Source organism: Prosopis cineraria, unplaced genomic scaffold (genome assembly GCF_029017545.1).
Source record: "Prosopis cineraria cultivar Desert tree isolate PC_DT_omini unplaced genomic scaffold, ASM2901754v1 PC3, whole genome shotgun sequence".
In the NCBI taxonomy this organism is placed as follows: domain Eukaryota; kingdom Viridiplantae; phylum Streptophyta; class Magnoliopsida; order Fabales; family Fabaceae; genus Prosopis; species Prosopis cineraria.
The window spans coordinates 13,104,961-13,177,049 of NW_026555334.1; the positions used below are offsets into that span (position 1 = coordinate 13,104,961).

The following is a 72,089-nucleotide window of genomic DNA, read 5'->3' on the forward strand; positions in this document are numbered from 1 at the left end:
GTCACAACAAATTATGACCATGTGTTTTGTCCATGGTCTCCTCCCTCCCAAACTCTGACCACTTCATGTGATCGTGTCCCTCATGTTTTGCAATTCACACTCTCAAATAATATCTCCTTAATTCTACGAAAAAAAAAAACTCCATCCTAATTATTAATAATGTCATAACTACACACACGGACTATTAGATTGAAGATAAAAAATGGCTGAAAATTGCATATTTTTGTTCCAAAATTACAAATTTAGTGATGTGAACCAGTTTCAGTGCAATCATACAAAATGAATACTGAAAGCTCATCACCTTTGGATCATGTCTAATTTTTATAGTCTAGATTTACAGTTTTTCAACGGGGTTTTTCTAAATAAAAAATATTTTTTTAAGTAACAATTAAGACATGTCTTTATTTTAGATTTTGTATTCTTTAAAATAATTTTTTTAAAAAATAAAAGTAAAAAATTATAAATCTAAATTATTTAAATTATATCTAAACAATCCATAGACATTGAGCTTTCAGTGCTCATCTACATGATAATGAGCACTGAAATTGATTCTTGATGAGTTTGGCTTTTCATAACTAATTAATAATGTAAGGTTTAGATACAAATTGTACTTTTGTTGTCAAAACTACACAAAGAAATCCAAAACATCTAAAATAAAAAATAAGAGAAATGATAAATAAAAAAGAATGAATTCCAACTAAAATGATGGATGACTTTTTTTTTCAAAAAAAATAATAGACCCAGAAATGCTTATTTAATTTCAACTTATCCAATTCGCAGGCATTTTGGTAGCTCTCGGCCCTAGTGTTTGCTCACCTTAATTTCCTCATTCCCACTTCCTATCCTTTAATTCCTTCCCTTTGACATCCCAAGACCCTAAAATTCCTTTTTTCATTTATGGCATATTAATTGTTCCTTTATTTGTCACATTTAACAATAAAAAAAATTGGCTTTGATGTTTTGTGATCTTTATTAGATTCTTGGTCGAGCTTGAAAAGGTGACCATATGAGCATCAGTTATTTAGGTGGCTATGCCTGCATAATACTGTTTCAGCTTGAGAATAATGTTGTTAAGGATATGTGTTACATTTCATGAAAATTGCAGTTTAATTAGTGCGATTATGGTTTTCAACTTGAGCAACATTCAACCTAGCCAGAGTCCTCATATTTTATTGACCCTATAAATTTGGGAAGCGTGATGTGATTTATATTTAATTCGTGGGATTTGTGATATATACTGGATGCTACAGTTGGATTGTTTGGTGATGGCGCTAAAAATCCTCCACACAGCGTTGTTTAAGAATCCCCCATATCTTAGGTGCTGCCTTTTACTATTTTGATATAGTTTCATGCTTCTGAAGTATATCATACATATGATAATGGATTTGTGTGTGCGCTGTGGAAAGTAACTGGCTTTAGATTATGAAAGAGGCGATTGTGCTTGGTTCTTTGTTCGTTCGTGAATGGAGGCTGAGTAACAAATCCATGAAACACACACTATATCTTCCTAACTTTTCGCTGATAGATTTATGGTCTGTTTCAGTGATGGATTTTCCCCCCTCACTTGGTGCTAGTTAATGCTTTCCTATCACTGATATCTTGGACGACATACGTTACAATCGGCTACAATATCGATCACTAAATGTGCCACATGCGTTACAATTGGCTACAATATCTGTCACTAAATGTGCCATTAATGATGGATTTGACAGTCGGCAATGGACTTGTCCATGATTAAATCTGACTCTTTTTTTTCCTGTGGTATAGTACTGCTTCCCTATTGACTGAAATCTGCAAAATTAATGATATAAAATATCGTTAAAAATGACAGTTGTAAGAAACTACTTATTTTAAAAGAGAGATGAGTGATGGTTATGAATATTTAAAATCCCTATCATTTATTATATTACTCCCTTCTTTTTAAATTATAAGACAATTTTAAATGAAATTTCACATATCAATAAGTCTCATTAAATACACTTAACAATCTTATCTTTCTAAAATAAAAATATAAACTTGTAAAAATACTCATAATTTAATATATTGAAAAGAAAAGAGACGAAAATTAATTATAGAAAGAAAAAGGGTAATATTGGAGTATATTTAATAAAACATTAATCTATCTAAAGTATCTTATATTTTGAGATAGAGAAATTTTTTTAAAAGTATTATATAATTTGGGACAGAAGGAGTAAAATATATAACACATAACGCTTCAGGTTCTAACTTAACTTAAAGTTAAAAATAAATATCAACAAAAATAATAAATATTTTAAACACTCGTTATTTATATGGATGAATTTATATAATGAGTTGTTAAATACCCATCATATAAAGTTTAAGTTTTTGACATTTAAAAAAATTACAAAAAATTACACTTTATATGAATACTGTTTTAAACACCGGTAATATAAAGTAATCAACATATATGATGGATTTTTTAAACATTTGTCATTTATAGGGAAATCATTTATTCTTTTTTTTCCCCAAATGTTTCGTCTCCCTTTCATTTCACTCTCTTACATGCCTAGACTTTCCTCTCTTCTCTACTCTAGCACACAAAATTATAAGAAAACCCACAAAGTAACTTCATTGCCATAGTCCACTGTCGTCCACAACCTCCACTGTGATTTTGCTGTTGTCCTCGCTATTGTTCATCGTTTTGTGAGTGTGCCGTTGCGTTTCAATGCATTTTCTTCTAAGGTGTATCTTTCTCTGTGTGTGTGTGTGTGTTTTCTACCTTCTCTTTTAATGTCCTTTCTTTTGGGCTGTACGGATGATTTATTCATTATTTTGGAGAGTTCTATTGATTGAGTTTATATATTTAACTTTTTGTATATATTGTTGCTTGATTTTGATAATGTGAGTTGTTGAAAATTGATAATATATTATGTGTTTTAGGATTGGGGATGCTAATAGGGGTTATAGGTAGCTTTAAAATTATTATGAGGTTGAAAATGAGTGATCAAAATAGACATTCATGAATTTTTTTATGAATTTTAAACTATTTAAATAATTTTTAATTTAAATTATTTGTCTTATTGGATATAGGTAGTTTTATTGTTAGAAAGTACATATCGAAATATATTAGTGTACCAAATTTTACTATAATTATTTTTTCATTATTGTCCTTTTCATATTCATGAATTACTGATCACATTTCTTTGTATGAAATTTTTTTTCTAGATTAAATTTATAGATAATGAATGAATGTTTGTGAATTGATTGAATAAATAATATTTGAATGATGTAAAATAATTTACAAGGTTTGCTCTTAAGCATGTAAAAGACCTTTGAAGAATAATGTACTTTTGTGTAAGATGTAATTTTTTAAAGTAGATTAATGCATGAGTTAGAAGATCATTTAGTGTGTCATGAAATTAATAAAAAATATAAGTGTTGGCATATAAGTATGGAAAGACTAAAGATAATAAGTGTATTAGTAGTTGGGAGTATAAAGGAAGCTTTAAATTAAATGATTATGACATGTAAATTAAAATTATAGTGGATAATTTATATATTTCATACAATATTATGAGAATTCTCACATTGAAAAATTTAAAAATGCACAAATAAATGAAGTAATTAAAAAGTGATGTCAGTACATGTTTTAAGTGTGATATTCGCACAAAGAAGAAAATCAATAAAGTTAGTGAAAGTAAGATTAGTATTTATAGTTTTATTATTTTACTTTATAAATTAAAATTAGTCTTTATCACTAGTTGTGAATTATTTTACTTTAGAAATTAAAATTAATTTTTATTACTAGTTGATAAATTAATTTACTTTAAAAAACCCTATACATTGATTACTTAATAGATTAGAATAAGATAAATGTTTTTGTTTCAGTTTGTAATTTATACAATCTATTTCAATTGTTATTCATATATGAAATGTTAGAATTATTGTTTGGTTATTATTTTGTGGAGTTGTTAAGAGGCTGCTGTAAATAACAACCCTATTTAAAAAAAAAACATAGAATAAATGAGAGTTAAATAACGTGTAAATAACTTACTCGTTATTTATGTTGAGAATGAATGACAGATATTTTAAATACATATAATTTATTCTGTCCTACTTTACAAAAAGAACTAAAATATATATATTTTAAATGAAGGGTTATTTAACCATCACTTATACATAAAAATAAATGATGGATAATAAATACTAATTTATTGAGAGACTTTAAATAACTGAGAAATAAATGATGGTTTATTATTGTCATTTATAGGAAAAATAACCTTTATTTATGCCTAATTTTATAATGGTGAATGTGATGATCGCAGAGAATTAATGTTCAGGCGATCGAGAAGAATTAGTAAGAGAATTTTATTACATGCACTTAGCAGCCGAGGCTTATTCGGACATAGTTATGGGCCTAAGATTGAATTGGGCAGTCTCACAACTTCTACGCCGATGTAAACACTCTGATATGCACACACGCTTTTGGGCTAATTTGTGAAACAATGTGAGTGGCCGATTCATTTTCATTACGTTTTGCTTTGGATTCCCTCGATTGACAATCCTTTTGTCATGGATGCCAAATTGGGCTTCCAAACAAGGCGAATTTCTTTCCAACTCCAGCGGCTATCTTGTTTTTTTGGTAATGAAGTAACGGCTATTTATTTCATGCAATAATGAAATCTAGTGGCTGATCACTTTCCAACGGTCGGGGGGTAAAAAAATAGCTTGCAATCATCATATATACTAGCATCCTGCATCCCTGTGTACGTGTAGAGTTTAGAGTAATAATTGAAATGAATTAATATATGGCAACTCAACTTGTGGGATTGAGCAAAGTTTTCAGTAGTTACGTGAAATCACATATAGTTTTCCCGTCTTATTTTATAAAATATTTTTATATATAATTTGATATCTCAAAATACAAGCCATAAAAAAAATCATAATTTCATTAAAACTAACTCAAAGTAAAAAAAAAAAAAGGATATAAATACTTATAAGTGACCAAATCATTAAAATTCAAAGATGTTGACTGTTATATTGTAGTAATTGTTTAACCAGAAATGCACCCAAAAAAAATTTATGAGCATTTATGTCATTTTCCTCACTTTAAGCTATTAAGTGCTCTTGATCAATGACTTCTTGGATATTTTTACTCATTTACTCTTTCATTAATGATAATTATTTTAATATTACGACTCATCAATTCATTCCTTAATTAAATTTCGTTCTTCCTCTTTTAATGAATGGTATTTTTGTAAGTTTATAGAAAAATTAAGATTATAAACTATATTTAATCAACTCCATTGGTATGTATAATTTAGCTAAAAAAAGATTTTAGAAATTAGGATGCAATAAGTATTATTATTATGTTAATCCATCAATTTAATGATATATACTCTCTCCATTCCTATAAGGTGTTTTTTAGAAGTTTATTTTGTCCTTAAATATAAGTGGTGGCAATGAAATTTTGAATAATTAGATAATTTTACCCTCGTCTTAAAAAATTGAATAGATCATTAATTATATATTTTCTCTACCGCCATCATGATAGTAATTACGATATTATTAGGGATCAAACTAAAAAATTATTGTATTTTTATGTAAGTTCAACTAAATAATAAATCTTTATTAATATGTGATATTCAATTAAAAATATTTTATATATGTAAATAAAGAGAGTATTATAGAAGAAATGAAGTGAAGAATTTAAGGGCTTAGGTCTAATCAATATTTACAAACAGATGGCACGCTTTTCACAGTGCTTATGATTAGGAATGAGACTGAATGCGGTGGTAAGATCAGAACATGAATTTTTGAAGATTGATTACATTAAAGAGCGTGTAATTAAGTACGTGCGAGCTTCGTTCAAAAAAAAAAAGAAAAAGAAAAAAAGTACGTGCGAGCAGTGAGGTGATGTTCTTGTTGCTCATCCAGAAAATTATTGGACATGGTAAGCCCCACATTAACAATCTACTATATATCACCAGGACGACTGCTTTCGGTGCTGATATGTCTTGATCAAGCTTTGGGTAATGAAACAAGGTCTCAATAACGTAGGTGGTGTTCAAATATTTCGCTGTTTATTTAGTAAATATTATTCTTGTAGTGTGAGTTTAATTAAAATTTTAGAAAACCGTATTAGATATAGATTTTTACAAGCACAACTGTGAGTCTTCTTCACACGTGCATGGTGCAGCTAACAAGCATTGATCGCCCATGCAAGTTTGCGATTGAAAATGAGAACAAGACAACGTTGGTTTCACTCCACCAGAGTCGGATTTTTTATTTTTTTTAGGTCAATTTCAGTTATATTAATTAATTTATATTTTATAGGGATCGGGATCTCACTAATTATAATATCTAGTGATTCAAGAGTTATGACCAGTTCTTCATTATCTAGTGATCTGACTTTATGATTCCGCTAGCTTTCACATGTTCACTTCGAAACATGAACAAAATACTTAGCTACGGCATGCACCCAAGCAGACTTTTGTGTTAACAATATTAATTTATAAGATATTTTTTATAAAATTATACATATCAATAAAATTTATTAAATACAATTTATAATATTATTTTTTCAAAACAAAATAAAATGAAAAGGGTGTGTAATGTAATATTAAAAATATTATTAATGAAATCTTATTTTTATTAAAATGTTTTTGAGTGTCGAATTTTTTTTATAAATATCTTATAAATTGAGATGAAGGATATATATATATATATATATATATATGAAAAGGTTAAATTAAAATAAAAATTACGCAAATACAGTGAAGGTGAGAGCTGGGAGGGGACAGATGCGAGGCATGCAAACTGTGGGGGTTAATAAATGTAGATTGGAGTGGCCACCAAGTTTCACAAATTAATGCTTTTATAAACTAACATTTGCGCCCATTTATCCTAATATTTATTGCACTGTAATTAATTGTTGCGTCCTTTTTAACTTTCTTTTAAAAAATGGAGCCACAGATCTGGTTGGTGTTTTAAATTCGTTTTCGCTGATTTCATCTTCAGATATGCATTACGTTCATGTGTGTTACTGTGGTATGTTGTGCACAACTTGGCCGATCACTATTGGATCTCCTCATTGTTTCTTTATCTCATCTCATTTTGACTCCAATTCGAGATCCAAGATTTGGGTTATTAAGAGGTTTAAGTCTTTTGCGTTAAAATAATGTATCTTTGCCCTGGAAATGTTCTTCCTTGGAGTTACAGGCACTCTAAGGAATGTGATCGATAGTGTCACAGATATAATCTTTTTAAAACAAGTGCAATGTTTATACCCTCTCTTGACTTTCGCCGTAGAGTTAATTACTAGTATGAAGGATAATATTACGCTTGTTTTTAAAAAGATTATGTGCTGCATTATTCCATTTATAGTTTTTTTTTAAATATCCATAGCTCTTTAATTTGACGTAACATTACACTTCAACCCCACAGGCTTAGCATTGTGGTTCCCATAATTGTTTTATTTTTGTAAAAAAAATGAGGATTTGAATTCTATGACTGTCTTAAATTCATTTATACAGTGAGTGTCCATATTATAATCATGAGATATTTTCAACGCTTGAAAATTCACGTTTAATAAGAAATAAATGAAACAGTAGTTAAATGATGATTTTTTTTTTTGGATTCAAAGATATAGCAGTCCCAAATCAAGGTTCACCAAAATTACAACCCAGAGGACCTCCTCTTATCATCATCCACTATCTTCTAACAATAAGGGGGTAGTTGATTAAAAAACAAAAAGATTCTAATAAATCAAGCTCATTAATGACTAATATATGAGCACAAACATTAGCCTCCTTAAACATGAATGAAAGAGTAATGGAGCTACTCTTAAACGGGATGATGATTTTATGAGAATGCATTTCAATCATTTTCTTGCAACATTATAGGGCAAGATAAAGCTGTGGTTTAATGATGTTCTCTTTGTATTTTACTCTCTCCAATCTAATATATAAGTAGTTTTTAGAAAAAAAATCTAGGTACCAACAAAAATCTTGTTTTCATAAAAATATATAAAAAAAATATATTTTTTGGTCTCTGTACTTTGTTCATATTTTATTATAGGTTCCTATAATTTTTTTCTGGTATTTTGGATCCCCACATTTTTATTTTTTGATATTTTATATTCATCTAAGGTCCCTACACTTTGATCATTTTATTTATTTAGGGATTTAGAATACAAAAAAATAAAAATGTAGGAACTTAAAATATAAAAAAAAATGCAAGGACCTATAACAAAACACGAGCAAATTATTGTGACTAAAAGGTATGTTTTTCCAAATATATATTATTTTTCTTTGGTTTAGACTTATGTATTTAATTTTATATACTTAACATACTTATATCAAATTAAATTATAACATGTTGATCTAAATATATCAATTTAATTAATAACAAGAATTTATTATAAAAAAAATCTATAAAAGATCCACATATACAAGCATCTTAAGTATATAAAATTTTTTCTTTTTCTTTTTCCTTAATTATAATTATCAATGCACTTTATGATGGGCAAACAATAAATTTACATAAAGATCTAAGTTAATAAGTACAAGAGTTAAAATAGAGAAAAATCTTTTTACATGTAGAAATGTATTAAGTTGCCTATATTTTAAACTAAAATTAATTAAAAAATAATTATATTTTGAATTAAAGAGGATATGTTATAAACATCTCCGGCAACCATTTAATTAAATCAATGATTTCTGTAGTATCACATAGGATACTTACTAGGTAAAAGAATATGAGATTACACAGTGAATCCGATTGTTAAACCTTCGTCATTGTTGGGGGCGAAACGAAACTTATTAATGGTGAATGAGCTACTGCAACGGCTAGTAACGAGGGAAAGCAAAAAAGGTGAAACCTTTGCAAAGGCCACCGACAAGGACGAGTGGTGTTTGGGTAAATAATGTCAAAGACCGTTTGCTTTTGTGGCCCAAAAATGTTGTCCTTTTACTCTCGTCTTCCCATGCGGCCGAAGCAAGCCAATGCGGCCTCATCATTTTTTAACCGTTGTGTACCAAAATGGCAGGCACAAATTCTTCAACCGTTGCCCCAAATTTCAGATCCTTATCTCGTTGATGTGCTCCATCCAATAAAGTTATCCTGTCCTTAATTCAAAATATAAATAATTTTTTAAAAAATATCTTTTTAATTCTTATACTTTACTCATATCTTATTATAAATATATATACTTTTTTTTTATATTTTGAATATTTATATTTTTTATTTTTCAGTATTCTAAGTCCCTAAATAAAAAAAAATGAACAAAGTATAGAAACTCAAAATATCAAAAAAAAATGTAGGAATTTATAGTAAAACACGAGTAAAGTGTAAGAACAAAAATATATGTTTTTCCATATTATTTTTGAAAAAATTTGCATGCCAATAAAATTTTTATTTTATAAAAATATGTATTGCTTTTTCTGTTTTATCATTAGTCATGACAACCAATGCATTATATGAAGAGTGAGAGATATATTTACATAAGTATCTAGATTAATAGATATAAGGGGTAAAATGGAAGAATTTTTTTTACATGTATTAATTTGTTTATATTTTAAACTAAGCTGGGGAGAAAAATATTATGTGTTATTATCTTTAATAAATTTATTTTTAAAATTGAATGTTTCTTTAATTTTGTGTTTGCATTCTCACAAAATCAATTTAATTGTATTTACAGTTAGTCACCTCACACGTCATGCTTTAATTAGATAGAGTAAGGATGGTGTAAAGCACCAAATCCATGCAACAATTTCAACCGTGTTGGACTTTGTGTTAGTTATTGGGGTGTAAAGTGAAAATTGGCTAGAATTCATACATACACGTGTTAAAAACCTTAATGTAATCCAAAAATATCCCCTGATCCCTTCAACCAATACTTTAATCTAGTATTTACGTTAATAAATCCGAAGTCTAAAAAATGTAGAATGAGTCAAAAGTAATTTAATTCAAACAAAAAAAAAATACATATCTATTTTGTGTACTACATTTCAAATTTTCCATTATTATTGCCCTTCTTCTTGCAAACAATGTTCCCTCCCTTTCACCAGTTATGACATCCTTTGTTTCAAAAATCCTGGTTTCTTTCTATTTTAGTATTTTGTTTTAATTTTTGGCAAAAAAAAAATTCCTGGGTTTTAAATGTCGGTAAGTATTAATTAACGTATCCGATTATTAACATTAAAATATGGAAGGAATATTTATAAAAAAGAGTGAAAGTATATAAAAAGTGAAGGAAAAAAGGGTGCAATTACCGAGAAGACCTTGGGAAACTTCCAGGCGCATAGAAAGGAGTGCAAAATTCCAAATATTGGGCCACTGCATGTGCCTTCTTTTCCTATTCTTCATTGGCCTCTTCCTCTTTTTTTTTTTTTAACAATATCACGTAAATGCTAAAACACTAAATTAATGATAATTAAAATTTTAATAAATTTTTGTTAAAAATAAGTTAAAAATATCAATCTCAATAATTATAAATTTAAAGTTTTTAATTATAAATAAATATTTTTATATTAAATATAATTCTTAAATTGAACAAGAATTTTTATTTGTAAATATTTAAAATTTGAATTAATATTTATAATTTTTTTAAAATTCTTTTTGAGGTACCTTGTTGTTATTAATTTATTCTCTTTGAGCTTAAATGTCATTTTTTTGTTTTTCCTTTTAGCATTACATTTTAAGTTTATATAAAAACCATTAAATTTTAATTTAATGACACCTTTAATTAAAATTTTAAAACCCAAATCACCCGAAACATTACAAAGAATTTAACATCTGTGATCTTCCGTGAAGGAACAAGAATTTTAAGGCTTGTTCTTCTTAAAATATTATCACTAATTTCCGCTAATATGGATAAATAATATTAGAGTTATGAATACAAAAAATTAGAATTGGATCCTACTCCTTGATGGTAAATCTAACAAAGCCTATGCCCAAAATAGATAGAGTGGAGCAGGGGTGTTTAACTTGAACCTATTTTTATTGGGTTGATATCATTTTGATTATATTGAGACATGTCTTGTTTCGATCTAAAAATAATTGGGATAAGATTTACGGGACAGGATAGAAAAGAAATTTGAGATGGAATGAGACATGAGATTATCGTCGAGATATCCCATCCTATCTCAAATATTATATATATTATTTTTTATTTTAAATATATTAATTATATTAATATAATTTATATTTATATTAATTATAATTTCAATACTTGTAATTCATATTTAAAACTAATTTTTTTTAATTAATAATTTTAATGACATGGAGTAAACATGACAATATCTTTCTTTATAATTTATTAATTGTATTAATATAATTTATTATTATATCTATTCATTTAATAACTTTTATTTATAACATATTTCTTGCTTTATTTTCAAAAAAGTAACTAGTTTATTACATTTCTACTAAAGTAGAAGAACAATGATTTGATATTGTGCTTGACTTGCCTATTATTACTACTCTTATAACATAAAAATTACTTGTATTTGCTATTATAATGTGTAGTTATGATTAATATAATTCAATAATTGACTTTAAATTGTTGTGATTTATGTATTTATATTGTTTTAATTTTAAACTTAATAAATTATATGATTTAAAATTTTAATGAACATTATTATTCAAATCTTTCTCCGATATTATCCTATTTATCGGGATGACGAGATATTTCGATCTTGTCTCGACTTCTAAAGGGATGGGATGGGATATGAGATCAAAATTCAGTCCCAATCTTTTTTTCAAAACAAGAGTGTCTCTGTTCTGTCCCATCCCGTGAATACTCCTAGAGTTGGGACAACAGTTTGAGCTTGCAAGGTCAGCCCATTTAGACCTAATAATTCCAAAAAAAAAAAAGTGAATTTATAGGAACTCATTTTAGTCAACCAATGCTCTAAATAAGCAATTCATGTAGAGTTAAGAACCAATCCTTCTAAGCCTTTTTATTTATTTAATTTCTTAATTATTTTTAGTATGCTAATATTATTGATAATGTTTCAAATACTTTGTTGTTATTACATTTTTAAATTGAACTTTACATAATAATTTGGTTCATTTAATTTCAAATGATTTCTTCATCAGAGCTTTAAAAAATTGTTTGATTTAATTTGGACTTTAGACAATTATTTGATTTATGTTATGTATGTGTGTTAATGTTTTGTAGATTATATCTTTGACAATAGAGTATTTTTACACTTTTATAATTTGAGATTGTATGATTTGAATTAGAAATTTAGAAATTTGAATGTTTTATTACTTGGAATAGGAGTCCTTTTGTATAATCATGACGTTAATGTTGCTACTAATTAATGTAATTGTTATTGTCTTACTTAGATTTAGAGAAGAATTATTTGATTTAAATAACCTTGGACAATGGTTTAATTCTTTAGTTTGTTAATATTTATGATTTGAATTAAGAATTCCATTTGGCCAAAAAAAATTAAGAATTCCATAATATTTTTTATTTTGTTTATGTATCAAAAAGGGAAAAACATTTAAAAAATATAAAAGAGCCCACAAGGTTCAAGATCAAGCTTTGTAAGTAAGATCATTTTTACATAAGCAAGCGATTTTTTATCCTGGCCATTTTAATATCTCAAGGAAGATATTATATATTGTCGGCAGAACTCACTCCTTATGTTTTAAAAAAGATATTATCTAGTTAATTTGTTGAAGTCATAATTATGATACCAACAATATAAAATTATTTTGTAAAATTAAAGTCCTAAATTTAAATTTTTGATGAAGCCCTTCATCCAAAGTTTTTCAAGACAAGACCTTTAGGTGCAATGTTTCTTCTATTCTTGTTCCAGTTATATGAATAGTAACATATAATTAAAAATTATGGCAACAAAAGTCAAAAATGTCAAAAATAACGCATCAAACCTCTAGTGCTTGTATCAAGTAATTCGGGTTTGATCCAACTTAACATTAGAACTCGGGTTATAGTCTTTATAAAGAAGTGTTGTCAAGTTATCAATCCAATTAGTTTGAATTAAAGATTTGGGAAATCAAAACAAAAATAAACAAATAACACACCGCAAAAAAAAAAAATCTACAAGGCTCTTTATGTGGTTTACGCAAAAAAAAAGAGAAAAAATATTAATGAAGGATTTCTAAAAAAATTAACAACGATTTGAATAGATTGAATACTTATTGAAACAATAATTTTACTTATTAATTATTAATATTTACTTATTAGTAATTCTTTTATAAAATTAAATTGCTTTCAGGATTATTTACATATTCTCTCAATAAGTGGTCTTACAACGCAATACATTCATACATACATATATACACACAAATACATACATATAGACACGCACACACACATGTAAATATATATATATATATATATATATATATTTTTTTTGTGAGAGGGCACTGCTTGTCTACTTTCTTGCAATGATTAATGTCCGGCAAAGCTTATCCCTAACGACCACTTTCCTTAGCCATTTGCAAAAGCCGCACCCCAGCTTTTTTTTTTTTTTTGGTAGTATTAAACTTAAACAAGAAAATTAATTATTTCTTCAAAATTTTAAGTGATTATTTTTATTTGGAATTTATATGAAATTCTTCCTTCCTTTCAATCAAAATTTTAGGATGCAATTTTTTATTTTAATCTTTCATATGCACATATGAAATTTAATAATTTAATGATTGAAAATATACATCTTTAATTCCATACTTTAAAATTTAACTTCAGACTTACGAACGTAAAAGTTAAACATGTCATTCCCATAGTCCCATACTGCAATATCTTATAGCCATAATACTTGTCATGCACACGAAATTAATTGGGAACGATAAAGGCTTCTAAATAATTTGTATTAGCAGGAAGAGGCCAAATCCCAAACTTAACGCAGTTTTATTTTTGTTGTTGTTAAAAATCTATTAAATAAAATATAATTGTCAAACAGTCAAACTTAACTTTAAAATTTGTTCTAATCAGTAAAAGATTAAAAATGTGCAAAAGTTCAAATTTCAAAACTACCATATATAATATGATTCTATTAAAACAATGTGAAATAAGTTAAACAAGCAAATTACAATAATTTTGCTTTTGCTAAAAAAATATAACAATTTGAGTTAGATTTCATAAATTAATAAATAATCTATCATTAATTTAAAAAGCAGGCGCAATTCTCTTTTAAATAATTTTTCTATCTGGAATAGAAAAATTATTTTTTAATTTTTTTTAAAAAATTACAAAATTTAGAAGTGGGAGAGTTAATTTTTCAAGGCGGTTTAGTTGCTAACTTGGCTATAAATGAGCACCTAAATCCACAAAGGAACATCGTCAGTCCCCTTCTCTCAGCCTTGCCTTCCTCCTCTGCTTTGTTTCTCTGCCTGTGAGAGGGCACACCCACAGATGGCGTCAAGCTTGCTTCTTGTTCTTCTTCTCTCTCTAACCTCCTCCTTCTCTGTCTTCTCCGAGGAGCTTGACTCTCTTCCTCCCTCTTATCCTCATCCTCACCCTCCCTCTCCGGCACCCGCCCCCGCCCCCCACGGCCACCACCACCACCACCACCACCACCCTCCCACTCCTACCCCTGCTCACCCCCATTACCCTCCTCCTCCTTCTCCGGCTCCGGTCAAGCCCCCCACCAACCATTACCCTCCTACTCCGGCTCCGATCAAGCCCCCAACACACCATTACCCTCCTACCCCGGCTCCGATGAAGCCTCCCACCCACCATTACCCTCCTACTCCGGCTCCGGTTAAGCCTCCCACCCACTATTACCCTCCTACTCCGGCTCCGATGAAACCTCCCACTCACCATTACCCTCCTACTCCGGCTCCGATGAAACCTCCCACTCACCATTACCCTCCTACTCCGACTCCGATGAAACCTCCCACTCACCATTACCCTCCTACTCCGGCCCCGGCTCCGGTGAAACCCCCCACTCACCATTACCCTCCTACCCCTGCTCCTCATGTTCCTCCTCATCATCCCTTCCCCAGAAGCTTTGTCGCTGTCCAGGGTGTTGTTTACTGTAAGTCCTGCAAGTATGCTGGTGTTGACACTCTCCTCGGAGCCACTCCTGCTCTCGGTATTTCCCTTTCTTTCTTTCTTTCTTTTTTAATTCACATTGTTCATAATCTGTATACCTGTAACCTACCATTTTCACTTCTGTGCACCTATACAAGCTGCCTTCTAACTTCGTATGTACTTTTACCTGCATTTTTGTGTTTGTTGCTCTCGTTTAGTTACTCCTTTCCCAAATTGATCGCCATGTATACTGCATTATACTTCATTCATTCATCTTTGTTTTCCTTTGCTGGTAAACATTACTCCTATCTGCTACCATGTACTGAGATTTACAATTTTCTTTCACTTTCTATGTCTGTTAAGTGGTTGATTAAATCTCTAACAGAGGAGCAAGTTACATTTATCCGGAGATTAAATAAAGTGAAACTAGATTTGACCATTTCTAGACCTTAGCTTTTGGTATATTTTTTGTAAAGTAAGTGCAAAGACAATGAGAGTGAGTGAATGAGTGAGAGGAGTGGTAGCTAAAGTCATAGTACATAGGTGCAGGCTAAAGTTTGCTGTTTCAGCTAACCCAGAAAATAAAGTAGCCATATCCTTTTCTCAAAGCTGAAAATTTGTTGAGAAAATGAGGACAAGGAGACAAGGAATGATGGCATTGATTGCGGGCTCCGGGACCATCAGTACTCGAGGACTATAATAAAACTAACGTTGCGTAGCGGGTACTATGATGATGATCTGCTAAACGACAACTGACGTACTGTCGTTTTGAAATTGCAGGAGCCGTTGTGAAGCTGCAGTGCAACAACAGCAGGTACCCTCTGTCGGAAACGGCGAAGAGCGACAAGAATGGCTACTACTACCTGGAGGCTCCGAAGACCATCACCACCTTCGGAGTTCACACGTGTAAGGTGTTCCTGGTCTCTTCGCCGTCTGCCACGTGTCAGAAGCCGTCCAACCTCCACGGAGGCATTGTCGGCGCAGCCCTCAAACCAGAGAAGCCCTTCGTGTCCAACAAGCTTCCTTTCGTTCTCTACACTGTTGCGCCTCTGGCTTTCGAGCCCAAATGCCCGCGTTAAGAAGATGCACAGAGAATATAAATTAATATAATTTAATTTCTGGATGTGAAGATGAACTACTGTAATAGCTGTTGTACGTTGCCTTTTTTTTGGGGTTCATCGTTGGTGTTTTTGTTTTCTCCCACTTTCTAGTGTTCTGTGAGAATAGATTTGCGTCTGATTATGCCCCTGAAGTTGTGTAATGGTGTAGCTTCTGTGCCTATGCTTGAGTCACACAATAAGATTTATGATATAATGGATTGTGCTCTTGCATATTTTACACTGCCTTGTTGATCCATTTCCATTTTCTTTCTTTCTCTGAAGAACGCCCCTAAGTTTAGTATCTGGTGTAGCCATTAGGACAACCTCAAAGATAATTTACACTGTTCATAAGATGTCGGTCGTCCAAGATAAAAGACACGGTAATCACTTGGAAATAGAGAAGTGCCTTGCTTAAAAAAGAAGAAGAAGAAGAAGAAAATTAATGTTTCCGGACATGTTTGTTTTGTATTTTTAAAAATAAAAAATTTTAAAACTTATTTGAATAAGTATTTTTAATTTAAATGTTTTTAAAACTTTTTTTATTTTTTAAAAATAAAAAAAATAGAAACCGTTCTTTTAGTTTTATTTTTCTTATTTTCAAAATAACTTTTATTTTAATTATTAAAAATTACAGTTATCTTAATTTTTATCATAAATTATCATCATTAACAACCTATAATTATCACTATTAGTCTATTTTTTAAAACTAACATAACCAAACAGAATATGTATTTTGTTTTGTTTTGTTTTGAAAGTTTAAAACCATATTCTAAACAATTTTTAAAAACAAAAAATAAGAATAGAAACCAACAAGCTCTTAGTTTTTAATTTTGACTGAGATTTAATCTTTCAACTATGGCTTAGTATAATTCAGGTTTTAAACTTTAAACCTCAGTCACCTAAAAATCAAAGCTGAGAGTCATGATTGAGTTGTTCGACATGGGGGAAAATTTTGAATCAACATCATTTTAGCCACATTAGATAATGATTCAGCATGGGGAGAAATAATGGAAACATGCCTCAGATTAAGGATTTTCAGCAAAGTTCAGGACTGTTGAAAAAGTAAATCGAAAGAACTTTTTTTCGTGCTTAAGGAAATCGAGGAGAAGAGGCTTGTTGTGGATTCTTCTCAGCATCTATTGCGTCTTTTTCTGGGTATAGTGTCTTCTTCAAGGAAAAAACAAAAGGTTAAATGAGGAATTTTGTTTTTTTGATATAAAAAGTAATCTTATAAATGCGGTCAGTAATTAATTCTTATCCTCCTTAATGTAAACATTTTTTTAATGTTACTACCCTTCTTGTAGGGAGAGAATTGAAGTAATTATAATATAATGATTAATTATGTAAATTTTAAAAATTTATATTGTTGTTTTAAAAATATAAAATAAAATATTATTATTAAATTTTATTATTATGTGTGATATTATTTTAAATTGTTTTATAATATGAGATGGAGGGAGCCGTAATTAGATGGTAAAAGTGAATGATGATTATTATGTTGGGGTCCAAGGGGCCATGAATTTACATTTGGTGTGCATGTGATTATGTGAAGTAATGATTAGTTGGATTATAATGAAGGAGAGAGAATGCTTATGGTTTCCAAAAAGATGAGAAAGAAAGTGGCGGAATGGAGGTGTAAATGCTCGCTCTTTCACTCATATTTTCGCTCTCAATATATTTTGTCAGAATCAAATAAAAAATTTAAATTTTATTAATTTTATTTTAAAATTTAATCAATTTTTACATTTACCTTTAATAGATATTCTTAAACTTCATTATTAATATTTTTATTTAAAATATTTAATATGAAAAAAATAAAAAAGAGTATTAAAAATTAATAAATGTTTTATAAATAGGGTTAAATTTTTTTTTTATAGTTATCCTATAAATAGGATAAGAGGAATATGTGACTTTGGGTCAAGGGCTAAAGTGGTAAAAGCAGAAAGGTCAAAATGTGTAGTAATAATTGAGATATATAAGCAAAGACCTTGAGACCTTTTGTGGACATATTCTCTGGGGCTTTGGATCCCTCAATCCTTCACTATTCCTGTCATGGGAATATTTTTCATGTCTCCTCAGTCCTCCCCCAATTCTGGTAATTTCCACCAACGCCTTATTTTTGGTATAGGAGAATTTAATCCACATAAATTCAGTTAATTGAAAATATCAAATTTTTCTATTCATTAATTTTTTTATTTGACTAAACTTGGAGCCGTCCACTGTAGCAAAATAAAAGCTACTTCATAGTCAGGACTCAGTACAAGATTTCCAAAGCCTTCAAGGGGCTTGTTGAAATCATTAATCCCGGGCCTGTAAAAATACATTCTGGCCCAAATAAATAAACAATGGGTATTACCCGCAAAGCCCATTGAGGCTTAGAGGCCTCAGCTCATTCTGTACAAATATTTATGACTCATGAGTCTTCTTGTTTTTTTTTTTAATCAAGATGATCGTAAAATGTACTTCTTCTATTTGAAATTATAAAATTTTTTTTAGACAAAATCTCAAATATTAATAAATCTTATTAAATATACTTAATAATTTTTTTTGTTTAAAATAAAAATATAAGCTTTTAAAAATATCATTCATTTAATAACCTTAAACCTACACTTAGTTGATATTAAATAGAGGGAGAAAAAGTAATATTAAAATATATATATTTAATTATTTTTAAAATATCTTATATTTTGAGACAAAAATTTCTTCCCAAAAGTGCTTTATAATTTGTGACGGAAAGAGTAATTAGTAAGGTTAATTACAATTTTTCATTTTAGAAAAGACAATTTGTGCAGTGAACATTCAAGTGAGTTCTTGGTTTTATGTTGTTATCCGAACTTCCAGGGGTGACTGCATATTTGGTGTGTATTTATTTATAACTGAGTTGCTTCATTAATTTCTGCCACACCAACTCTTCCTACCAATTTCTTCTGTTCTTCAATATTATAATTTCCAAACTTAAATTCCTCATGTCCCAACAAGATCATTTGACACCCCAAAAAAATTAGGGAAAAAAAAAACAGAATAATGAATATTAAGTCCCTACTTCATTCCAGAGTTGGGAACGGGTAGTTGTGAAATAGAAAGGAGACAGTGAATGATGAGAAGACGATCAAGGGGCGTCAATTCATTGGGAATAAAATAATCAAACGTGACGAGTGGCTGCATCAACCGCTGTCCAATCCATAAATTTGATTTATTCTCTATTCCATCTCGTGTTATCACACAATATTATAAAATTGATAGCTGAAGTTGTAAATCTCTATAACTGATAGACTTGGTTTGAATGACCAAAAAACTTTGTTAACATTGATTGGCATTTGAAGGAACTTAACTATTATTCTTCCTTTTTTAAGCTTTGATTCTTTTCCATCGGGAGAGAGAGAATTGGATTCACCATTCATCTCTGTTTCTTTTTTTTTTTTAAATATTTCATTGGTGCATGCTTTCTTAGCTTAGGATCCTGACATTGGGGTTTCAAGTACCTTCTTTTCTTTTTGTGGGCATCCGAGTGGTTGACTTTGGAAAAGTTAAGTCACATTAGTTTGACAACATTGTCCCGATTCCTCAACATCATTGGTCATTTGGTTATACCTGGTCTTCCCATTCAATGACTGGTTAATAGATTCAATTTACTGGCATCCACTAAGTAAAAAAAAAAAAAAAGACTCTTCAACGACGTTTCTCTCATCTCAAGTTTCATGTGTTTGATTTTTTTTGATAGTTTATTGCTTCCAAGATAAATTTGATTTTAGAATTTTTGTTCTCTAAAGAGTAATATTAATTTAAATGCATAGAGTTGGTTGATTTCGCCGATGATAGTCAACCGTTAAGTATAACAGGCAGTTATCTGCAATGGAAACTGTGGCATCCGAAAAGTCAAACGGGAACTTTCTACGCTACCGCAGGAAAAATTCTCTGCAATTTAAGGATAGATTCTTAGCGTGGTTCTTTGCTAAATTTTTTCCAATAAGAAAATGCAGTTTAAAAGAAAATCATATCTATTAAATTTTGCTACTATTTATGAGCTGCTAGGTTAGTGAAAACACATTATATATTCTTCCTAATCTTATTTCAAAGGGAGAGAAAAGTGAAATAAATAATTTTAAAAATTTATTAAGAGAGATAGATGAAAGCTAAAGAGAATATTTATAAAAATTATTGATCAAGATCTTTTAATTAACAATATTTTAAAAATTTAATAAATAATATAATATAATAACATTATCTAATCAATATAACCGACCTTTGTTATTGTTGTTGTTGCTTTTTTATTTTATTTTATTCATAAATCACTTTCTAACACGTTTAACATAAATAAAAAATTTTAAACATTATTAACTTTACTTAAAAATTTAATAATTTTTTAAATTTTTTTATTAAATAGGTACTTTAAAAATAAAATCTTTTAATATTTAATAACTTTTTTATTGTTTAATAAAATAGATAAAAAATGATCTTAGCAACTGTAAATATGACTAAAACAAACTCGTAAATAAGAGCAAAAGAGGAAAGGTGAGTAATTGATTGATGATTCATTGATTGGGATCAAAAAAAAGAAAATTGGCAACGTGATGGTGAGAGTGGGATGGGAAATATGAAATCCATGGAAAGGGTGAGAGGGACTAGCACTGTAGGAAAGAGGTGATGCTACATGACACAGACAATAATTTAATCACACTGCAACAAAATAAATATTTGGTAATATAATGAATAGTTTAAATAGAATGAATAGTTGTGATCAATAGTATAAAAAAGGAGAAGATACATGGTTATAAAAAACGGCGAGAGGTGGTTGCTTGGGAGCTGAAATCAAAGATCGGAGAAACGCGAAGGAAAAGAAGTGAAAGGCAAAATAGGATATTAGTGTAGTCAGAATAATGATGGCGCCTCTGCTACTGCAAGTCAATGCCTCTTATTAATCTCTTGTTGACGCTTTCCCTCCCCCGTGGCCCCCACCATTCTCCTCCTCCTCTTCCCTCCCCCACCCTCCCCTCCCCACGCGTCTTCCCCACCCCTCTATTTTCCCTTTCCATTCTCCAGCGCGTGACATTGCTCACCGTAAACAAAGACACACACCAAGGTCTGGTCTTTGCCACATTTCTCACCAAAACACGCACCAAGTAGCAAACTCTCTTCTCCTCATCATCTTCGTCTTGTGCTCTCTCAACCCTCAGCTCTCAACTCAATCATCCATGGCTTCTGTATCTCCCAGGCACCAAGAGAACACTAATGCCAACCCCTCTTCTCCTTTCGTCACTTCTCCCCCCGTCGCCGGCAACGGAGTCCAGCCCCACCAAGTTGCCCCTCCGAAGCCCATCACCAGATCCGAATCCGCCGCCCCTTATCCCACTACCTTCGTCCAGGCCAATACCTCCTCCTTCAAGCAGGTTGTCCAAATGCTCACCGGATCCTCCGACACCGTCAAGCACGCCTCCGCTTCCAAGCCCGCCTCCGATTCCAAGACCCACATCCCCCCGATCAAATCCATCCCCAAGAAGCAGCAGCAGCAGCAGCAATCCGGCTTAGAGCTCTACAAGCGCAGGAAATCCCTCAAGAATCTCAACATCAGCCCCTTGATTCCTTCTTTCGGGTCCGGATTTTCGCCCCGAAAGCCCGACATCCTCTCCCCCAGCATCCTTGACTTTCCGTCCCTCGTCCTCAGCCCCGTCACGCCGCTCCTCCCCGACCCCTTTGATCGCTCCGCCCCCGGGACCGGAAGCCCTGGCTTGGATAGGGAGGCGGAGGAGAGAGCCATCAAAGAGAAGGGTTTTTTCTTGCATCCTTCGCCGGGGACCACTCCCAGGGATGCCGAGCCTCGATTACTGTCTCTGTTCCCGACCACATCTCCCAGAGCTTCAGGTTCTTCATCATCTTCTTGATTCAATTTTTTTGGGGTGCAAGATTATCATATATATATATATAGATGAACGGGCATTGGATAGGAGGAGGAGGAGGAGGAGGAAGAGGAGGAGGGATGACATTTGTAATAACGGAGGAATTAATGTTTTGCTTCGTCCATTGTTTGTATAATAGTAACTTTTTTGTTCTGGTCAATAAAACTCTCTTGTGAATTAGAAGGAAGGTTGGTCAATGGTTAGTTAGTTACCACATTTACTGGGTTTCCTTTACAGTCAAATTCTTCAGTTACTACTTACTACTATTTCGTCATGGCCTGATGGGCATTAATAATTGACCCAATAAGGAATTTATTGAAGTTGATAAACTAGCTATTTAGATGTGAAGAATAAATGCAGAGAGTGGAGAGGGTGGGTGAGAAAAGAAAAAAGAGGTATTGGATTGGAAGAAGATGAATGGAGTTGGTGAGAAGCATTGTAAAATGAAGGAATCTAGAGGAGAGACTTTGATGTGTTTCAGATTAATCTCAGAACGTGAGAGAGAGAGAGAGAGAGAGACCCAGGCATGCATCCAGCTGGGTTGGACGCCATTTCTAGGTATTTACCTTGTTCTTGTTGGAGCAACCTTTTTGGTTTCACTATTTTGGTTTTGTTCTCTGCGAGATTCCCTTCGTAATACTTCCCATAAAAAAGTTGATATTTACCGTCTCTCAGAAATCCCAATGGTGAGAGCTGTTATATTGCAATATTTATTTATTTCTTTGTAATGGAAGTTATGAAAGGCCATACATACATATGGACCAGGGGTCTCTCCCTTTTTTTTTTTCATTCCTTTCTCTCCACTTCTCCCATCATCATCATTCAAATTTTTTTATTAAATAATTTTTTTAAATAAAAAAATTAATGAATGGTGGAGATGGGGAAGTGGAGGGAAATGGAGGAAAAGGAAGTGGAGAGACCCCACTTCCCATATTTAGTTGAGTCAAAATGATCTTCCTCCTTTGGCTATCTCTTTTTTAATTCGCTTTATCCGTATATTCAATTTAAGATGTGGGATCATTGTCTTGATGGTTGAGAAACAATTTCCCTTCCATGACTCATCCATAACCTTGGGCGGTAAAGAATTGAGGGGCCGTAAAAATAAGTAAAAACAAGAAGAAATATAATAGGGTATGCAATGACTGAGTTTTTTTTTTTTAATTTTTTGGGGTGAAATATAAAATAATAATGGTTAATTTGACTGAAGGAGGACCAAAAGCCCTTTTAAGATGGTAAAGTGAAGGTGGGGGACACTGGTGGGGCATGTGATGCTGAAAGATAAGAAAATATTGAAGCCATTCTGCGAACCAGTCAGAAAGACATTGTTTTTGGGATGATCATCTTCGCTTCTTGCTGTTTGTCTATTTGTGAATCAGGATGACGATTGTTTCAGGAATTTTTTTTCAGTCCCATTTCACACTTCATTTCTTTTTCTCATTTCAACTTTTTCACCCACCCACCGCTATGATTATGAGCATCCTCCAAAATTTTTTTGGCCAATATCCCTAAAACAGTGCTTTGATTTTTTTTTTTCTTTTTGGACTTTTTTCCCCCCGATGGATCTATAAATTGCGGTTTACGGTGTTACTGTATACCAAAAAAAAAGAGTAGAAAAAAAATCTAAGTCTTATTTTTCTTCCGTTTTCGCTTCTTCCAAGAGTGTATGTGCGGACATACACGTAAAGATAAAATTCGAAATGAGCACATACGTGAAAAGTGAGGGTGGCACCTATTGAGGAAAAAATGGTAGAAAATCGGTTGAGATGGTTTGGGCATGTACAAAGAAGACCAAGGGAGGCACCAGTGAGAAGAGTGGAACATATAACTTTGAGTCCGATTAAGAGAGGTAGAGGAAGGCCTAAGAGAACACTCTTGGAAGTTGTTGAACGTGATCTCTTAATTAATAATATTTCTAAAAGCTTAATAAATGATAGAGCACAATGGCGTCTTGCAATCCATGTAGCCGACCCCACCTAGTGGGATAAAGGCTTGTTGTTGTTGTTGTTGTTGTTGTTTACTTTGGTATCATTTGAATCCTTGAACTTGTTTGTTTGTTTCAATATCTTGTTAATAATTTGACTTCTGTTTTAGTTAGTCGCCAGCTCTCAATTGGATCAAATTAGATGACAACGAAAACAACATTCAAAACTAAACGTTGATGGATTAATTCATGGTATATAAATTCATTTAAGCACTAAAGCGAAGAATCAACTCCATTTTTTAATAAAAAATACATTTTTTTTTGTTTTGAAAAAAGCAGGGTGATGGTGGGTGATTACATTAATGGGGAAATTGAAATAGAAAGGAGAACATGTGCCATGTTCTGAATCCTACTGGCATGAAGATGCCCCATTTCAAAGGTCGTCTTCTTCTTCTCTCTCTCTCTATCAGCGTTTGGAGGAAATAGACGAGAGAGAGAGGGAAAGTGTGTGTGTCTCGCAAGTGGTGGGTTTTCATTTGGAAACGAACAAGAATTTTTATCATTATTCATATCTATGATGATTCCTTTGTGATTTTCTTTCACATGGCTTTGATATTTCTATTATTTTATTTCTTATTTGATTTGACCACACATCCATCATGTCATATTTGACTATCTCTCTTTGAATTCTTGAACGCTGCCATTATTACTTCCTTATTGCTTCTTAAGTTTCTTTGTTTTCCTTTTATTAATGTCGTTGTTTTGGTTCCCCGATTTGTCGTCTTCTTTCTCGCCGATTAGGCATTCAGTCGCCAACTCGCAATGCCTCAATTGATCTATCCCCGTTATTATAATTTATTTCATTTTTTTCATCCTGAACAATTATTTGGTGCTCCATCCTTCTAAAATCTTTCTCCTCCACTTAAAAAATATAAAGAATTTTTAATCATATTTTACCAACAATAAATTTATTGCTTATTTTTCAATTAGTTTTTATCTTTTTATATTTATTATTTTTTAAGGTGTTTTATTTTAAAATAGATATAAAGTAATTTATGCAATAGGTACACTTTTAAAAAAAGATAATAATTATACTTTAAAAGATTACAAATGTGTTACATTTTTTAATATTCTAACTTCTCAAAAAATACTTTATATTTTTAATAGAAGGAGTAACATATTTGATACAAAATTATACACCTATATACCAATAAAACTTAATAAAGATACTTTAAAAAGTTATTACTTTTAAAATAAAAATATAAACTTTAAAAATATTATTCATTTAATTTAATTTTAAATATACAATTATTTCAATTTCCTTTCCTTTTGAAGAGTAATATTAAAAAAATGTTTATCATTAAAGTCTTATTATTATCAAATTATTTTATATTTTAAAATAATGAAACACCTTCAAAATTGTGATGGAGTACTTTTCTGCACTCTCTTTGAAATATAATAAAAAAATCGAATTATTGATCTAAATAGTTGATTTTGTAACTTTGGGATGAATTATCTATTTTTTTAAAATTGTTTCATTGTCAATCCAACTATTTTTTCAAGTCAAAATGATTAAAATTTATTAGGTAATAAAAGTTGGTGTGATGTATGGTGTATTCAAGGTTCAAACCTTCAAGCAATGATGAAAAAATAATATATTTTTAATATACATTCTATAAAATATTTAAACAACACACATTGCTTATCGGAAGAATCGAGAAATCCAGAAAGGGTCTCTTTTTTATCGTGAATTTTATCGTCGGATCAAATGCGACCTTTGAAAATCGGCTGGTGTCTTAACGTAAATTAAAAAACACTGAAATTTAAATTCCAATCAAGCCAAGCGCAGAGACTTTAGCTTGAGTTAATATATAATATTCCCTTCAATTATATTTATAAGATACAGATGCCTCTGAAAATTAATTTTTAATTTAAAATATAAGATATCATATAATAATTAAATTATTATTTTTAATTTTATCCCTGTTTGATTAGTATAAAAATATTTAATATAATTATATTATTATTTAAAATTAAGAACAAAAATAAAAGTACATCTTTAAAAAAAATAATTTTTTTAATATTAAAAAAATTAATTTTTTTAAAATATATGAAATGATTGAAAGTGTGAGTATATAACAAAATGCTTTTTGGCTTTTATGATGAGTGACAGTCTTTGAGTCTTGAAGCGATCAATGGCACAATTTAGACGAAAATGCAGCAACGCTTTCCCAATTATTATTATTATTATTATTATTTAAAAATCGTTTAGTATTGCTAATGATTGATATATATATATATATATATATATAGATGGACAGACAGACAGACAGACAATAGAATTTTATGTTAATCACCGGTGCCAAAGACGTACGTGATTAATTAAGAGACAATTTATTAACCAACAGTTTGGCAAAATTGCTATCACGAACTCACATTTACTTAACGCAACGATGATATTATAATATTCACAATATAGCATTAATTAGTACTCTATAATAATAGAGAGTGGCTTTAAATCGATTAAACAAAATATCTAACTTTGATTTACGACATAATATAAACCGTTTTGTTTGGCAAGATAGAAGGAAAAGAAATGAAAGAGAGATCAATGACACTTTCTCAAACAATGAAATCCAAAGTCCAAACACAAAAGTTGAAGAACTTTGTCAACAAATAAAGCTTTTTTTTTTTTTTTTTTACTTTTTGGATCTTTCCAACTTCATTTTCTGAATTTTTAATGAGCCTGTTCTTAATTTTTTTTCTTTACCTTTTCTTTTTTCTTTTTTGCTAATTCACGAACTCGTGCTTGAAATCCTCCTCATGAGTCCGCCATTGCCGACAAGTAATTTACTCTTAACATTTCAACGACCTCATGAGTCATGCACATGCACAATATATATTTAATATCATTAAATTTACATATATGTAAAATAAGATCACTCATGACATAATCGTGAAGATTGAACCCCGACCAATACATACATCGTTGGTGGATTCAATTTGTATATCCCAATTCATTCATTCATTCATTGTTTTTCTCTGTGAAAATTAAAAAAAAAAAACAGGAACAAAGAAGCAGCATCGAGCAACAAGTAAGGTGAAGTGAATGAATAATACAATTTCATTGCATTATTAGTACACGAAGCACAGAATTATGATAAACATGGTCTGGTCTTGTGAAGTGAGTGATTGGGTGATGGTGGTGGAGAGGAATAAAGATATCAGTCAGTTTGTCGGGCACAGTGGGTGATGGCAGTGCAACCTCGGCGATAAGGGTTTGCATTGCCTCTCCGGTTGCAATCATAGTACGATCGTCCTCGTCGACCACATGGGACTTGGTTGGCCTTCAAAGCATCGTAGCTTATGAACCTTCGTTCAACCAAGCTCCGATGGCTCCAACCTGACTCCATCATCATCTCTTCCTCGTCACTTACCCTGTCACCCACCAGCTGACCGTCAATGGAAAAGTCCTTCCAATCCGGCGAGACGGCTTCGGTCGCCGTCGTGATTGCCATCAAGGTGACTGCCACCACCGCGACCAGCACCGCAAACCTAGGCTTCAACTCCATTGTGTTTCAGTTAGCCCCTGTCCTTGCACCTTGGGGAGGGTGAAGGGGGATTTAACAATTATATATATGAAGCTGTGTTTCGTGCAATAAAGGGGGAAGCCATGGGGGCTTTTAAGTTCCTTCGTTGGGTTGCTTGTGATTTTACGAGAATTTAGGGGATAATCTCGTTTCTTCCTTCATTTGTTTTCCTCTTTTAGTTATAATGTGCTGTTTCCAGAATGCTTGGACGTGGTTGATTTCTTCATTTCCTTAACTGTCAATAACTGACTTCCTTCATTGTGGGTTGTCTTCTCTATTCTCGGCAATTTCAGTTAATTTAGGTTGAGTGGTTTCAGTTAATGAAGAAATGTTAAGCATATCGTAATCTCTTCATACCAAATTACTGTTATAACCAACAAAAATTTATTTTTTTAATGAACAAAATTTTTAATACGGCAATGGTAACTTCCCCTCCATGCTTGTGTGTAAAGGGGAGCGCTTATGTTCAGGGTGGAGTGTGGACACGGGCTTAGCCATGTGCCTTTATCCTTTCTTTCCACTCGTGTTATTTCAAAACAAGTACTTGTATCCTCCTCCCCTTACAATTTCGGCTTGCAAAAGATTTTTTTTTTTTTTCACACTGTTTTGGGACCATGTCGCTTTCTATTTTCAAAAATTATTTTCTATTTTTAAAACTAAAATTTAAAAACTCGTTTTGATAAGTTTTTTAAAATTAATTGTTATCAAAACTATTCTTATTTTTTGTTTTTAAAATAAAAAATGGAAACATCTTAAAATTATTTTCATTTTATTTTATAATTTTAAAAAACACATTACATTTAATTATTAAAAAAATATGATTAGTTTGATCAATTTTCATCATAAACCAAAATAAAGTTTCTATATAAGGAATATATTATTGACGAACATAGAGCCTGAGACAATTACAGCCTTAAATAGCTATGGGACAAACCCTAGAATACAAGAAAGTTAGACACATGTATACAAAGTAAGGAAAAAAGAATTGTAAACCTAAGGCCCACTACTACATAATTATCTAAATTTGACATCATATATTTAACAATTATATATCAAAAGTGACGGATAAAAAAGATATTATATACTTAACGGTTATTTCAAAATAACCGTCAAGTATTTAAACTTGTACTTGGCAGTTATATGACAATACATCAAATATATATTTTATCTTAATTTATGTTGGAGGTAGATATATTTGACACTTGTTTAAAGATAATTGTCCAGATTCTTTCATATTCTTTTTCCTCTTCACATTTCTAACTTTCAAACCCCTTGAAACCTATATTTTGTCACTCCAATGACCAAAACATGCATAGAATTTTGCACTTGTTCCATTGTTAGTTTTGGATTTTTGGAATCAATTGTGCTCGTGGAAGTGGGTTCATTGCTCAAGTAGTTGCCATTTCTCCATTTTTGGCATCTTCTCTTATTCTTGAGGTTGGTTCTTGCTTTTCCAATCAATAATCCTCATTTTGAGTTTGTGGGTTATTAATCTTGATTTACATACACAATGGGTTGTTTAAATGTTGATTATTTTGTCTCTCTATTGGTGTTCTTGTTAGTGGTTTCTCTTCTTGATGGTGCTTGTTTTGTAATTGAATGATTAATTTATATTTTTTTATTATTTGAATTGTCAATTTTTACATTTTTAGTATTTGAATTGATTGAAAATTGGCTTATGTTATAATAGTTTTGAGATTTTAAGTTGATATATATATATATATATATATAGTGTTTGATGTGTATTATATGATTTTCATTAAAACTTGGCTTCTTAGTGATATTGTTATTATTGTTGTTGGATCATATATAATCTTTGTTGTTGATAATATGGTTTTTCTAAGGGCATAAAGCCCGGGTAATATTCATTTTTTAAGTCATTATACTGTTAAATTTTTTGAAATTGTTGTTGGGTATAAGTTGATGTGATTGTTGTTACTGCTCTTGCTATTATTGTCATTTGGATTAATAAAGAGAGGGCATAAAGCTTAAGAAACTTTCTTTTTTAAGCGTTATACTATCAAAATTATTTCAATGACTAGCATTAAAAATTAGTTATTTGTTTTAAATAATATTAAAGAGGAAATGGGCAAACAAGTGGTTAGTGATTCATTGACTGATTGAACCTTTGTATCTAACTCTCTCGATATCTAGGAATAATCAAATTCACTAATCACATTTCCTTCTTAATCTTTTTAGGAATTATGGATAAAGAATAGATGTCTACCAATCATCTATCTAAGGCATATTAGAATGGGGTGTCAGACTTCGTTAAATTTATAGTTAAGCAAGCGTACGAACTTGTTAGAATTGTTTGGTGTAATATCCTGAATTCTTAATTTGAATGCTAATTAAGGGTAAATTGGTAAAATTAGTAGATTAATTGAATAATAAGGATTTTGGATAGTAAATTGATATTTTGGCTTGTTTTACTATTGAATGATTAGGATTGAGTTAAGAATAGTGGTTTAGAGTGAATCGTGTGAGCTACAATGAGAGTTTTCTTACTATACCATGCATTATAGCATATGCTACATGCATCGTGGCGCATGGCATAGGAATTTGAGTTTTAAGGATGTAGTTAGTTCGTGAAATTAGAAAGGAGAAAAAGAGAAAACATGAGAGAGGCGGAGAAGTAGTGGTTTTGTGTTTGGGTAAAGAAATTCGCAGTGCTAGGAGTTAGTTTTGACCAATCGCTTATCGAATAAGTTTCATACTTTCCTTGATAGGGGATGCGAAAGTAGAATCATGCTAATTTAGGGATAAAACCCTAAAACACAATAAAAATACAAGAACAAAAAGAAATGGATGAAATTTATGAAGAAAATAAAGAAAGAAATGAATAAACAAGGGGATAATGATTAAGGAAAAGATCTTTTAGAGCACTTACCTTTAGGAATCTCAACTTTTTAAGACACTATAAGAATTGATTAAGTTTTTAGTCATGTCTATTTCTCATAAGAAATGTCACCACAAAGCACTAAGGCTTATAAGGGTTATAAACTTTAAAATAAATAATTTTATTCAATTTCTCTTCTTATTTACAAGAGAGAACACGCTTAATATATATAAGCTCATAAAGAAGACAATTTCTTAAAATTAAAACTTGAATTTTGTAATACTAAAAGGAGGATGAAAATAATATAAAATAAAAAAGAAAATATTCAGTCATATAATTTAAGAGATGTGATCCTAAAATTATGAGATTATAAAACTTAGAAAATAATGTAATTAATTTTAATCTTTAACTAGACTCAAAATAGGACTGGTCTTACTCTTTAAGAAAGGGACTTAAGTCAAAGGACTATCAAATTAGGAAACAATTGAGGAGAAAATCAAGGGATCATAAGGACTCAAAATCACACCACCCTTGACTTCTTCACTTGGGTTTCATGCCTCCTTGCTTTTAAGAGACTCTGTTTGTAGTCTTTCCTTGCATTGGGCTAGGGTTTTCTGCTTTTGGGCTTGACTGTTCATTGATTTAAATCTTAAGAATATTATACATGCCTAGATACTCTCCTTTAGGCTTGAGAGACGTGCCCCAGTGCTCTTCAAGCTCTTGGACTTCTTGCACAAGACTGAACAAGGCTTGCTTCATGGTTTTAGCTTGAGCTCTGTCATTGGGCCTCCAATATGTTATAAAGGGTTCTTAAGTATGTTGGATTGGAAGTTTTGGGCTCCTTATTCCTTTCCTTAGGCTCTTTTCACGCCACCATGCTCATGCTTGCCATCCTCAAACTCTCTAAGCTTGCTTGCCATCTCATTAGTACCATGGGGTCTATCATTCCTTCCCAGTTGGAAAAGATTCATCATTGAATCTACAAAATCATATAAAGATTAATTAGAAACATTGACAAATTAATCTTGTAAGCATTATCATTAAGTCTTTCCAAAAATTAGAAAGGTCTATCTCCTCGAGCTTGAAGTTTGGATTTCTTTTGATTAGAAAATTTTTCTTTCTTCAAATGTAACTAAACTTAATCTCTAAACTCAAAGATCACATGTCTCCTACTTTATTAGCTTGCTTGGTACATTGCTCATTCTTTTTCTCTTTGCTTGCTATAACTTTAGCATGTAGGTCTTGTACCAACTTAGCTTTTCTCTTGCCATTTGTATTAGTAGGCTTAGAAAAATGTAAAGGTAAAACATCAGTAAGAGACAATGGATTGAAACCATAAATAATTTCAAATAATGGTGCATAAGAAGTAGAAGAATGAATAGCGATATTATAAGAAAATTCAATATGAGACATGTAACATCCCAATTTAAATTTTATTAGTTAATTTAGGTTAATAGAAATTTTAAAAAATATTTAGATGTAAAAAATATAATAATAATAATTGCCATTATTATTGTTATTAAAAAAGGAGAGAAAGAATTAAAAAAAGAAATATAGGAAGTGGAGCTATGTTCATTTTTGTGTGTAAGTTTATAGATACTAATTAAAAATAAAGAAAAGGTAAGAAGTGGGAGAGAGAAAGTGGGGCCTGCATCTTTTGTTAAAACCACACACTTCCTTTTTCATTTTCCCTTTACTTCCATTTGCTATTTGTTTGTGACAGAGGAGCGAAAATAAAATAGAGTGTGTGCGAGATGATAAGGATTATTTGATCCAAAGCTCTATGATAGGATATTTTGTGTGAGGTTTCAAGCTTTTCAAGAATAAATAAGTTGTAACCCTCCCCTTATATCAAAATTATATAATGAGAGAATTAAGATAATCACCACTCAATTAGAGAAAATTGTATTCAAATATTTTTTTTGAAAAACTTGGGCCCAAGACTCAATTTTCAAAATCATCAAAATTATTAATGTATTAGAGCAATACATAGCTACATGTGGTACATACATCACGACATGTGGTACAGAGCCACAAGCAGCTCTTCTCTATACCATGCATTGTGGTGTGATGTGCAATGCACTGTGGTGTATATGACAGTCTTTGCTACTGTCATTTGATGGTTCATAGGCTGAAATTTTGGCGTGTTTCGTTTTCACATGTGATGTCCGATCGAGTGATTTAAATGCCCACACAAAACTTATTTCATAAGCTAATTAATGAGATAAGTTTGGAACATGATTCGAAGGTCCGAACAAAATTTGGGCACCCGGGGTGTAAAAAAAGTCACTTTTTCTAAAAATTTAACTCACCCAAGCATTTAAATCATCATATTATCTTATTATACCATTCTAAATCTTAAACTAAGTCCAAAAGGACCTAACACACTTGATTGATCACATTTTATAACAAATATACACACAAATTAGAATTTGACTGTTCAATAGTCCATTTCCCATATCATAAAATTACACCGAACATATTAGTTTGGTCATATTTCTATAATTTCACTATAATTCCCATGTCTTCTCATTCTTAACACATGCACCATAAGTTCACAACTAAATCTTAGCCTTTGTTATTGATTTCACCACATATGCACATGTATAGGCTAAGATTTACCAAAATTCACAATAATTCTCAATAATCACAACCTTAAACATACATGCAAATCTTATGGCAACTTATATATACAATATCCATAGTAAATTTGAGTTCATTACACAAAATTAAGAATTTTCACAGCAATAGCATAACTATGCCGGTTCTGACTCTTTCCCCTTGCTACTTGAACATGTAAAAATGCAACCACGGGATGAGGAGGTAAAAATCTTGGTAGTAGAATAACTTTTTATTATTAACTATCACATGCAATTATAAGCAAGGATTATATAATATAAATTGAAACATAGCATATAACAAGGATCTTACTTCAAATCAATATATCACTACCATATTTCACCATTTATCACTACTAATATAGTATATAGTATGATCACTACCATTCAAACCTCCAAATCACCCCGACTTGAAATCATAGGCTTACCCATGATCAATGTACATATTCCTTAGCCCAAGCATACCTTTAGTGGTAAGAAAACTAGGCTAAAAGTTTTTTTTATTTCACTTTCGAATTATGGTTCCCCTATCACACACAATAGGTTATCTTTGACTCCAACACTACATCATATTGTTACTAAGGAGTTCAAGTCTTTAACATCGCACTTTAATTGGTACTAAGGAGATAATCTCCACACCACACTTTGAAAGATACTAAAGAGATACAATTCTCTAACACTGCACCTTGTCGGGCATTAAGGAGATATGCCATATGGTCTTTCGCTACTTTTCCCTATGGGTTAACTTTCACTTCTATGATCATACTTTCATACAAACCACATCTCCACATGTATATAAAACTATATATATATATATATATATATTCTCAATCATGCAATTCATAAAATCACTTCCTTTAGAAACCAATTTCATGCATAAAAACTTATTTGACAAATATGCTTGTTATAAAATATTTTTCATGCATTAATATTCATAGTCTCAAATAGTTATAAAAGATAATCACATAGAGAAAGTTATTTTAACTTTTCTGTCATAAGAAAATTACCTATAGACTTTCAATTACCACTAAAATTCTCTACAAGCTTTATTTCTCAACTTACATGCGAAACACGCCAATCTACACATAATTGACATTATTAGTCAATTGATCCATTGATCAAAAATACTTAATTGTCAATTTAGGCTATAATGAGCCATTCATTCCTTTTTAGTTAGCCATTCTAGGTTCATTATCACTCAATGATCACTTTCCATTACTTTTAACAATCCCATTTCACTTCCATACAGTTTTCACCCCATTTTCCCTTTGACTTAGGGCTAAATGGAGCTTAAAGCTTTAAAAACTCTATCGTTCAACTTCAAACCAGTTATAAAACTTTAATTTAACTCACGAGAATATTTTTATTACTATAGGATAAGAAACTAACTCGTTAAATTTCCTCAATTCAATTTCTCTTCAACTTATTCTAAGAGAAATTATAGTAGAATCGAAGATAGGGGCAATACAGAGATTACCCGATAAGTTACTGATTGAAAATGTCTTTCAATGGTCCAAACTTTCTTGCTTTATCAAACCTCTACTTTTTCTCTTCTGCCCTCACGTTTTCTTTTTAGTTCCCTTCTAACATCCAAGCTAAATCATGACTTATTAAGTTATTTTTTGTGCCATGCGCAGTAGTGCAGGAAGCTTATGCCATGGCACATGGCACAATGAGGAAAATTCTCACTACGCTCACACACTTTGTTATGAGATGTGATCACCTCACCTGTATTTATTTATTTAACATTTCAATGAGTCAAATTATTAAGTAATCATCCAAATATTTAATCCTTTATGAATCACTAATTCACTCCTAATCAGAAGCTAATTGCAGGATTAGAAATAAATGTTCTAAAAATTTTTCTTAGTCATCCTTTCTCTTTAGTTTCTAATTTTGTGATAGTGAAAAATCTTGGGTTTGGAAGAGAGATAAATTTATGATGAATAAATGTAATAGTTGAGATTGTTAGTAGTATAATAAATGTTCTAGAGTTTAAATTTATTGATGGAATTTGAATTTAAGGCTTATGAGTTAAACTCTAGACTTTGATGGGTAGATTTTTGTTAAATAAAAAAACATATATTGATTTGTTGAGGTTTAAATAATTTTTTAGGGTGAGAAATAGATTATTATGCTATAGAATGATGATTCTAGGCTTGAGACTAAACTTAAAATTTTTAGGCCTGAATTTATAAAATAAAAAAAAAATTTTGATAATAAAAATTGATCTAGAGGTTAATTTTAGCTTATTAGTATTTATTGATGACTAAAAGAGGAGTTAGAAATTCTACTTGGGGATACTAACTCTAGATTTGTATTAATAATAGGATTAAAAATTATGTTCTATTCTCTAATTTTATTATTAGAGTTATTTTATTAGTTTCAATAATTGAAACTAATATTTATAAATAATAAATTCTTTGTACATTGTGTTGTTGGTGAAGATTGTAATAGAAGAGAAATTGTAAGGAATGATTTATTAGAAAAGTCACGAGGTAACCATGCTTTTAATTTGTGATTAGTGTTGTTTCATGTTGGTGTGATTATTGAGAAAATTATTAATTATTGTTGAGAAATTATTTTGTTATGTTTAAAGAAAAATTGTGAAATTGTGAAAATACATTTTGAAGTATTTTTTCCACTTGGAATGTCATATTGTAATATTATTAAAAATAAAAAAATTGTAAATATTGTAATATTGTATAATTATATAATGTTGATATGAATTTATTTGATTATTATGGGAGGTGTTGGGAGACTTGCTATTGTTATTGTATTTATGTGCCACATAGTACGCCCCTATTGGAGGCTCAATAGTGACTTGTAAGGGCTCGAACTAATTTATCTTTGGTTGAGTAATCTAGCACTGAGTGAGGGCTACGGCAAAGTTAATGGGGGGAGATAATGATGGTTGTTTGTCATGCATTACAATATCTCATAGTTTTTTTAGTATTATATGATTGGTGTTTCCCTATTTAGCAAGCAACATTTAACTGTTTGTACCATTATCATAAATTAGCATTAGTTACTGGGACTTTTGAGTTATGGTTAATAATTTTCAGGAGAAGAGCCAAGTGTGTGGCATTTGGAGAAGCCCTTAAGGATCAGTGGTGTGGAACTGCTTCCTCTCTCTGGGTTTGGATTTATGATTTCTATTTTGCATTATTGCCAATTTTAGGGCTCTGTTATTTATTGAACATATGGATTCATAGGTGCAATCGTGCCTCTTTAAATAGTTTTTGCATGTTATATATTTTGGGATGACTGTAAATATTCATTGTTGATAAATATTTTTGTATTTATTAAGGCATTGATGATACTTGATAATATTAGATGTTTTGAAAAAAGGTATGTGATTAGGCCATGTGTTTTGGCTTGTTTGTTGAGTTCGATCAATTGGTCTATCTATGATGTTGGCTTTGGTTTGTAATTGTATGGAGCATAAGGATGGGAGAATCGTATTTTAGCCTAAATGGTATGTGGAAATAGAGCTTGGAATTCGGGTGGGCCAGGCCCGAATAGGCTTGACTCCTTGAGAAGCTCGAATAGCTAAGCTCAGCTCAAATTCTCTCGAGCTTCAGGCAGCTCGAATACTCGAATTTATAATTTTAAAATTATTTTTAATTAATTTTTTCACTTTAAAATTAATTATTTTATTTAATAAAAAATATAAAATATATTTTTTGATACTTAAATGATGTATAGTACTTAAATATATGGTATTTTAGTATAAAATAACCTACAACTTAATTAATTAATTAATATTTATCATATTTAATATATTTTATAAAAATAAAATATTTTTGTTCGGGTATTTGGGCCAAGTCCAAACTCGATTGGGCTTGGCCCGAATTTTCTCACGCCTATTTGGGCTACCCGAATAGGCCCGAACATAAAAAAGTTATACCTTTTTTAAGTCTGGCCCTAACTTTTTTCGGGTGGGTTCGGGCTAGCCCGTCAGGTTCAACTCAAATTATCGGCTCTATATGGAAGGATAATTTTATAATGATATTGTGTTGAGTAAACTAAAGCCAAATTTCAGATGAATTTATGTTGATTTTCTCTATATAAATTGTGTTAGGTGGATGTGACTCAACTATAATTGTATATGTGTATGAGTAATAACAAAAATTATTTTTGTGTTATTTGAAAAGGTTACCAAGTGGTTATAAGATTTTAAAATGTGTAACTATTTTTATTTTTTCTATTATATTTTATTTATCATGTTTTCAATGTTAAATGGGATTATGTGGGCCTTTCACACTTGTCTTTATTTTATAAATGCTTGGGATCACAAATTTTTGACATAATAATTTAAGGAGTTGATTTATGTTTACCATGGTAGACACTTTTCTACCATGGTTGTGATAATAATTTGAAAAAAGAATGTAGGGTATTACAAGATAAACAATTCATCTAATTCTTCAAATTCTTTTGAATTATCGCTCTTAGTAGTGTAGTCATAGTTTTGTTGACTACCTCCATTTGACCATCAGTTTGTGAATGGGCAGTTGTGGAGAAAAGTAACTTACTCCCCAATTTATGCCATAGGGTATGCCATAAATGACTAAGAAACTTTACATTTCTGTTATTTGCAATTGTTTTAGGTAAACCATGCAAATGAACAATCTTCTTAAACAATAAGTCAACAATGTTAATAGCATTATTAGTATTAGCACAAGCAATAAAGTGTTCCATCTTAGAGAATCTATCAACAATAACAAATATGTAATCTTTACTTGCAGAAGATTTAAACAATTCAATTATAAAATCCATAGAGATATGTTTCCAAGGGTAAGAGAGGATAGGTAAAGAAGAGTAAAGTCCATGAGATTGGACCGTAAATTTTTCCTGTCTACATTTAATGTATTTATTACAAATAAATATGACATCTTTCATTATATGAGGCTAAAAGAAATGATTAGACAAATAGCCAAAATTTTCTCTGCACTAAAGTGTCCTATCAAACCACCATTATGTTCTTCCTTAGTAATCAACTCCTACATAGAACAAATAGGAATGCACAATTTATTTTTCTTAAAAAAATCCATCAAATCTAAAAAAATCACTGGATCTATGACTTTCACAAGATTTTCAAAATTAGAATTAGATTTATAAAGATTTTTTAGGATCTCAAAGCCAAGTGATTGAGCATGTAAATAGGAAAGTAATGTATACTTCTTAGATAGGGCATCAATAATGATGTTTTCTTTTCCTTGCTTATACTTAATCACATAAAAAAGGTCTTAATAAATTCCATCTAGTGAGCATGCTGTTGGATTGGCAAGCACAACAGAAAATTAAAATTCAAATCCCCAATCACGATTGCAGACCGATCGAATCTGTTTAAGTTAAGGTGGATAGAAAAGTTACCTTTTAGGCATCAAATTTCTCACATGTTTTCTTCAAGTATTTTAGACCTTAGGAGTTGACAATGCAAATTGGCTTCTTCTACTGGTATCCACACAAGCAACTTTTCAACATGAACAACATGCTAGCACCTCCAACGTCCGACTATCCATTAATTAGACGCTTTTTTTGTTTTCTAATGTATTTTTATAGCTCTTAGAGTTTTGTCATAAAGTGATTCTCACTTAAGAAACTCATCCCCATACCTATATTATATAGATTAGGGTTTTTGTAGCTAACGAAATTGAATTTAATTTATCTCATAAATTAAATTTATGATATCATATCTGATTTGAATTTATCTCATAAATTTAAATTATATAATTGATATTATATCTTCTTGTATCATGTTAATTATTAAATTTAATTTATCATATAAAAGTAAATTTAAAACTAACACAATAATATAATATAATATAATATAATATAATATAATATAATATAATATAGGGTAAAGGTGTCAATTTACCTTGAAACTTTTCCTCCAGAGGCACTTAGTATCTTGAACTTTCTTTGGGAGTAATGTTGCCCTAGAACTCTCTAAAATGGTGCAATGTTGCTCTACCATCATAGTTGACTGTTTGTTGACTATTTTCTCTGACTGGACTTGCCACATGGCTGCCATGTGGCATTTTTTAAAAATTTTAAAATGGTAAAGGTACAAATTTATCTTGAAACTTTTTCTCCAAGGGCGCTTAGCATCCTCAACTTTTTTTTTAGAACAATGTTACCTTACTGTAGGAGTTGACCGTTTTATTTGACTTCACTTGCCATGTGGCATATTTTTTCAAGCTAAAAAAAATAAAACAATGCTTCATTCTCATCAGCTTCTTCTTCATCACAACACTAAAAATGTAAAAGAACCTTGAACATTAAGATGAGAAATTAAACTCAGATTTTCAACATAAAAAAGCAATCAAGAAAAACAATCGAACCTAAATTTTTAACATAAACAACAATTAAAGACAAGGGTAGAGAGGAAAAAAAATAAAGAACATAACTCAAGAATCCAATAATTTAAGAACAACTCAAAATATCCAAAAAAACAAGAATAAAAAATTTACAACTCAAATTGACCAACACCAAGTAGGGAGAAGTAATAACTCAATAGGCGACAGCTATGAGGCTTCTCATTTAGCTCTTGTCTTGCAAATGCAGACGATGGAGGAGGGAGGAATGAAGAGAAGAAGAATGGCCGACTGTGAAGGAAGGAGAGCGATATGCAACTGAGACATAAGGAATATGGGGGGATGACATTTTTTTAATTTTTTTAAAAATGCCATGTGGCTACCAGGTAGCAAGTGAAGTTAAACAAAATGGTCAACTTCGATAGTAGGGCAATATTGTTCATTTTGGAGAGTTTCAAAGCAACATTGCTCCTAAAAAATGTCGAGGATACTAGGTACCCCTGGAAGAAAAGTTTCAAGGTAAATTTGTACCTTTACCATTCTTTTTAATTTTTTTTAAAATGCCATGTGGTAGCCATGTGGTAAATCTAGTCAGATAAAATGGTCAACTCTAACGGCAGGGCAACATTGCACCATTTTAGAGAGTTTTAGGGCAACATTGCTTCTAAAAATCTAGGCGCCTCTGGAGGAAAAGTTTTAGGGTAAATTTACATCTTTACCCTATAACTAACTAACATAACATATATATATATATATATATATATATATATATGTATGTTGAAAATATATGCATACATATATATACACATTATATTTTGAATTTTATATTTCATATACACATATATACAAATATTTATGAGATAAATATTTACATATATATATATATATATATAATTCGTTCACCCTAGATAAAACATTATATTCAATGAATTTAGATACATCCAAATTCAATAAACTTGGATATTATAGTTTGAGTTAAGTTGTTCTTGTGTGCGACCTTGTAGGCCTATATAAAGTTGGTAATAGGCCAATAACGCTACTAACTCACAAGTCACAAGTGGCTTCTAGCAAGATATTGTGTCTATCTAATTTATATAGGGATTAATAATTTGATGTAGCCTATCATATAATCATATTACATTCCTTTTGTCATGTGATATTTTGATCAAGTTTGAGACATAGAATTATCATTTTTTTTACTTGACTATTACTTTCTTCATCTATGAATATACTGATTGTAGTAATGGAAAAACCCTTTCTATTATAATATGGCTATACATTTTCACAGTCTTATTTATCAAGGGGCCCAGTAATGTTTCTCAATTAATGTGAGGGCAAATTTCATCTTCATTACTCATATTCTTCTTCATGAATATAATTGAACTCATTCATAGCCTTCATGATCACCTGGTTAAAGGTGAGGTTAAAGTTCAATGGTCATCATGTAAGAATCTATGGTGATTTCAGGTTAAAGGGCTTAGTGATGTGGTTACATATGAAATAAGCTTATGACTTATACCATACAGCTTTCTCATAGTGGGTCAGTCTAGCACTTTGTACCCTTTCAAGTGACTATGATTTTAATTCATATATTTATAATTAACCAAAGTCATATTAGTCTTGTTTATCTATGATCTCTCATAGATGACTGATTAATGACATTTAGAACGATCATTATAGCTTGTCGAAAGATACAATGATAATAGTGAACATATAATTAATATGATAACAAAAGAGAAATTTATTAAGTAGCAATGTCTATAGTGCAATGATTGGCCCTAGGGCACAATTTTCAACTCATGTCTCTTGTTCAACTTACCTTGAGATTTAAGAAACCTTAAACTTTTATGATCGAAATGAATGATGAATTCCTTAGGCCATAAATAGTATTGCCACATTTTTAAGGCCCTCTTTAGAGCATAAAGCTCTTTGTCATAGGTGGAATAATTCAAAGCTGTACCATTTCATTAAATTAAGCTTTAGGCTTAGAATCTTGTATTACAACAACACCTATACTAATACTAGAAGCATCACATTGAATTTTAAATGCTTTAGAAAATTCAAGCAAAATAGGTGAAGGGGCATTAGTCAATTTATCCTTTAGGATTTGGAAAGCCCTTTCCTGTATCTCACTCCTTGTGAAAGTCACATTCTTCTTAATAAGTTCATTAAGATGGGCATCAATACTGGAGAAATCTTTAACAAATCTCCCATAGAAGCTTATTAAGCCGTGGAAGCTTCTCACTTCACTTACATTCTTAGGGGTTGGCCATTCACGAATAGCCTTAACTTTCTCCTCATCTACATGGATTCCCTGTGATCTAATAATAAATCCTAAAAAGATAACAGAGTCCATGTAAAAGAAACATTTTTGAAAATTAGCATATAGCTTATACTCTCTTAAGGTGTCAAGCACAGTTTCAAGATGATTCATATGATTAGTCAAAGATTTACTATTAATCAGAATATCATCAAAGCAAAGCACAACAAACTTGCTTATAAACTTTTTAAAAACATAATTCATTAATGCCATAAAAGTAATAAGAGTGTTTGTTAAACCAAAAGGCATAACCAACCATTCATATAATCTAAACTTAGTTTTAAAGGTAGTTTTCTATTCATCACCATCTTTCATGCAAATTTGATAATAACTACTTTTAAGATCAATTTTAGAAAAGATAAAAGCACCATGCAACTCATCAAGCAAATAATCAAGTCTAGGAATAAGGTAATAATACTTTATAGTGGTTCTGTTGGTTGCTCTACAATCAATACACATCCTTCAAGACCTATCTTTCTTGGGCACTAAGATAATCAGGACAGCACAAGGGCTAAGGCTCTCACACACAAAGCTTGTCATCATTAATTCCTCTACTTGGCACTAGATCTCCTTAGTCTCTTCAGGGTTAGCCCTATAAGCAAGATTGTTTGGAATAACAGCTCTGGACAAGAAATCTAATCTTAAGGTTAACTAGTGAATAAGTGAAACCAAATGTTGGGATTGATTTATCTAAAACTACTAATTAAAGAACTAAATTTGAAGCTAAGATGAGTCGACTGAAAATTCCCTTTAATGAGTTGGAACCCTAGAGATTGGTTGATACTAGAATCCTCATCTTCTTGATGAAATAAGTTACTCTCTTCTTCTCCTTGACCAAATTGTATTAGCTTAAGACAACTATCTCAAGCCAAATAACCTAACTAGTTCAATTTCCTAAATCTTAGATTAAAGTCTTTAGTTCATTTAACTAATTGGTACAAGTGTCAATCAAGTGTGACAATTAAAACTCTTTCCTTACATGCTATGTCTAAGAACAAAATATGAGTAACCACATGACTATGTAAAGCCACTCAAGTGCAAGGTTCAATCTCACAAGATTATGCAACATTAAAGAAATCAATTTACTAAATGAAAAACACAATTATGTGCATTAATCATTGAGTAGCTGAATTAAACCAAGAACAAATGTGAGAGAATTCAATGTCATATGCATCTTCTCTTTATACAAAGACTAAATTCAAAATAAAATTACAAAGCCATGATAATCAAATCCTCAACTAAGGTATCTAATCATTAAGCTATAGAGAAAAGATAGGGGATAAGAAAAGCTTAGACAAAGTTGCTCATGATTTATTCTTCATCTTCCTCTCTCTAGGATTCCTCCAAGGTGCTTAGCTCCTTATCTCCATCTTTACAGTTTTCTTGATCTTCATAAGGTAGCCTAACTCTTTATCTATTGAAATGTGGATTTGAAGCTTTGCAACTTGATGAAAATAGGAGGGATGGGATGAAATAATGGGGAGGAGAAAATTGGTATGTGTGTTTTGTGGTGATTTGAGTGAGAAATTACGGGGAAAATGGGATGAAAGATGAAGAACAATGGAAGAACTAGTGAGAGAAGCTACTAGAATAGATAAGGATAGCTCGAGTAAATGAATTTCATCTCTAAAATGATGAAGAAGGATGTGTAGATTGGTATTGGCATCAGCTCTAGATAATAAAATAAAACAAAACAAAGTTAAAATGCAAATGGGACCAAGTCACATAGAAGGGACTTATTAGGTAGTACTCTCTTATTGGCTTTTAGATGATCCCAATGTGTGTTAAATTAATCACATAAACCATCCACATTTTAACTAGATTTAGTCTATCAAATTAAGGAGAATGATTCCACTTTGAATCATATTTTGAGGCTTTGACTTCCTTGCCCAATTGATGTATATATCACATGTCATTTATCACATAACGAACAAAATTTAATCAAATAAATGTATGTGACATAATAATATACATCTTAGCAAATGTAATTAATTATTCAGATGGGAGAAAGATAATAAAATGTAAAAATAAGGTAGCCATATGTGAAACCAACCATGTATACATACATGCATAAAACAATAATTTAGTCAATAAAATCAACGACCCTAATTTGTGATTTTAATTAATATCTCCTAAAAAAATTGAATTTTTAAAATATAAATTCAAATTAATTCTCCTTGGCATAAAACACATTTGAGTTTAACATTAACCTAAATTTCCATAAAAATTACATTGTTGGACCAAAATGTCCTTAGTGCACAACTTTGCCCCTTAGATAATTTTCTTGCTTTTAAGACCATGAATGTACTAAAATAGGAAACATAACATGTAAAATAGGTCTCATAATAAATGTATAAAGTATGTAAATAATGTGTCTTACTAGGTAACTAGATAATTCATGTTGTCTATTAGCTAGTTTAACTGTTTATGAGTAAATGTGTAGCATAATATATGTGATTTTAATCATTTGCTTGATTTGAAAACGTTCATGACTTTACATTGAAAAGGATTTAATTTATAAAGTATCTTATTAAAGAATTGTTCGAAATGTTAAAAAGATATGTGTGATTTATATTTTATGTATGTGGATATAATTGAGAATTTTGATTATACGTGGGTGAAAAAGCATGATTATGATAGGAGGGTAAGAGTTCTATAAGGTCATCCTTACTAATCCACCATTAACTCCAAAATCAAGGTAATCATGAGACTAACTTGATTTAATTATCAAGTTTGTAAAATTTACACAAATAGAATCCCAAGTTTTAAAACTTGCTAAAAATCATTTCATAAACTAAAATCAGAGCATAACATTTATACAAAAGCATGTACATCATATAAGGTAAGACAATATCAAGTTGGGGTCAAAAGAGCAAAAATAGTGATTTTTAAAAAAATACATTGCAGCATAAAATTTTACATTGTGGCATAAATTGCTGAAACCATGATAGCAATAAGCTGTCTTGGTAGATTTTTTAGCTGAACTTTCAACTTGCACCAAATCTCCATCCGACATTCGATTGAGATAATCTAGGTGTTTATAAAAATATTTCTCCAAGATCTAGCTAATGGCACTAGTTTCACATTCAAATCATTTATCAATCAAAAGTTGGATACTAAAATGCAAACTTACTCTTTTCGTTCAAAAAAAAAAGCAAACTTACTCATTTATGCTTTCAAAACATAACATGGTTGTCCAGAACTCAATTCAAGTGCCAAAAGACCACACCAACCCTTGAACAATACTCTATGAACTATAATGGACTCGTGCAATATACCACAATAATCAAATAACACATATATTACATTTTCACTACTTAACCCCTTGATCATAAAAAATAAGGGGGAGCAAAATTATGTAATTCTATATTTAAATCACCATCATTCACAAATATACTCACTCCTTACTTGCACAAGTATTTTGGCCTTGTATAAATATCACAACTAAAATGATACGACACACATTAAGGCTCAAAATAAACATTTCAATACTCAATAGTCAATGGTACAAGTATTATTGGATCATATATTTTGATGATTACAAAATTAAAAGAAAAGGTGTTTGTTATATATGCAGATAAATAAAGAATCATTGATGAAAATAAAAATTCACGAGCATGAAGAATCAAGAGAAGAAGAAGAACAATAGGATAATTCATTTAAATTTTCTTAGATTCAATGTGAAAACTTTGAGAGCTTAATCACATTTCATTATCATTAAAATGAATGCATTATCTTTTGCTCATTAGTATCATTTATGTACATTAAGACTCATCTTAGTTCTTTCAAGCATGCAAGTTATGTCATTTTAGGTTGTTATGATTCATAGAAGTTGAGTTTTCTCAAACTATAGAATCATGCGTGATTTTGTATGGACACTCACGAGATTTAGCATATTAGGCATACTAGCTAACGTTTCACATGAGAATTAAAGAGTGATCCATGTGTGATTTATCACTTATGTTTATGTGATGCTTTGACATTTTGTTTTTATTCTAAATCATGTAAGCAACCCTTTAGTCTACATGCAAGATTTATCAAGTTGTGTTTCATTGCATTTTTTCAAGAGCCATTTTATGTGTGAGAGCAGATGGTAATCATGTTTGAATCTTAAGTCACCTCAAGCCAAGTTAAAATTGCATACTTGCATGATCTATGATTTAAACTCTATATCTTTAGATAATGCAAAATCTTGCTTGTGTACATAGTAGTTCCACGCGTGATGTATATTCTAGAATGGCTTAAGTTTTACAACTTGTTATTTGACCCATGAGTATTGTGTTTCATGCGTGATTCATCTTCCCCAAATAGTCTCGGTTGTTAGATATAGAACATACCTAAGACGGGGGTGAATTGGGTGTTTAAGGAATTTTTAATTATTTCAAATTGTTTTCAATAAAACTATGTGTAATGGAAAGTTTATGAAAATTCATGTATCAAACTCTTATTGAAAGAAAGCCAAAGTAATTTTCACAAGCTCAATAAGTGTAAAATGGATTTCTATGTGAAATTTTAAGTAAGAGTATGTAGATAAATCAAATTTAATTTTTTATACAAAATATAGCATTAACTAAGGTTGCTAAAGATATAAAGTTAAGGGAAAAGAGATTGCAAACTATGATTTATCCTGGTTCAACTCCTCCTTTTGAGCCTACATCCAATCCCTAAGCAACTATGAGATTTCTTCACTATAACACAAGCTTGAGTGGGTGCTTGCTACCTTAGTACATCCACAAGTTTAGTTTAGACACTTGTGAGCCTTTACAACAACTTACTTCATTAGTGAGCTTCTTTTCCTAAGAGAACAACCTCTCTTGATTCTAAACAAAATCTCTCCCTTATGTTTTTAAAGGTTTTGAGTATGTGAATCACTTAATTAAAACTCTCTTTAAGAGTAATGATGAGTACAATGAAGCTTTAATACTCAAATGATGAAAATATTGATGATATTAGCTCAAGAACAATGATTTTCATATAATAAGAGTAATATGATCATGAATTTCATAGCTAAATGATTTTTAAGGTTAATCTCTTACTAGGATCAATTTTGAGTGTTAAATTTATAGCTTATGGAGTGAAATAAGTGTTAGAGATATCAAATGATCATTTATAAACATTGCATAGTGATGATAGCTATTAGTGCAAAATCTTACGAGAAACCAATGTTGATTCATGCAAGGAAATGCACATTGTATTGCCTAGAAGACAAATCATGCAAGGGACCAAGGTGTCTTTTTGCATGATTTGGACCATAGTGGCTATAGAATGAAAAACAAAGCTCTAGAGGTCATTTCTCATGTGCGTACAAGGTGTTTCACATGTGATTGAGCATATAAAGGCTATTTAGTGTGAAAATAGGCCTTTGGGTGCTATTTCATGTGTAAATACAAGGTGCTCCCTCATGAGATTGGACACTAGTGCTGAATCATGCGTGCGTGACTGCTGCTTTCACACGTGATTTTACAACTTCACTACATATAATTTCACAATATCCTAACTCACTCAATATAACACTAAATTTTAACAATTATATATTGTTGAAAAGATCTTGAAGTCTAGTTTTCAATGCAAAATGTTTCACAATCAAATTCAATGTAAAGTTTGAAATATGATCAAAAGAGTTGATAAAAGTTAAGACTGAATGATGTGCAAAATCAATATCTCAATATTCAAATTCTAAAGTTCATATCTTTCTCAATAGAACCTTATTTATAAATAAATTATTATTGAAAAGCTGCTGAAGTCTATTTTCAAATGAGATATGTTTCACATTAAAATAATTTTTGTAGTGAGAGATATGACACAAAACATGACTAAAGGTCAAAATAATTTTTTGCACAATTTCCTTTTCAAAGCTTAGACTTCAAGTGTTTATGAATTTTTCAACTTAACTCCATTTTGAGTAAATAGAACAACTTTAAAAACTTTATGGAGTTAACAATCAAAACAATTCAACCTTTGTGAGACATATTTGATAAAAGATGAAAACTATTATTTTAGAAAACTATATCTCACTCTTTCTCTTAACAGCTAAAATTAATGTTTTGATTTAAGATATTTTGAGCCAATACTTCATATCTAAATTAATGAGTTTAACATAAATACTGATAGTCTAATAATATTATACCTATCAAGTCTAAGGCTTCTAAGGTCAATTTAAGTTTGTATAATGTCTTCATTCTTCTTAAGCTGTTCTTATATCATCCTTTTCTTTATCTTTATGTTCTTCAATTATGAGTGTAGCATGCAAATGATAACTTCAATTTTGTTTCTCTTCATGCTTGCTCTCATCTTCACTCTGGACAATCTTAAATGATATATCATGAATAGAATCAATTTATAAAAGGATGATACTATGAACACGCTTGGATATAGAATCAATTTAAGATAAGGAAAAATATGATAGTATAAAATAAATTTGATGCACACAAATCATTTTTCCAAATCTAATGTAATATTGAACAACATAAGTAAAAATACTTTAAAGCACTTGTTCCATAGTCATAGTTAACTATTATATATATGAAAATGATTGGGCATTAGTGTAGTTAATTCATCTATATTTGTCATTATCAAAACTTAAGCTAAACGTTATGTTACAAGTCATTATTCTAACATGGGTTTGAAGTAAGTCATTTTATACATGATTGTTCATTGCTTCCACATGAGTTTTATTGCATAGAATTGGCTTTGGCATTTGCTAGCCATTTCACATGTGAGAGCATGTAAGTTTCATGCAAGTTCTGTCACATAAATTTGGGCATAACTTCCTACTAACTAAATCACACATGAGGACAAATTGGTCACATGTAAGATTTATCACATAGAACTGGTTCTGGCTTTTTGTTAGCCAAACCATGCGTGAGAGCAAGAGGGTCGCATGCGAGTTTTTGCACATAGAATGGATTGTATGTGCATATACTCAAAACCACGCATGATATACCCTAAGGTTCACACCTGGTTTATCATATATGCATTTCTAGAACTTGTCACAAGCCATTTCATGCGTAGTATGATGCACACAAGAAATTGCACTAAGGCTAGTAATATTGTTCTAATGGTATGTCAATTGCTATAAACTATATGTGCATTTGGATATACCCACTTATTCCAAATGTAGTTTTCAACTTTTTAAATGTGAAATGTTGTTTAGGTTTTTTTAGATAGGATGTGATTTCAAAAAGAACTTCTAAATGCTTTTGAAACTGAAAAAAAGCAAAAGCTCCTTTATATAGCTTTTGAAATGTGATTTGTGGCATATGGGCGTTTATGGCTGGTACCTAATATTTCTGTCGACCATGATACCCTCCTATTTCTTTATTCTCTCATTTATGCAACTTGAGCTGCCTCACTCTTCTATCATTTTTTGTTACTCCTCTCATCTTGCTTGGTTATCGGTCATCCGTTGTTCATCTGCTGCTCGGCCATCTCTTCTCCTTCTGTCCTCCATCTCTCCTATGCCATCTAGTGATAGATCCTGACCCTAATCTCTTCCTTCCCTAAGCTCCTCCTTCCTTTGTCGATGGTTGTCGCATTCCACTGTCTGATTTCTCCTCATCTCTTTCACAGATCGAGCTCGTTTTAGGACTTGGATGACATTTTAAAGTTGAGAGAACTCAAGACACCTGGATTTGCAACTTATGGAGTGCAAAACTGAACATTCAGACTAGCTCATTGAACTCCAACTCCCTTCTCTGATCTTCTCTTTGATCTGCAAGGTATGATAGCCTCTAAGCATTTTTTGTTAGATCTAGAAATGGTAGTCCTCTATTATGCTCTTTGATCTGATCTGTTCCTTTTTTTTAGACCATCATGAAGCCTTTGTTCTGGTGACTAGTTTGAGTTTTTTTATTGCCTTCTTTTGATTGCCATCTTTTGCACAGAACAAGAACATGTAATGGGGTGGATGAGATCGATCACTATTTATGACTATATTTCATGATTGTTCTGGGAATAAGACATGGTGTTGAATTGAATTGGATTTCAAGTACTCTATCTTGCTTTGTGTTTTTTTTTCTTTAGTTTCATTTTGATAGGAATTTTAGCTCATTCATTTTTTGAAAATTGATGAAGGGACAAGAAAGACTACAAGTTTTTGGTCAAACTTGCTTATTTTAATACATACCATTGAATCATGTGATTTGAATTTTGAGTGAGTCCAAAAATTACCAAGCTATCTGATTGTGGCTGCTTTTAAGTAACAGCCTCTTTTAATAAGTATATGTGGCTAAGATAACAAGTGGCTAATTAACTGTGATCGAATAGTTTTTTCTCTTTGTTTCAAAAAAAATTAAAAAAATACAATTACTATTGACTTTTCATTGATAAAAAGGGATAGTAAAATTTTTAATATTTTAAGTCTAACTCAATTATGGATTTTTACTCTTCAAATTTCGTTTGTATTGATTTAGTCATTTATATTTTATAAAAATACCATGTTACTCATTTTGAATGACATTTGTTGGTAGATGTTTTAAAATTTTGACAATTGGTTGCTTTTTTTCATGCTAATTGTCTCTTTTTGGCAATATACAAGCAAACGTCTTCCATGAAAAAAAAAAGGGACATAATGTATATTATGTATACATATTTTAACTCTTTTAACTTGATTATTGAGAATATGATATTTTGATTTTAAAAATGAGTAAAGAGAAGGCACTATGTGCTACCAAAGAGACCGAATTGTTCACTAAATTAGCTCTCTAGTAAGTTAGGAAAAATGAGCGTAAAGGCTTTACTTTATCAAAGGAAGGTTGGGAGGTACTAATGCAATATTTCAATGGTTTAAGCTGTAGAAGGTATGATAAGAAGCAATTGAAGAATAAATGGGATAATTCGAGGAAAGATTGGAATATATGGAACAAACTTTTGAATAAAGAGACTAGTTTGGGATGGGATAGCGAAAAGAATACTGTGTTAGCACCGGAAGAGTGTTGGAATCAAAAGATTAAGGTATACAATTATATATGGCATGCTATATATTTGATGTTTTGTTTTATAAATATACTAGACTCAGTTCTTGTAAATGTGTAGGAAAATTTTGAGTATAAGAAATTCAGACATAGACTACTTCCATATGTACAAGAATTAACACAGTTGTTCAAGCTAGTTGCAGCATGAGGCACTTATATGTGGACACCTACAGTTGATGATTTGCAAGATGTGTATAAGCCTTAATTGGATTTGACTGAAGGATCAGGAGATAGTGATGATGTAAGAAATATTAGTGGAGGAGTTCTCCCAGAAATAGGGCAGGTTAACTTGAATAATGCATATATTGGTGGTACTAATTCAGAGAGCAAGCAAAAGAGAGGTGAAAGTAGTCAAAACAAGAAGGGAAAATGTCTTGCAACCATGATGGTTGATTCAGTAAGTCGATTGGTGTCCATACAAGAGGATAGGGTTTCAATACTGAAGTCATTTCTTAATTCTATAGAGGGTGGAACAAAACCAGTTGATCAAAATGTGGTGGATGTTGTAAAGGAACTTTATGGAATTGAGGAGATTGCTTGTGATGAGGTGCTTCTTGGACAGTGTGCTGTGCCTTTGCTAGATAAGACTACAAAAGACATGTATATTGGGCTTAGGGCCAACAGAAGAGCATTAAGCAGATTAGATCAATCCTAACTTGCCTTCTCAATGTTTTAAATCTAGCTAGTGTTGTTCATGTTGTTAATTTTGTCTTGAAACTAACTGTGTTATTTGACTCTTGTTTTATGTGTTTCTTATGTTAAGCCATAAACAATGGTATAATTGTTGTTAAATTATGTTATGCAGTTTTTATGGATGAAAGTATGCAGTCTCGCTTATTACAATTACTTGTACATGCGAAAGACGATGAGGTTGAGGCTATTACTGCAATAGTATCTAATTACTTAATATCTTTTTTAAAAGAGCTTTATAGAACTAGTTTGTAATCAGGTCATGCATAGGTGCAAGAAATTTTATAAGGGCATCCTCAGCGTTGTTATGACATGTTTCGTATGGAAAAAGATGTTTTTCTTCAACTTTGTGATGAACTGGTGCAACATGGCTTGCATTCAACTGGAAGAATAGGGATTCATGAAATGGTCAGTATGTTTCTAAATATTGTTGGACATGGAGTGGGGAATAGGATGGCACAAGAATGATTTCAGCATTCAGTAGAGATTGTTCACATACATTTTAGAAATGTATTATATGCTTGTGAGAAGCTAGCAAAGGAATATATCCAACCAAAAGATCACACTTTTCAAGATATTCATCCAAAAATTTTAGGTAATCTGTGATATTGGCCATTCTTTAAAGATGCCATAGGAGCAATTGATAGAATACATATCCTCTGCGTGGTCAATATTGAAGAGTAAGGGAAATATATTGAAAGGAAATGTATTCCAATATAAAATATAATGGCAGCATGTAATTGGGATATGTGCTTTACTTATGTCATGGTTGGATAGGAAGGGACTGCCCATGATACTCATTTGTTTAAATATGCACTTACAGGGTTGGACATGAAATTTCCACATCCACCCCAAGTATATTTCATATTTATCTAATTTAAAATAATTTTTTAATATTTTTGGGATCTTATAAATTTTGTTTTTTATTAGTAGGTAAATAATATTTGTTAGATGCCAGCTATCTAATGTCACATGGATATTTAGGTCCTTATAGATCTCATAGACATCATCTCTTAGATTTCACGCATTCATCCTGATTTGCAAATAATAATGAGGTTTTCAGTTATTATCATTCAAGCTGAAGGACTATGATTGAAAGGACTTTTGGGGTTTGGAAAAATAGATTCGCAATCTTACAACACATATCTAGCTATCCATTTATGATGCAAGTTCGTATGGTTAGTACAATAATGGATATACATAATTTTATTAGAAGAAAATCTATAACTGATTCTGATTTTAAGCATTTTGAGGATGAAAATATGGTTAACACTGACGATAATAATGATGAGTATGTATTTTCATCAACAATTCCAAGTGCAATTTCAAGCGTAGCTTCTGATAGAGAGATAAATAGGGTTCAAAATTTTATTAGAGATCTAATTGTATATTATAGATCGAACTGCTAATCATATAACTATTTAAAATTAATGAATGTTTAACTATTTATTACATAATTTTTTTTCAAAATTAAATTTTATATCTTTTTATTCTTATCATTTAACATTTTAAATTTTACGTTATTTTAAATTTGTTTCACATTTTTTAAACATTTTTAATATATTATATTTGTATAATAAAAATTACAAATTATCATAAATCAATGTCCTTTTTAGTCATTGCATATTCAAAAGCAAAAATTTTTATTAATCCAAACAACTTTCAGTTTGCCAAAATGACTTTTAAAAAAATGTATCTAAACACAAATTTTGTTGGAATAACTGACTTTCACTAAACTAACTTTTTTCAAATAAACTTTTATCATAAAATTACACATTAATCAAAAGCAATTGAGGCATTACAATAGGAAATTTGATTCCTAAATCTCATATGCATTTCCCTTGTCCTGACCAGAGCTAATGTCTCTAAAATGTTAAATAAGGGATGAGTACAACTACTCAATGCCCAAGTTGATTTAACTTATACAAATGTATATTAATTAATCAAAGTGATGAAAGTGGCATAATCAAATAAAGTGCATTCACATATCAAACCAAGTAATTCATTTAGTCACAAAACTTACAATCATGTGACATTAGATTGTCTAGCATGCAAGGATCACAACACTAACAACAATATGCCCTTCATGAAACATGCAAGACCATAAAAATAACAACCATGTGGCAATGTAATGATATGCATCAAAACACATGTAGGGTCTATAATCACCTCACCATACAATAATTATTAACCAAAATTGAGGTAATTAAGGGACTAAACCTATAAAGAATTATCAAGTTTTGTGTTTTTCAAATGGGAGAAACAATTAAACAATTAGGAGAAGCAATTTTTTTAAATCATTTGCTAAGGGATCCCTAAAACATTTTCACATTTAAATCTCTCCCAACTGCATTCATTTTGCTCAAATTAGAGTTTTAAAGAAATGAGGAAGCTTGAAATTGAAAAGGGACCCAAAAAATTTAGTTCAAAGTTCAAAACTATGAATTATATAGAAAATGGCACATGTGCGATGGCCAAGTGCCCATGCAACGCGACTTATTCGCCTTTGTATTGTGCGTCGTGGCGCATTATATGAATTTTGTTGCTGTCAATGAGAGCAAACTTTTGACACATCCTAAATCTCTGGTTGACATCCAATTGAGGTGGTTTTATTGTTTATATAGAGCTTTCTCCTAGCTCTAAGTAATGGCAAATTTTCACATTCATGTTTATTTTCTATAAAGAGTTGGACACCCAAATCTATTTTCACCACTTTTTCGTAAAAACTCATAACAATGGTGTCCAAACTCATACACAAGTGCTAAAAGCTACACCGACCATCTGACTACACTCAATGAACCCTATTAGACTCTTACAACACACCACAACCACAAATATGCACACATAATGACATTTCACCACTCAATCCCAATTTCATAAAAACATAAGAGGGAGAAAACTATGCACCAACATATCATTTTCATTTCAAATCAATCCAAACTACATATAACACTACTTACACAAGTATTTTAGCTTTAAACAAGGTTTACAATCAAAACTCACTAACTTAGGGCATAAAATACACAAGTTATATATTGTAGTAATCCAAGTAGCTCATAAATAATGTCATATGACCTAGTTGCCAAATTAACCATGTTACATACACATAAATCACTATAAAGAGGCATACAATAGGATTTAGACTATAATCCTACGTCTCAGCTTGTTTTCCTCGATATTGGTTCGATGAGCTAGGTCTTAAAAATTGAGGGGTGAGTATAACCATTCAATAACCAAGTTCTACCTAATCTATACTATTGCATATCAATTGAATTCAGGTGCAAATGATAATAAATAACGTATGATAAATATAGCCACAGTTACAACAATAACAACTATGTGATCGGACATAAACTTATATCATCAACATATTATCAATAATGCACAATCATAGGATTGCAATAATATCAACCATGTGCCCCTAACACATGCCAAACCATAATAATAACAACCATGTGGTTGAATCTAGATGCATAATCAAATGCCAACCTTGTACACTTTTATTACTACCCACATGAAATTGGTGGCCATTAAGTGACTACATCCTTTACGAACTAACTCATACTTTCACTTGTAAGGAGCTACTAAGCCAGAGTTAACTCACTTATGGATTATGGTTTCTCCTAATACTAATAACCATGAGGTTTCGTACCACTAATTTAGCCTCCTTATGAACCAGTAAAAACTAGTTAGGTTCAAGTCCTTCACATAACAAGTGGGATAGTCCCAAATCAAACATAGACAAAGGCTACCTATTGATTCTAATAGTCAGTGCTAAGGTAGGCTCTCAATTCCAATTGTCACTGTTGATACCATATAGATTTAACAAACTACTCCTCTCCTTAGGTGAACTCTTGTGAATGATCATGCTATGCACATATTATACTTACTATATACTTGTGACAACTATAGTCATTTTGATACATTTATCTTATCACATCATGTATATAAAACTCCCTCTTCCTCAACTATAATCCACATACCAATTAGTACATACTCACATATTCGCAATCATCATCATTAATCACATGTAAAAGAACATACATATCATTTTCAATCATATCATATCATCAAACATGCCAAAATTTGCATCAAGCCTTTAAAATATCAATCATGTTTTAAATCAACCATTTCAACAAATAAATCAATTAATATTCAACTATATAAACTAGGTTTCCCCCAATTATCTCAAATCTTTGAGAGGTGAAAGGTTTACCCCTCACAATATCAACTTTCAAAACTTCTTCCAAGCTTGAATCGTGCCAAAATGAACTACTTTACAATTATACTACAAGGATATTATCATTATCTCACTCTTGGGAATTCATCAACACCAAACTCCACATCCTCTATTTTATGAATCCTATAAATTTACCATGCATTCATACTCAATAGGCTCATTAAGTTCATTGACCCATATTATTTTTAATGAGTCACTAGACCACCATTAATAGTCCACAAACACTCCCAACCACATTTATTGCTAATTTCACATATTAATGGTTTCCAACCACCAACCACTCCTAAAACTATTAATGTTAGGTTTAAATACTCTAAACAACTTTCATTATATACATTTTAACTAATAAGTTTAGACCTATAGCTCATATGGATAGAAAATCCCTATTAATACTTAAACCCTAACTTAAATCCTCATAACAAAGGAAGTAAAGGGAAGGAAGAAGCACTGTTTACTTACCTTGTATGTTGCGAAGCCTCTAAATATCACCAACAATCTCCAATGTCATGTCTTAATAGAGCTAAAGTCGTGCCTCACATTTTCTTCCTTTCTTCTCTTTAGATTTTGCATGTAGATGTGAATAAATTAAGTCAAAATTTTGGCTGTGCATCATAGCACACATGGTTTTCATAGTGGCACATGGCACAATAAGGCCAGTTCTATTTTGATTTTCCTTTGAGGCCCAATTCTTCACCATGGCAAGTGGCGCAAAGGACTTTTCTTCAGTTTTCCTTTCCTTTCCTGCCTGAATGGCTTGATTTCACTTTAAACCCTCATTTATGGCTGAAATCACAATGAAATACACCAAGTAGACCCCTTTAGCCATACATCTCATCAACTCACTAATTATCCTCATCAAGTTTAATTAATTGAGTTTAAAAAATCTAGGATGTTATAAGGTCAAATACTAACAACCATATGCCCTTGTCAAATTATGCCAGACCACAATAATAGCAATCATTTAATGAGGATATGATATGTATGATCAATGCTAACCTTATACCATCTTCATACCCCCGACATAAAACCCATGGCTATTTAATGAGCTATGTCTATAAACTCAAACTTTTAAAACCTTCCACCTTGACCAAGGCTACTACACTCACTTATGTGATATAGTTTTCCCTAATTCTAATAACCATGGTGTGTCATACCCTTAATCTAGCCTTCTCATAAACTGATGGAGACTAGTTAGGTTCAAGTCTCTTAAAGAATAAGTGGGATTGTCCCTATACAATAATAGGATAATGACTACGTTTTGATTTCAACAGTTGGTAGTTTAGCTAGCTTTCAATTCCAATAATAAGCCGTCAATATCATGCATGTGGATTTACAACATCTATTATTCTCCCAATATTCAAACTCTTGCCTTATATGATCATGCCAAGCACAAATATTCAACAGTGGCATGCAAATTGATACTCACCAATAGCATGCAACTTTTACTGATATCAATCTAATCATATCATGCTTATCCACATCAAAAACATAATCATGCTCAACACAAGTTTCAATTCACAATTTTCCTTTTTCATAGGCACCCTTATACACTTTAATATCTACTCACAATAATAATCTTATATAACATATATTTCTCACAAATGTCATTCACATTGATTTCATCACATCATATAAATTTATTCATATTATCACAACTTGCATCAAATATAGTTTTATAATATATCAAGGTTTTCAAATAAGTCTTTTTACACATAATCAAGTAAATGTACAAGCTAAATTTTTCCTGATTACCTCAAATGTTTGAGAGGTCATAGGTTACCACTCAATCACAACTTGCTTTTAGAGCTAAATTCAAGCTCACTTGTGCTTTATGAAATTAATCTACAATTAACATTAACACCCATCAATAATAATTATCAAAATTACCACTTCTAACATCTAATTTTATACTTTAATAACTAAAATTCTCAACTACAAGATCAACCTCATATCCGATGAGTTCCTTAATTTCCATCAATTTCATTTAGCTCTCAACAACTTAAATAATCACTAATATATCCTCTAATGACTCAAAATCATCATCAATATCAAAAATTACTCACTTCTAACTCTCAAATTTAAATACTTGAATCATCAAAAACTCTCAACTCTTAAGTTTAATCACCACATTAGATTTATTAACTTTCACTAGCTATAACTAACGCTAACACAATTCTTAATCAACATCAATAGCAGCCACCTACCTCAAGCACCACCATATTTATGGCACTTTAGGGTATAATTTCGTTCATAATTGAGAGCCCACTCTCATGGACCTATAAAACCAGTGGCGGAGCCACGTTGAACTCAGGGGGAACAGATGCACCCCCTCAATTGGGGTCAGTTCAATATAGGTGATGAGGGAGAGAGAAACTTGAAAGTGTGTCTAAATGTTGAAAGTCATGCCACATAGGAAAGAAATATGGAATTGTGCACCTTGCGTATTCTTTTTGCTGCACTATATTTGACAAAAAAGTTATTTAACTTGCACTAATCACCTCCTTTCTATTCATTTCACTAAATACTTTTTATTTTATATTAAAAATGCAAATACTTCTTTTTATAATTAGATTGTGTAAGATTTAAGCTTTTATGCTTTCTATTATTTTGATATTTTGCACACACTTATTATTTGATAGCCACCTAATCTTGATTATCCAAATATATTTAATTTAAAATAGTTAGTTTTTTCATATATACTATATATATAGATATGTGTTCTAACTTACAACGTAATAAACTTTAAACATAAATTGTAAACTCACTAACTTGAATATGCCATTGTTCATTTTTATTTTACATATATCAAATAAAAAATCTTCACAACAATTTTTTTAATTATTTATTTTCTTATTTCTCATATTCACTATTTTTTAAAACATGAAATCATAACTATAAGATATAAAATTAAATTTTAATTATTAAATTTTATTTTTAAATATTTTTAAATTATGTTGCACCCTCTAAGCTAGGATCTTGGCTCGGCCACTATATAAAACCAATATACTTAGGCTTAAATAACTCAAACAACTCCCATTAATCCTATTTAGACTAATAAATTCAGACCCATAGCCTTAGGTATGAAAATCATCATCTCCTAACCTTAAATCTCACTTCCAATAGATGTAGAGAGAAGTAGAAGAGATAAGGAAGGCATACCAAGGTGAAATCAAGCTCTAATCCCTTTTAAAATACCTAAAATTTATGCCCTAGTAGAGGGACAACTCTCTTCATCTCCCTCCCTCTATTTTAGGCCCATCTCACCTTGATTTAAACATTTTTGCATTTTAAAAAAGCTGATTCTGCAAATTATGTTGTAGCATAAAGCCTTACATTACAGCATAATACACTGTGTAAAAAAAAAAATCCTATTTTCTTCTCTATAATTTAAGCTTGAGTGATCCAATTCATTTTTAAACCTAATCCAAAGGTTAAAGCCAAACCTAATAGCTGTATCTAACTATCCTCAAATATTTATCTTTCATTAGTTTAATTAATTAAGGGAATAATTTGTAGGATGTTACAAGTTCACCTTAGTTGATAGAGTGTGAAAAATCCACATGGTCGAGCTAACATTATGGGATATTCGAGAAATCATTACATGATTTGAGCTCTTTAGTTTTGTTAGGGTATGATGCTAGAGTAATGAGACTCCAATCGTGTTTTTAATGAGGGGACCCATAGTTCAGAAGTAGGATAGAATAAATGCCTTTGGCTAAGAGATACTACCATTGAAGGTGTACTCAGATCAATATGTATATGATTGATCCAGAGGAGCCTATGGGTTTAGTCAAGGTGTATGGAGGTTTAAATAGATAAGATGATCATTTGTGTGTGAAAATAGTGTTATGAAAATTGATATGTGAGAGAGAGAGAGAGAGAGAGAGAGAGAGATAAGGAAATGAGAATAATAATACAAAATATTTTATTTACTTATTTGCAATTATTCCTATTTGTGAACATTGTTTTGTCCGGGCTTCTAAAAGTAAATTAAAAATAAATAAAAAGCCCAATAAAATTGAGTAAATAAAATAAATAAGGAAAAATAGGATTTTATAAAAAAATTTAAAAACATTAAATAATATTGACACTACTGTTAAATAGCATCAAAATTAATAAAAACTACATTTTATAGTAAAGCACAACCTAGGTCGTTTCCCTAAGAGTAATAGAGTAATTATTTGAATTATGATTATGAAAAGGTAAATAATGAGGGGTTTTTTATGATGAAACTAAAAACTAAATTAGAAATAAATAAATAGAGGAAATTTGACTAAGAAAATTACCAAGAATAAGCAGTGTAATCAATCACAATCCAATCACTTAAATTTAATCGTCCTTATCCACAAAATAAATTAATTTTATTCAACTTTATTAGTCTGGTTTTACTATATATTGCTCAAATTATCATTCAAGAATTAAACAAGAAGTTAAGTTATAGATTAATTGAAATCTCCCTTAACCCACAACCTAACAATTGTTTTATAGCCACACCAAAAACAAGCATGAGTAATCACTCAAGCTAGGCCAAATTACTCTTAAGTTGCTATATCAATCGATTATAGTAAGAAAAACCTCAGATAAAATTTATAACCCAAAAATTATGCAGTAACACTATTCTAATCAGTAATAGCAATTAAAATATAAAATTTAGAGGTAGAGAGAAGAAGAGTAAATTGAAATAAAACTAGAATAAAATCTTCCCTAAATATCAAAGACTCTGATCAAAATTTAGGATCATAGTTTATGATTGATCACACTAAAAAAATTAGCTATCCATAAAACTAAAAATCAAGCAATATGAGATGAGAAATTGACAAGCCATCGCCTGCATTGAAGAAAAGAAAAATGAACTGCAATCACTACTGTCCTTTCTTCTTCCTCCTACACACGCCGTCGCTTGTGTTTTTCTTTTTCTCATCCTTTTTCCATCAAAAATCATGCTTTTCCTTTATAATAGAATGGATCCTCCTTACTGTGCGTGCGACTTGATTTATATATATATATATATATACTATGCGCGTCTCTTTTTCTTTTCATTTTCTAATAAAACTGAATAATTTATTAAAAAGATTAAACTACCTTAAACAACCCTAATTAAAAAATACACTATATAACCTAAAATAAATTCAAACAAAATTTTAAAGAGTTGATTCTTGAATTGATATCCAAGTATGCCCATATTCTTCTTATACAAAATATTTTCTATCAATATCTTTCAAATTGAATCTAAAAAATTTGCACAATTAAAATAAAATTAAATAGCACCTGTGCACAAATATTAAAGATATTATTTATATTTTAAAATCAAAAATTTAGATAGTTAAAATTTCAAAACTGAATATTGGATAATAAAATCAAATAATATCTAATTAAACTCAATTAGCCTCAAATAACTATTTAAAACTCTAAATTAAAAGGATAAAAATATATAAAATTATCATTTATCAATTTTCCCACACTTAGACTTTTGCACTCTTGGGCAAAATTTAAATCTCAAGATTCAAGAAAAGAAATGTGGAAGCAACAAAGAATAAAAAACAATCGTAACTCTTCAATATTTTAACACTCTAATCAATATCTCCTATATCCAAAATAAAAAGTATTATGGTAATTTCATTTGGTAAGAATAAATCAAACAACAGCCCCTCACAAAGGTCAAGTGTTTAACTCTCAACTCTCAAGTGTATATAGGTAAGTGTTTCACTCAAGTTTTCCTATCAAAACTTCACTACCATAGGCTTGTTTATCATCTAGGTCTCCACTATCTATGCCATATGCAATGCAAGAATCAAAAGGACTTTATTTTAGGTTGTAATGAGGCTTAGGTAAAGGCATGGTATAGAAAAATAAAGGTTACTAAACTTTAGGAGAATGAAAAGCATATTTGAAGCGAAACATATAAAATAAAAGAAACAAAATAAATTGATTTGGGTTTATTTTTCTCTCTTTATTTTTTTTATTTTCTTTGTTTCATGCACTTTTTTTTCTATTTTTTCTGCCTTTTTGGCTCTTTCTTTTCTTTTTTTTTTTCCTTTTTTTCTTCAATCCTTTTTTTCATTCTTTGCCTTTTGGCTCCCTCTGTGTTTTTTTTCAAAATAACCCAAATCTCCCTTTAAGCATATTCTTTCATTCCAGCAAATATTATGATACACTTTTCATTACCTAGAGTGGGGTGAGAAGAATGAAAGGAAAATATTTTTATAGGTTATATTTTCAGTTGGCTAAAATTTTAAAGAAAAGGTCTAGGCTCAAAGGGGCTAACAAGGAATCAATTGCATGGGATGGTTATTTGGCTAAGTAGGTTGAAAGAAAAAATTGCCTAAATCATCTTCATGCAAAGCTATGCAATTATAGTCTCAACTAAGAATCAAGACAGGTTCTAGAGTAGGAGTAGTAATAGGATAATACACACAAGAAGAGAATAATATTAAGCCCAAATCATCACAAGCTAAAGACTATCACCTTAATCTATTGAAACCAAATTCATTACCACTTAACTTAAATTTCAAATATAAGATCAATTACTTATCATGCTCAAATGCATCCAAACTAAAATTGTCTTAAATTTGCAACTTCACACAAATATCTTTTTTTTTTATTCTTTTTTTAAGAAAACAAGAACACAAATATAACAAAAATGAAAACAAGAAAAAAATTAGAAAAAAAAACAAAACAGTAAAAACCTCCCCCTACTTAAAATCTACAGTGTCCTCAATTAAGAACATAATTTGAAAGATGTATAGGAAAATGTAAATTAAAAGTGAAGAGAAGGAATACAACCTAATCGATTAAGTATTATCTTGGAAGGAAGACTCCTCCACAATGTGTGTCTGAAATCCATCATAAAAATGCTTTAACTGATGCTTGTTAACTTTAAACTTTACTCCAGTAGATTCTGCCATAATCTCTACTCCACCATAAGAAAACACTTTAGTAACTATAAAAGGACCTTCCCATCTAGAATGAAGTTTTCCTGGCATAAGTTTCAATATGGCATTATAGAGCAACACTTTTTGTCCCATTTTGAGCTCTTTTCTAACTATCAGCTTATCATGCATTAATTTGGTCTTTTCCTTGTAGATACTTGAATTTTCATATGCTTCCAAATGAAATTCTTCAAGCTCTTATAATTGATATTTTCTTTGAGCTCCTGCTTTAGTCAAATCCATATTGCATTGATTCACTGCCTAATAAGCTTTATACTCAATCTCTATAGGTAAGTAACAAGTTTTCCCAAAAACAAGTCGATAAGGAGACATTCCGATTGGAGTCTTGTAGGCAGTTCTGTATGCCCACAATACATCATTAAGTCTCTTACTCCAATCTTTCCTATTAGGTTGCACTGTCTTCTTCAGAATCTGCTTTATCTCTCGGTTAGAAACTTCAGCTTGCCCATTAGTTTGGGGGTGATAAGGGGTAGCTATCTTATGCATGACCCCATACTTGCCCAACAAACTCTGCATGCTCCGATTGCGAAAATAGGTCCCTTGGTCACTGATAATGGCCTTTGGAATACCAAACCTGCAAAAGATATGTGACCTAATAAAATCTACAATAGCAACAGAGTCATCAGTTCTGGTGGCTTTAGCTTCCACCCACTTAGAAACATAATCCATAACTAGTAAAATGTAAGCAAATCTAAATGAAACAGGAAAAGGTCCCATGAAAGCAATACCCCATACATCAAATATTTCACAAAAAAGTAAAGGTTGTTGAGGCATCTCATTTCTATGGGAGATATTTCCTGTATGCTGACATCTGGCACAATGCTTACAAAATGTATATGTATCACAAAATAGAGTAGGCCAATACAATCCAAAATCAAGAACCTTTCTAGCAGTGCGTTGTGGACCAAAGTGTCCTCCACAAGCAAGTTTGTGACAAAAATACAATATGGATTCAAACTTCGTGTCAAGAATACATCTCCTAATAATTTAGTCACTACATATACACCAAAGGTATGGATCATCCCAAATGTAATATCTAGCTTCCCTCTTAAACTTATCTAATTGATGTTTCTTTAAATGTACAGGCAACACAGAGGCAGCTAAGTAATTAACTAAGTCAACATACCAAGGAGTAACATCATGCATAGCATACAAGTATTCATTAGGAAAATTATCATCAATAGGAATAGAAGGAACCATAGGAGATTTAATACAACTCAAATAGTCTATGAAAAAATTCTTAGCTCCACTCTTATCCTTTATCTCCAATTTAAACTCTTGTAGCAAGAACATCCATCTGACTAATCGTGGCTTTGCATTTGGCTTCCTTAAGAGATACTTTAATGTTGCATGATCAGAAAACATAACAAATTTTTCATTCAAAAGATATGATCTAAACTTATCTAATGCAAAAAAATAGCTAAAAGCTCCTTTTCAGTAGTAGTATAGTTGGCTTGGGCTGTATCTAAAGTTCTGGAAGCATAAGCTATGACATGTGATTTCTTATAAACTCTTTGTGAAAGCACTGTACCAAGAATATAATCAGAAGCATCATATAATAATTCAAAAGATAAATCCCAATTTGGCGGTTGAATGATTGGTGGAGTGGTCAATCTCTTCTTTAACTCATCAAATGCTTGCTCACAAGCTTTATCAAATTTGAATTCCACATCTTTTTGTAGCAATCTTGAGAGTGGTAAGGCTATCTTGCTAAAATTCTATATAAACCTCCTGTAGAATCCTACATGTCTAAGGAAAGAACGAACCTTTCTAACACTAGTAGGATAAGGTAAAGAAGTAATCACATCTACCTTAGCCTTGTCAACTTTTATCCCCCTCTCAGAAACAACATGACCCAATACAATACCTTGTCTAACCATGAAATAACACTTTCCAAAGTTTAATACAAGATTTTTCTCAATACATCACTCAAGTACTTTATCTAAATTTACTAGACACTCATCAAATGAATATTCATATACAGTGAAATCATCCATAAAAACCTCTATGCAATAGTCTAGCAAATATGCAAAAATACTCATCATGCATCTCTGGAATGTGGCTAGGGCATTGCATAATCCAAATGGCATTCTCCTATAAGTAAATTTTCCAAATAGACATGTGAATGTTGTCTTCTCTTGGTCCTTTAGAGCTATGCAAATCTAGAAACAACCTAAAAAACTATCTAGAAAACAGTAATGAGATTTACCTGCTAATTTCTCTAACATTTGATCAATAAAAGGTAAAAGGAAGTGATCCTTCTTGGTTGCATTATTTAGCTTCCTGTAGTCGATGCACATCTTCCAGTTATTTTGCACTCTCATAGGAATTAACTCGTTCTTTTCATTCTTTACAACTGTGATCCTGCTCTTCTTTGGCACTACTTATACTAGACTCACCCACTGGCTGTCAGAAATAGTGTAAATGATACCTGCAGAAAGATGTTTTATTTCCTCCTTTTTGACCATGTCAAGGATAAGTGGGTTAAGCCTCCTTTGAGGTTGCCTAAATGGCTTTGCATCGTCTTACATCAAGATCCTGTGCATGCATATACCTGGACTGATGCCTGGGATGTTAGCTAGTGTCCATCCTATAGCTTTTTTGTGCTTTCTTAGTACCTCCAACAATTTTACCTCTTTACTAGGATCAGAATCCTTTACTATAATAATTGGTAATTTCTTACCTTCATCTAAGAATGCATATTTCAAATGTTCTGGTAGATCTTTCAATTCAAGTATAGGTAGCTGCTGAATAGAGGGCAATAACTTGTCAATAGTGAGCTCAGCAACTCCATAAACCTGCATTACATCAAAAGAAGCAGTAGTATCTTGTTCTAGAACACTAGAATTATCATTGTTAATGGAATTACATGACATAGAGTTGCTAGCAAAGTCTATAGTTCTTTCAGAGTTAGAAGCAATCATATCAAAGTCATTAGAAGTTCTAATGCCAATATCAAGCATGAATTTCAATAACTCAACAATATCATCAGAACCAAAATAGTCAGAAGAATTTTCATAAATAATAGAGTCAAAACAATGTATATTGTTATCTAAATCAACAATCTCAAGAGAACTAGAAACCATCTCATTATAAAGCTCATCATATGTATCATCAATTAACATATCAAGCATGCTCAGATTAATAATAGAATGATCCTTTATAGGATGTTTCATAGCCTTTAAAAGATTAAATTGAACAACACGTCCTGCAAATTTCATGGAAAGAGTACTATCTTTAACATTAATAATAGTATTAGATGTCTTAAGAAATGGCCTACCCAAAATCAGTGGTGGTGGCAGCCCATGACTATCATCTTTACCTATATCCAAAATATAAAAATCAAAAGGAAAGACTAAATCCTTTACTTTAACTACAATGTCTTTAAGCATGCCATTAGGATAGGCAAGTCTCTCGTCTGCTATTTACATAATAATCTCAACTGGCTTCATCTCACGACCCTGCAAGGAAGAAAATAGAGACTTGGGCATAACATTTATCGCTCCACCAAGATCAATCAAAGCATTAGAAAATTCTAAATTTTTTATAGTACAGGGTATAGTGAAACTCCCTGGATTTTTGCATTTTAAGGGCATGGGGGGTTGGCATTGCATTCCTCCATAGAATAAAGCTGATACACTTCCTTCTAGATTGACCTTCTCTTTAGCTTTAAATCTTCTCTTGTTTGTGTATAGGTCTTTCAAGAATTTTTCATATTTAAGAATTTGCTTTACTGCTTCCAAAAGGGGATTATTGACTTCAACCTTCTTGAAAACATCGAACACTTTTTTCTCCAATTCAGCTTGCTTTAACTTCATGCTTTGGGTCTCCCTATTTAGAAATGGAAGGATCTTCCTTGGTTCCTTTTCTTTCTTAGACTCCTCAAGTGTGACTTGTGTTGCTGCAGCTGACTTATTCTTAATAGATGTTGTGGAAGGCTCTAGAAGCTCCTTTCCACTTCTAAGAGTGATGGCACTAACATTACTGCAATTAGAATTTACAACTATTTAAGAAGGTAACTTTCTAGAACCTTGACTCTTCAATTCATTAATAGAGGTGGACAACTACCTAATTTGATTCTCTAATTTTTGGATTACTGTCTTAGTGCGTTGTTGAAATTGAATGTTATTAGTTGTCATTTGCTTCATTAACTCTTCTAGACTTGGTCCATCATTTTTAAACCCTTGAATAGGAGTAGATTGCCTCATTGCTTGCATAGGCTGTGAATTTTAACCTATAGTATTATATTGGTGTTGTTGACTTCCTCTATATCTAAAATTAGGATGATATCTCCACCCTGGATTATAAGTGTTAGAGAAAGGATCATATTTTTGGCCCTGTTGCTTAGGTCTAGTTGGAAAAATCCCGGCACAATTCTTAACTTTATCATCCAATTGTGGGCATTGATCAGTAGTGTGTATAGCAAAAAAACAGATGCCACATAGAGGCTCAACTAAAGCAAAAGATGGGGGTAGCTTGTTGAGGATTATAAAATTGAGGTTGTGCACATGTCTGTGAAGGATACACCTATGGAAAAGTTGGCACTGCTGGTGAATTTATTAATTTTTATTGTGTTAAGGCAATTTGCCTAACCATGCTAGAGAGCTCCTCCATCTTGTTCTCAAATTTAGGATCATATTGTGGTGTTTGAATCTCATTCACCCTTTTAACTGCTTGGTTAGCTTGCGTCCTAAATTATTGAGAATTTTGTGCCATCTTAGAGATGAGATTCATGGCATCAGTTAGAGCAAGTTCTACCAAAGCACCACTAGCTGCGGCATCAACAAACCACCTATCTGTTGGTAAGAGACCTTCATAAAAATGTTGAACCAATTGATGATTAGGTATTTGATGGTAAAGGCAGCTTGCACATAATTTCTTAAATCTCTCCTAATATTCATGAAATGTCTCCCCAGTCATCTGATGAATTCCACAAATATCTTTTTTAATTGCTGTTGTGCGAAAGGCAGGGAAGAATTTTTCTAAGAATAACTATGTCATTTGATCTCAAGAGGAAATGGCACCTAGTTGCAAGTAATATAACCAATCTTTTGCCACTCCATCTAATGAAAAAGGAAAAGCCCTCAATTTGATTTGCTCTTTTTAAACTCCTTAAGGCTTCATGGTGGAGCACACAATATGAAATTCCTTCAAGTGCTTGGTCGGGTCTTCTCCTATAAGACTATGAAATTTAGGTAGCAAATGTACTAAACCAAATTTCAATTCAAAACTAGAATTTGCATCTAAATTAGGATATTGAATACACAAATTTTGATAGTGCGCATTAGGGGCAGCCAATTCTTTAATTGTCCTATTACCATTATTAGTTTCAGCCATGTTTTCCAACTTAACTATAGAGTCTAAGTCAGATTCAGAATCATTAATTACGCTATCAATTAATTCAGACAAAATTTTAGAGATCACACTATCCTTAATTTTATGGTACTTTTGATTCTTACGATTATTACGACAAGTTCTTTCAATCTCAGAGTTCAAATCAATTAATTTATCTTGAAAAGATCTTGTCATACACTAATAAACTAGAAAAATAATGAAAACCACCTAAAATAGGTAAAGAAAAAAATTAAATCTTGAAAAAAAACATAAAAAAATGAGAAAAAAAAACTACCAACCAAACTCAAAAAGTTAACATTTTTGACTTCCGGCAACGACGCCAAAATTTTGACACTACTATCGAATAGCACTAAAATTAATAAAAATTAGATTTTACAGTAAAGTGCAACTTAGGTCGTTTCCCTAAGAATTAATAGAGTAACTATTTAAATTATGATTATGAAAAGGTAAATAATGGGGGGTTTTTTATGATGAAACTAAAAACTAAATTAGAAATAAATAAATAGAGGAAATTTGACTAAGAAAATTACCAAGAATAAACAGTGTAATCAATCACAATCCAATCACTTAAATTTAATCGTCCTCATCCACAAAATAAATTAATTTTATTCAACTTTATTATTCTGATTTTACTATATATTGCTCAAATTATCATTCAAGAATTAAACAAGAAGTTAAATTATAGATTAACGAATTCTCCCTTAACCCACAACCTAACAATTGTTTTATAGCCCCACTAAAAACAAGCATGAGTAATCACTCAAGCTAGGCCAAATTACTCTTAAGTTGCTATATCAATCGATTATAGTAAGAAAAACCTCAGATAAAATTTATAACCCAAAAATTATGCAGTAACACTATTCTAATCAGCAATAGCAATTAAAGTATAAAATTTAGAGGCAGAGAGAAGAAGAGTAAATTGAAATAAAACTAGAATAAAATCTTCCCTAAATATCAAAGACTCTGATCAAAATTTAGGATCATAGTTTATGATTGATCACACTAAAAAAATTAGCTATCCATAAAACTGAAAATTAAGCAATATGAGATGAGAAATTGACAAGCCATTGCCTGCATTGAAGAAAAGAAAAATGAACTGCGATCACTGCTGTCCTTTCTTCTTCCTCCTACGCATGCCGTCGCTTGTGTTTTTCTTTTTCTCATCCTTTTCCGTCAAAAATCATGCTTTTCCTTTATAATAGAATGGATCCTCCTTACTGTGCGTGCACCTTTTTCCGTCAATATGCGTCTCTTTTTCTTTTCATTTTCTAATAAAACTGAATAATTTATTAAAAAGATTAAACTACCTAAATAACCGTAATTAAAAACTACACTAAATATCCAAAATAAGTTCAAACAAAATTTTAAAGAGTTGATTCTTGAATTGATATCCAAGTATGTCCATATTCTTCTTATACAAAATATTCTCTATCAATATCTTCCAAATTGAATCTAAAAAATTTGCACAAATAAAATAAAATTAAATAGCACCTGTGCACAAATATTAAAGATATTATTTATATTTTAAAATCAAAAAGTTAGATAGTTAAAATTTTAAAACTAAATATTGGCTAATAAAATTAAATAATATCTAATTAAACTCAATTAGCCTCAAATAAATATTTAAAAGTCTAAATTAAAAGGATAAAAATATATAAAATTATTATTTATCTAATATCTTCATGATTTAGAAGAAATTTTTTCCTTTTTCATGGCCTCCAAATCCCCACCATTATGGTCGTACCAAATTAAATGCGATAATTTGAATATGAAATTATTAAAGAAAAAGTCAAATGAAAATTATTAATGATTTGATATGGTTAAATTCATTGGGTTATTGATGAGAGAAAAACCCTAATTGAGTCTATAAAAGGGATTGTAAAGAGGTTGCAAGAGGAGGACGGTAAAAAAAATTGACAAGAAAATTGAGGAGAATTTGGAGTGAAAAGGTGTGGATGAATATATAGTGAAGCAAAGCACATAATAGTCTCTAGGTATGTTGTTATCATACATGCATTAATTCTTGTTCATTTGTCCCATTTGCGAACATTTCATCTCCAATGATTAGCCACTACTTTCTCCTTCTTTCAACAAGAAATGGTTATGCTTGAATGTAAGGTTGCAAAGTATGGTGTAGCATATGAATTCATTGTGTGTGGAGCTGATGTAGGTCTTGCATCTTATGTATGACTTGTTTCTTTGTTATGATTATTATAAAATAAAAATTTGAAAGTGGCCAGCAACATGCTTGACCTCTATTGCTTTTGGATCTATCTTTGTGTTAGACTCTTATTGATTGACATTAAGATTACTTTGCTTTTATCCTTTGATGGCCATTGATTGTAATATATCTTGATGAGAATACCTATGCATTTATGTGATGTAGAGTAATAAGATGGGAATACAATTGCTTTTTCTTAGATCTCATCCTACTTCATTATATTGTCAATAATAAAAGGAGCAAAGTATAGTTTTTAAATTATTTTCTTAATTTTTCATGAGTAGTTTTAAATTACTGTGGATATTTTGACACATCATGAGTGATAATAAATCATCACAATAATCAAATAAAGGAAATTCTCTTGAAAATAATAAATTTTTAACATATTTTAGGTTATTCTATGAGTGATATTAAATCACCGTAGGTCTCTAAAAAATATCAAATGAGATAGTGTAAATGACACTAAGTCATCGCAAGTAAAAATAACAAATTTATTAGCATATTTTAGATTATGCCATGAGTGATACTATGTCATTGTGGGTCTTTAAAAATGTCTATTAAAATTTTCTTATTAAAATATTTTCTAGAAAATTATTCTTGATAATTCCTTTTATTTTTTTTAGGATTTGTCATAAGTGATACTAAATCACTATACACTTAGAGTGTCAATCAGTATAGACTGTAAGTGATATTAAATCACTGCAGATTTCAACATTGGTTATTTTTCTCTTACCTAAAGGTACTTCCTTGGAACAAATTATTATTTAAAATAAATAAATATAATAATATAATCCAAATTATCAATCTTTTCAATAAAGAAATTAATTAAAAGAATTTAAAAAATAAATAATAATATTTTGAACGTGAACTTTGATCCCCATCACAGGGATACATAGACTCTAGGCTTTGATCTTAGATCAAGTCCTCCTTTGTAAATAAATCATTTGTTTTCATTTTGATTTTTTTCTTTTCTTTTCATATGATTATAAAGGGTAATTAAGATATTATTAAAAGGTCAATTAATTTATGCAATTAATTTAGGATAATTGTTCTTATGAATGGGTGTTGTGGGGTGCCTAACACCATTCTTACACACAACTGACTCCCGAATCCTTTTCACAGACCATCCTTTTCTATTATATATGTTTTCTAAGGTTTTCTAAAAACTTTGGTGGCGACTGCCATTTGTCTACATTTATCGACCTTTCCTTACTAGGGAAAGGTGTAATGCCCTCAATGACATTACTATACAATCTTTCACACAATCTACTCATCAATATAAAACATCTTTGAAAACTTGGGATCCTAACAGAAATTATTGAAAACCTCTTTATAAAAATGATCTAAGTGATAATAATAGCACATAGCGGAAGCAAACAATAGGAAATAAGTGAATCTCAAAGAAAACTAACTTGAAACACTGAAATCTTCTCAAATTTTGAGCCTTACTGCAACTTGTGTCACATGCACCATGATGTGTGCCACAAAGCTATAGCCATCATGCTCTATATTATGCACCACGGCATGTTGACACATGCGCCGTGGCATGCATACTGGAATCTGCTGTCAAATTACATAATCTACTATAAACTTCAGACATGTACTGTTTTTGCATTCGATGTCCGATTAAGGTGATTCAAGCATCCATATGAAGTTTGTTTCATAATTTAAGCAATGACACTAGTTTCATTTAAATCTAACATTTCATTTAAAATTAAAAACTTAAGTCATTTTGACTATTTTCTATCAAAATTCACTTGTCCGTCACTATTTAAAACCACAAGTCATTGGCTACTACTAGGGCCTCGATCACTTTCAATTAGACAATACACACCTGATTGAATTGTTATATACACAATGTAACACATGTGCATACATTTGGCCTATAAATCACCCATATCACATAATTTTTAGCCAAATTTCTTTTTCTCATTTCAATTCACACAACTAGCCAAACTTCCACACACATCATCCCTACTACAATCCTACTCATACATATACTCAACTACTAGCCCATACGGTTGCTTTTATCATATACATACATATAGATGCAATGGGCCAGGATATAAAAAATCACACACATAT

The 72,089-nt window shown here is 30.9% G+C and overlaps 3 protein-coding genes across 9 annotated transcripts; 2 read left to right on the top strand and 1 right to left on the bottom strand.

Moving 5' to 3' along the window:
* Positions 1-14,276: 14,276 nt before the first annotated feature.
* Positions 14,277-16,312, top strand: LOC129306163 (non-classical arabinogalactan protein 31-like). Its single transcript, XM_054946571.1, has 2 exons — positions 14,277-15,035; positions 15,755-16,312. The coding sequence occupies exons 1-2, from the start codon at positions 14,354-14,356 to the stop codon at positions 16,051-16,053; spliced, it is 981 nt and encodes a 326-aa protein (XP_054802546.1). The 5' UTR covers positions 14,277-14,353; the 3' UTR covers positions 16,054-16,312.
* Positions 16,313-21,082: 4,770 nt separating this feature from the next.
* On the top strand, positions 21,083-24,617 carry LOC129306164 (VQ motif-containing protein 4-like). 7 transcript variants are annotated; one of them, XM_054946573.1, is made up of 3 exons: positions 21,083-21,933; positions 24,060-24,141; positions 24,226-24,617. In XM_054946573.1, exons 1-2 carry the CDS (start codon positions 21,267-21,269, stop codon positions 24,089-24,091), a joined length of 699 nt encoding a protein of 232 aa, XP_054802548.1. In that variant the 5' UTR covers positions 21,083-21,266; the 3' UTR covers positions 24,092-24,141; positions 24,226-24,617. The 7 variants fall into 7 exon arrangements, with proteins under 7 accessions (XP_054802548.1, XP_054802547.1, XP_054802550.1 ...); XM_054946572.1 differs by having other exon boundaries at positions 24,229-24,617; XM_054946575.1 differs by having other exon boundaries at positions 24,064-24,141.
* A 2,373-nt stretch (positions 24,618-26,990) lies between these two features.
* LOC129304842 (protein RALF-like 19) lies at positions 26,991-27,532 on the bottom strand. Its single transcript, XM_054944665.1, has one exon. It carries the CDS (start codon positions 27,459-27,461, stop codon positions 27,114-27,116), a length of 348 nt encoding a protein of 115 aa, XP_054800640.1. The 5' UTR covers positions 27,462-27,532; the 3' UTR covers positions 26,991-27,113.
* Positions 27,533-72,089: the final 44,557 nt, after the last annotated feature.

What these genes read in the sequence shown, in the direction of transcription:
- LOC129304842 (XM_054944665.1), bottom strand. Translation starts at nt 27,461, where the DNA reads ATGGAGTTGAAGCCTAGGTTTGCGGTGCTGGTCGCGGTGGTGGCAGTC.
- LOC129306164 (XM_054946573.1), top strand. Translation starts at nt 21,267, where the DNA reads ATGGCTTCTGTATCTCCCAGGCACCAAGAGAACACTAATGCCAACCCC. An exon ending in CACATCTCCCAGAGCTTCAG is followed by an intron (nt 21,934 to 24,059) that starts GTTCTTCATCAT and finishes CTTCTGTTTTAG; the next exon opens with TTAGTCGCCAGCTCTCAATT.
- LOC129306163 (XM_054946571.1), top strand. Translation starts at nt 14,354, where the DNA reads ATGGCGTCAAGCTTGCTTCTTGTTCTTCTTCTCTCTCTAACCTCCTCC. An exon ending in CGGAGCCACTCCTGCTCTCG is followed by an intron (nt 15,036 to 15,754) that starts GTATTTCCCTTT and finishes TTGAAATTGCAG; the next exon opens with GAGCCGTTGTGAAGCTGCAG.